The sequence below is a fragment of the Pristiophorus japonicus genome, chromosome 4 (genome assembly GCF_044704955.1).
Source record: "Pristiophorus japonicus isolate sPriJap1 chromosome 4, sPriJap1.hap1, whole genome shotgun sequence".
Classification (NCBI taxonomy): Eukaryota; Metazoa; Chordata; class Chondrichthyes; family Pristiophoridae; genus Pristiophorus; species Pristiophorus japonicus.
Window position 1 is genome coordinate 240,748,975 of NC_091980.1, and position 72,089 is coordinate 240,821,063.

At 45.1% G+C, this 72,089-nt stretch overlaps 1 protein-coding gene across 2 annotated transcripts; it reads right to left on the bottom strand.

Annotated features, from left to right (window-relative positions):
• Positions 1 to 17,098: 17,098 nt before the first annotated feature.
• On the bottom strand, positions 17,099 to 41,976 carry LOC139262323 (prostaglandin E2 receptor EP2 subtype-like). Of its 2 annotated transcripts, XR_011592947.1 has the most exons (3): positions 40,917 to 41,976; positions 36,577 to 37,107; positions 17,099 to 17,578 (listed from the first exon to the last, which is right to left on the bottom strand). XR_011592947.1 is itself a non-coding variant. In XM_070877492.1 (2 exons), the coding sequence occupies exons 1-2, from the start codon at positions 41,688 to 41,690 to the stop codon at positions 36,856 to 36,858; spliced, it is 1,026 nt and encodes a 341-aa protein (XP_070733593.1). In that variant the 5' UTR covers positions 41,691 to 41,976; the 3' UTR covers positions 34,921 to 36,855. The 2 variants fall into 2 exon arrangements, 1 of the variants encoding a protein (XP_070733593.1); XM_070877492.1 differs by lacking the exon at positions 17,099 to 17,578 and having other exon boundaries at positions 34,921 to 37,107.
• Between the last annotated feature and the right edge of the window lie 30,113 nt (positions 41,977 to 72,089).

Sequence of the window (72,089 nt, forward strand, 5' to 3'; positions counted from 1 at the left end):
CTACTTCCAAAAGTGCACACAAATCTGTCCAAGAAAGCAAAGTGTTGAAAATAAAGATTTCAAAGTTTGACAACTGATTAACAGAAACTTTACTTGAACATTGGCTAAAACACCCAAATGCCTACCCTTGTATGTTGTCAGTTGGTGTGCTTGCACTAGGATGAGGGTGAGTGTGAGGGGTGGCTAGTGAGATAGGGAAGTGATAATGTAGATAGAGAGTGATGGGTGGAGGTGCAAGGTAAGTTGGTGTGAGTAAAGACCTGTAGGGGTAGAGTAGGGAAGGCAAATTGATGGGGATGTGATGAATGGCACAGCAGGAGTGCACAGTCGAGTGTGGCTTTGCAGTAATGCTTCGTGATCTACTGAGATCATTGAAAGGTTTACGCCACTGGAGCCAGGTCCTCCTGACAACGTCCCTGCTTGTGTTCTCCTTTGCAATGTGCAACCAGGCTGCGTTGGTCTCCTGGGGAGGTCTCTTCCACCCATTGGAAGGGAAGAGAACCTCCCTGCATGCCGTGACTCCCTCCAGAAAAATATGGAAGGAGTCATGGGAGAGCCTGGATGCAGCCCTGCACCTTTGTGCAGTGATTGTCAGTGTGTGCAGCAGTTCAATGCTGTAGAACACTGACAGCACAAATGTCAAAATCAATTTGGACATGGTCCCTTTAAGGAAACCGGCTGATAACGGGTCATCAAATTACATCATCAGACCCGCTACCTTTTAATTGGCCGGGAACCTCACTGGACAGGCTTAGCAAGTCCAATCATTGTAAGAGCACTTTAACAGAGCAGGATGGAGCCAGCAGCGGACTGGAACGTCGCTACAGACCTCGGCCCCACTGAATCCACCTCTGTAGGCGAAATCACGGCCTACGTCTTCACTTTGAAAACATTCTCGGGGAAATTCTGAATTAATTTATATGGTCCTCTTGATGTATATTAGAGCAGTGAGTCAAGAAACTAGAATGTGATTTTACCTCCATAACGTGATATAAAAATCTAAAATAATGTTAAAAATTTTAGTTTAGCTGCTAGATATATACAATTTTATAAAAGTTATATTTTCTTCTCTTTATATTGAGTCATTGAGGAGAAATTCGACTTGTGCCCAAAATGGACGGGTAAAAGGAAGAAATGAATTCCTGGTGCGGCTCTGGGCTTGGGCCACCGCCTGCACCCCTGGCAGGTTTCTGGTCTGATTTCCCCCCGTTACAAGGGGGTCAAAAAGCTCTTTAAAACTTGCTTGTTCAGCGGGGGCTACTGGTGTAAATGAATAGCTTGCCAGTGCCACTTCTTCCATCCCCCCTGTCCTGGTGGGTGCCCATAACGTGCATATCGCGGCACCAGTGAAATTAAAATAAGGGAGTTTCCCCCTGACCCTGGATACTCCAGTGAGGTCAGTGGCGGTGGTTTCTGGTTGGCATATCTTGGCACTTAAGCCAAGATCAAAGATGTGGATTTTCAGGCCACTGTCTCTAATTCTATTCTGCACTGGCCTTCTCTGGTGGTATGCCAGCTCGGTCTATCGACTGAATTGCTTTCCACAGAACCTCTTAATCCTTCATATGAGTTATAGATACATATCTCTTTCAGAAACTTCCAAAATAACGTCATATCGACTCCCACTTAACAGCAACCTATTCTTTCTGTTCTCACAGTAATACATTATAGTTAGCAAATTAACTTCCCTCACAAACATTATATGACTAATTGTCAACGCTGTATTGCAAAATTGTATCATATTCCTTCTAAACTAGTATCATCTGCTGTAAATGAGGAAGTGGATACTGTTCAGTATTACTCTTTGTCAGCTGTGGCTCAGTGAGTTACACTCTCGCCTCTGAGTCAGAAGGTTATGGTTCAAATCCCACTCCATGGTCATTATTCTTAAAAGGGACTCTGTTGGGTTTGTGATAAATAGTTGTATATTTACCCAGTGATTGGACTGCTTATTTGCTAAATTATTTTGCTTTCAGTTCAGTGAATTGGGCACAGTCTAAATAGTTCCTATAGTTATTTCCCTGCATATTCTGGTCTATCTGCGTGTTTGAAGAAGAAAAAGAAAGAACAGAGGAGACGTGCAAGACAGCTTAGTTGCACATTAGGTACTGACGAGAGAGATGCTCTTAAGCTGTCACCCATGTATACAATTGCTGTTAAATCTCACAACTTGCAGTTCACAGTAGCATCATATAGGTGGCAGATGCCTTGTTTACCTGGACAACTCATTTCATTAATTTTCCCTATGGTGAACATCCCGCAATATGCAACAGCTCTGGCCTTTGTCTGACTGGATTCCTAAAAGGCATGATCGACAGCACATGTGTAGTCACAGAGGACCCTACACCTAGTGTTGCTCCCTTCATGAACAGAAGAGGGTTCTATTCCATAAATGGCCTTAGGTACAAAACCATGCAAATGAATGGCCGCTACTGTGGAGGTTGTGATGAATCTTTTATTTTTTTTGTCAATTAATAGCAATAGCAACTTGTATTTATCATTAATGTAGAGAAAAATTCCAAAGTACTTCACCGAGGCATATTCAAAGAAATAACACTGAGCCAAAGAGTTTGGTCATAGAGGTAGGTTTTAAGGAAGGTCATAAAGGAGGATGATGCTTTCATTATTTCACGATGCAGGTAATTCCCGTCATTCCCCACCGCTGGATATTCCTTCGTATGCCAGAGATATGTGTAGGCCATTGGGTAGCAATGAGATTGTTGAAGCATTACATGATGCTTTTTCAATCTGATTCTCCAACACTGAATCCACAAAGGACAGATTGCTGTAGATTGGAGCCCAAAGTCTCTAGAACTCAGTCAGAGCATTAGTTTTAGGGAAGCTTTGCCTAAGCTTAGGACCTCAACCAAAGAAGCTCCAATGTAGAGAGGCCTTGAATGGTTATGCTCTCCATACAGTTTGCAGCTTGGTCAGAGTATGCAGCATTGTACAGACTCGTAGTTAGGTGCCCTCAAACTTTGCAGGCGACATGACACACTTTCACGTGACTGTATAAAATGCTAATGCTGAGTTACCAAACTGCTTTTAGAGGAATTCTGTGAGGTCTAAATTCCAGAGCTCAGCAACTAAATGAGTCCTTGAGTAAGTCCTTCTCCAGCAGATTATGACTCATCCAATTCCACCTGCTCCTGTTTGTACTTCACCAAGTACTCCCTGCTGCAACTCACTGACCCTCCCAGAGAAAAAGCATCTGGGTATGATGCTTGCCACTGTAGGACTGGATGATATTGGGTGCTGTGAAGTGTTTGGGTTAGACCAGACATTGGGCTCTGTCACCTCCTGCTCTTAAGCTGCTGGGGTAACCTAAGAAAAGCATATTTTAGAATACTGGCAGTAAGATAGCTCTCAAAACAGAGCTTATATGGCAAGACATTATAGTGTGATCTATTACAACTCTGCAGCATTTACTTGTGTGTGAATGAGCAAATGAGTAAGGAGATAAAGAATGAAAAACAAAGAATTATACTGGGCATGAGCTTGGGGGTGGCCTAAGCTCCCCTTTCCACTCGTACTGTTACCTTCAGACCTAGAATCTCCAGGAGCCACTCCTTGTAAAGTGTAAAAGACCTTAGCTGAAATCACATTCTTCCATTCTGTATGCACTGCTGCCTGTTATATGTGGCCTTCTCTTGAAAGGAGATAGAAAAGGGACATATATTGGAATAACTAATAAGCTGTATGCCAACCCAGAAGTCACCTTATGTGAGTGATGTGTGCCTGTGAGTATACAGATGTATGCATTGGCCTCGAAATTCACCTCCGTAGCCCTAGTACTTTTGGCTACTTTCTTTTTAAATGGCGTCCGCTTTGCTTCTGCCCACTTCCTGCACGACCTGCGCTATTCACCAACTTGGTGAGGACGATAGTGCAGGCAGTACGTGCATGTGCCGATAGTATGCAGAGTAGGCAAATTGTGACATCAGTCAGCGTGTAATGCTGATTTGAAGCATAACCTTCCATTTTCATATTCACCATTCAACAACCTCTCCTAAACACGCACAGCTGAATGTGCGTTCAGCTCCACGAGGGACCCCCCACCCCCCGCCACCAACACTACTTAAAGGATAACCTCCAACTTGCATGCAAGTTGCTTACTGCTTTTGTACTGGCTCTTGCAGAGTTTGTAGGAGTACTGGGTTGTTGTAAGAGATTTCAAAAGTTGTTATAAAGTGTGGAGGGAGTGCTGCTGGATGTTGGGAAGGCACTGGCTGCTACTGGAAGGCCTCTGAGTACCCCACTTTCTCCCAGTCATGGAGGCTGTAATTGCAGTCCTCCTTATGCTGCAGCATGACAAGGAGATGGAGAAGAGGCAGCAAAGAAGACAAGCTGCTCACAGAGGAAGGGGGAGGAGCTGCTCGCAACAGCAGGCCTTACCCACCTAGGGTCTTCAAGGAGCAATTCTCCTACCTGTACCTAAGCCAGGAGCAGTGTGTTTGACAGTTCTGCTTCACCAAGGAGGTGGTCACAGAAATCTGCCACTTCTTGGAACCAGATCTATCGCCTCAGAGCAGGACGATGACAGTGCTGCCAGTGACTGTGGCCCTGAATTTATTCATCAGAGGATCCTTCCAAGCTGGAAGAGGCGACATAGCAAACATCTCGCAGTTTGCTGTCCATTGCTGCATCTGGGAGGTCACAGAGGCTCTGTACGCTAGGAGAGGGGACTTGATTGTCTTCTCCCTAAGCAGAGAAGCAGGAGGAGTATGCCTGTGGCTTTGGCAGGATATCAGGCTTCCCCACGGTGCAGGGTGCCATTGACTGCACACATGTGGCTTTGCTGGCGCCGCACCTCAGTGGTGAGATGCACTGTAACCACAGAGCGTACCACTCACTTAATGTGCAGTTGGTGTGCGACCATGCACAGCACATCATAGAATCATAGAACGCTTACAGCACAGAAGGAAGCCATTCAGCTCGTTGAGCCCATGCCAGCTCTCCACAAGAGCACTTCAGCTAGTCCTACTCCCCCGCCCTTTCCCTGCAGCCAAGCAAATTTTGTTCCTTCAGGTACTTATCCAATTCCCTTCTGAAACCCATGATTGAATTTGCCTCCACCACCTTTTCAGGCAGTGCATTCCAGATCCTAACCACTCGCTACGTGAAAAAGTTTTTCCTCGTGTCACCTTTGGTTCTTCTGCCAATCACCTTGAATCTGTGTCCTCAACCCTTGGGAACAGTTTCTCTCTATCTACTCTGTCTAGACCCCTCATGATTCTGAAAACCTCTATTAAATCTCCTCTCAACCTTCTCTGCTCGAAGGAGAACAACCCCAGCTTCTCCAGTTTATCCATGTAACTGAAGTCACTCATCCCTGGACCCTTGTAAATCTATTCTTCACATCCTTCCTAAAGTGCAGTGCCCAGAACTGTACACAATACTCCAGTTGAGGCCAAACCAGTGTTTTATAAAGGTAATCATGCTGGTGAATGACCGTTATCCTGACGGCAGTCTTGCTGCATTCATTCTGCGTCAGTCCGCTGTGCTAGAAATCTTCCAGCCACCAAGTCAAACCTAAGAGTGGCTGCTCAGCGACAAAGTCGATCTACTCTACATCTTACTGATGATTCCCCTCCACAACCCCATTACTCTTGGTCAACGCTGATATAATGAGAGCCTGCTGCCACAAGGAATGTCATTGAGCAGACCATCAGGGTGCTGAAGCAACGGTTCTGCTGCCTTAACCGCTTGGAAAGAGCCCTGTAGTACTCGCTGGAGCAGGTGTCCCAATTCATGGTGGTCTGCTGAACCTCCATAACTTGGCCATCATGAGGGAGCAGCCTTTGCCACTATAGGAGGAGGAGGAGGAAGAAGAGGAGGAGGAGAAGAAAGGGAGGAGGCAGCTGTACATCCATGTTCAGGATGGACTGCCCATGAGCGCATCATCAGACTCTGGTTCCCCTGAATGAAACCCCAGATCCCTGTCGCTCAACACTTCCCCACCTTACAATTCCTCTGTCACAACATCACATCATCTGCTTGGCTCAATGATGAAATGAAAGCCACCACAAAACAAATATTACAAAGCAAATTTATAAATCAATCAATCCAATATTGCATAACTAATCACCCTTGTGCATTCCCTTAGTGCCTGTCTTCCGTGTGCCTTTGCTTGTCCCAGTGCTCCTACAAAGTGCTACTCCAGTGGCTACAGCATGGCTGGTGGAAGGCTGCTAACTTTCAGTGGGTGAGACTGCAAATGGCCTTGCAGGACAACCTCGAGCAGCTCTGGACTTAGAAGACCTGGCTGTGGAATTCACCACCTCGACATGGGCGGCAGAAGTCTGGACTGATTGACTAACAGGCAACAGCGAGGACACTAACGGAGTGGCAGTGGTGGGAGGACGAACGCTGTCGTCCTGAGAGAGGACAGCAGGTTCGTGCTCCATGGAGCCACTGCCACTCCCCCATGGCGGCGTTTCAGCAATCCTAGTAATCTGTTGGAGGACAGATGTCTGAATTGCTGTGACACCCTACAAGCCTCTTTGAACACTGATAAAAACAACCATGATGGCAGCAGTCTGAGCCTGCATGAGATTAGTCTGAGCTTGCATAACTGGCTTTGGCTTGTGCTAGAATGGAAGCTGAGACATGGCCATTAGAGCCTGCATCATGGTCGGGTCCACAAGTGCACTCCATGGTCCTTGACAGTGACAACAGGCTCTCTGGCAGGCCTGCCAATGCACCAAGCATTTCTGTGTTACTGCCCATCACCCCTCTTCTCTAGGCCACCCCATTGAAGTCTTCATCTGAGTTCTCTGCAGCAGAACTTGTGTGTGACCGTGCCCTCCAGGGAGCTACCCTTTCCCCCCGCCCTGACTGCAGGCCACTCATGCCTGGTGACTCACAATGTGCAGATCCCACTAAAGTACATGTAGTGCCATTATCTGAGCTGATGTCTGCAAATGTGAGATTGAATGACAGTGTCTCTTCCTGCACTGGCTGGCCATGTTGGAGGTCTTTGGTATCAAAGGAGAAAGGCATAAGGGTAAGGTTGTGGTGAGGGGAGTAGGGGAGGAAAACAAGATGTGCTTACACCATCAGCAGCTTGTAAGTAAGAAGAGATTGTGCGATGAGGGGGAAGTGGGATGTGAGAAGGAAGATTAGGTATGAGCACACTGTCGTCTTCAGTGCTTTCAGCCTCCCTGCTTGTAACGGGCTCAGTGACAGTCCTTCTAATAATGTTGAGCACCATCTCCTCCAACTGGGTAAGGATATGCAGTAAAACATAAAAATCGAAAGATGAGGGTCTGTTCCTCGAGCTTGCGTTGAGCTTCGTTGGAACAGTGTAGGAGACCGAGGATGGAGAGGTCAGAGTGGGAATGGAGTGGAGAATTAAAGTGACAGGCGACCGGAAGCTCAGGGTCACACTTGCGGACTGAATGGAGGTCTCTCGCAAAGCGGTCACCCAATCTGCATTTGGCCTCCCCAATGTAGAGGAGACTACATCGTGAGCAGCAAATACAGTACCCTAAATTGAAAAAAGTACAAGTAAATCGCTGTTTCACCTGGAAGGAGTGTTTGGGGCCCTGGACAGTGGGAAGGGAAGAGGTAAAAGGGCAGGTGTTGCATCTCCTGCACTTGCACGGGAAGGTGCCGTGGGAAGGGGGGGGATGGTACAGGGGGTGATTGCGGAGTGGACCAGGGTGTCGCAGTTTGTTGAGAGGGCAGGGAAGATGTGATTGGTGGTGGGATCACGCTGGAGGTGGCAGAAATAGTGGAGGATGATCCGTTGAACGTGGAGGCTGGTGGGGTGAAAGTTGAGGACATGGGGAACCTTATGTTTCTGGGAGGGAGGGGAAGGGGTGACAGCATAAGTGCAAATAGAACGGACACGGTCGAGGGCCATGTTAATCACGGTGGAGGGGAATCCTCGGTTGAGGAAAAAGGAAGACATGTCAGAGGCACTAGTGCGGAAGGTGGCATTATCAGAGCAGATGTGACAGAGGCGGAGAAACTGGGAGAATGGAATGATCATTACAGGATGCGGGGTGGGAGGAATTGTAGTCCAGATAGCTGTGGGATCAGTGGGCTTATCGTGAATGTTTGTCAATAGACTATCCCCAGAAATGGAAACAAAGAAGTCAAGGAAGGGAAGGGAAGAGTCGGAGATGGACCATGTGAAGGTGAGGGAAGGGTGAAAATTGAAAGCAAAGTGAATTAAATTTTCTAGTTCAGGGCGAGAACAGGCAACAGCACCGATAGAGTCATCAATGTACCGGAAAAAGAAGTGAGGGAGAGGACCCGAGCAGGATTGGAACAAAGAATGTTCCACATATCCCATGAAAAGGCAAGCATAGCTAGGACCCATGTGGGTTCCCATAGCAACACCTTTAATTTGTAGGAGGTAAGTGGAGTCAAAGGAGAAGTTGTTCAATGTGAGACCAAGTTCAGCCAGGCGGAGGAGGGTGGTGGGGGATGGGGACTGGTTGGGCCTCTGCTCAAGAAAGAAGTGGAGTGGAGTGCCCTCAAGCCATCCTGGTGGGGGATGGAAGTGTAGAGGGATTGGACATCCATAGTGACCAGGATATGCAAGCCTGTCGGTCCCCTTTCATTTAACTGCTGCTGCCTGCGGTTATGGGCAACCTTGCTCTGCAAGAGAGAGGGAAGTGTGTCAATGAGCGTGGTGCAATGTGTTTGGGTGATGTACCAGTCATTGTTGACTAGCTGGCAGTGTGTGCAAGGTGATAGATGTGGGTGTGAGGCTTGCAGTGGTGGTAAGTGTGTGAAGGTGAGGTCAAGTTATGAATGTGAGGTACAAGTCGTGATTGATAGAGATTGTTGGTAGGTAAGTGATGGAGGTGCAGTGTGTTGAGCAGTGTGTGAGACTAGCAGTGTAGTTGGTGAAGATGCATTCATTGACCTTGAGCACTCGTGTGAGGTCATTGAAATTCTTTCGGCACTAGATCCAGGCCCTTGGGGCAAGACTGCTGACAGTGACCGCTTCGGCTATTTGCTCCCACTGGGTTCTCACTGTGTTTCAAGAGGGTCTCCTGGCCCCTGCGGATAGAAGACCTGTCTCCTCCTCTCTAGCCTCTGCACTAAGGCCTCTAGTGCTGCGTCCGAGAACCTTGGTGTCCCTTCTTTATCCTGTTGAGCTATTATTCACTTGCAGTTGTCCTCACAAGCAGTTCCAGTAGCTGCTGAATGCAGAATGCGCCACTTTTAAGAGGTGCAGACTGCCTTTAAGAAGTGGAGGCTTGTTTTAATTGGAGATAGCGTGAGGCCCCCTGCTGAGCGCTCAGTCACTCAGCAGCAAGCTCAGCGCTGGGCTGGATGCAGCAATTATGGTAATTAGCAGGCAGTTCGAATGTCGTGTGCTGCCTGCATTACTTTGAACGCTACAGGCCAACTGCACCTGTTTTCGTGCCTAATTGAATTTTTCGTCTTTGATGTTTGTTGCTTGCCATATCCAATGGGCCACATGGCAAAAGAACTGACATGGCAGTGCGACAGGGTGACCTGGTTAAGCCTGGACATCCATATGCTATTGGAAAGTACATGAACATTTGCCAAAATGGTGTGCATTCTGTATATCTTCAACAGTCCGCCCACACACCCCATGCCTTATGTTTACATTCAAGAGTGTATGTGACTGCAATTATCTGGAACAATTGCTGTAATATTTTATAATTAAATGCTTCAAGAATGAACATGTTAAATTGTCCTGTATGTTTTATAACAATAACTTGGAGGTGGATCCCCTGGGTTTGTGCATAGAGTCAGTGGTGAATTCATCAAATCCAAGTTCATGCATGCAGCCAATAACATAATCATTAAATGTAAGCTAAGGCATTCGTAAGAACATAAGAACATAAGAAATAGGAACAGGAGTAGGCCATACAGCCCCTCGAGCCTGCTCCGCCATTCAATAAGATCATGGCTGATCTGATCATGGACTCAGCTCCGCTTCCCCGCCCGCTCCCCATAACCCCTTATCCACTTATCGGTTAAGAAACTGTCTATTTCTGTCGTAAATTTATTCAGTGTCCCAGCTTCCACAGCTCTCTGAGGCAGCGAATTCCAGATTTACAGCCCTCTGAGAGAAGAAATTTCTCCTCATCTCTCTTTGAAATGGGCAGCCCCTTATTCTACGATCATGCCCTCTAGTTTTCCCCCATCAGTGGAAACATCCTCTCTGTATCCACCCGGTCAAGCTCCCTCATAATCTTATACATTTTGATAAGATCACCTCTCATTCTTCTGAATTCCAATGAGTAGACGCTCAACCTACTCAACCTTTCCTTATAAGTCAACCCCCAGAATCAACCTAGTGAACCTTCTCTGAACTGCCTCCAAAGCAAGTATATCCTTTCATAAATACGGAAATCAAAACTGCACACAGTATTCCAGGTGTGGCCTCACCAATACCTTATATAGCTGTAGCAAGACGTCCCTGCTTTTATATTCCATCCCCTTTGCAATAAAGGTCAAGATACCATTGGCCTTCCTGATCATTGCTGTACCTGCATACTATCCTTTTGTGTTTCATGTACAATACCTCCAAGTCCCGCTGTACTGCGGCACTTTGCAATCGTTCTCCATTTAAATAATAACTTGCTCTTTGATTTTTTTTCTATCAAAGTGCATGACCTCACACTTTCCAACATTATACTCCATCTGCCAAATTTTTGCCCATTCACTTAGCCTATCTATGTCCTTTTGCAGATTTTTTATGTCCTCCTCACACATTGCTTTTCCTCCCATCTTTGTATCGTCAGCAAACTTGGCTACGTTACACTCAGTCCCTTCTTCCAAGTCGTTAATATAGTTTGTAAATAGTTGGGGTCCCAGCAATGATCCCTGCGGCACCCCACTAGTTACTGATTGCCAACCAGAGAATGAACCATTTATCCCTACTCTCTGTTCTCGGTTAGTTAGCCTTGCTGATATATTACCCCCAACCCCCTGAACTTTTATCTTGTGCAGTAACCTTTTATGTGGCACCTTATCAAATGCCTTCTGGAAGTCCAAATGCACCACATCCACGGGTTCCCCTTTATCCACCTTGTTCGTTACATCCTCGAAGAACTCCAGCAAATTTGTCAAACATGACTTCCCCTTCATAAATCCATGCTGATTCTGCCTGACCAAATTTTGCTTTTCCAAATGTCCTGCTACTGCATCTTTAATAATGGACTCCAACATTTACCCAACCACAGATGTTAGGCTAATTGGTCTATAGTTTCCTGCTTTTCCTCTGCCCAAAAAAACATCCAGAAAAAGTGGAACTAACATGAACAAATCACAGCGTTATGGACGCCATGTTCTAGATCACATGTCGCGTCCTTCAAAAGGCTGTTGTGCTTCAACCTCGGCGGAGTTCGGATGTACTCTGCAGGTTGTTGGAGTTGATGTGAACATCTCTACAAATATCTCGACCATACTGTGACCGATTGGAATTGAATAGTTGTCTTTGTGGGACATTCCTTGTTTGTGACCAATCGGTGGAAAACAGAGAGCTACTGCAATGGAGCCTGTCCTTTCTCACCCTCTCTTGGTGACCAATTACATGTAGCAGACTCGAGATTGCCGAGGGAACGCTCCACTGCATTATGTGCCCAATGTAAGACGTGACAGACTGATGAGGAGGACCAGACATTACATTCCCGCAAGTACAAGGAGAAGCATTCTTACCTCGACTTGCCCAACACCACCTGCCTTCGGAGACTGCGCTTTCACATGTATGCCAGCTGATCAGGCCAGATCTGCAGCCTGCCAGCACCATCAGTACTGCACTGTCCGTCGAGCTTAAAGTCACCATGGCACTGTCGTTCTACGCCTCAGGTTCTGTTCAGGCTACAGCTGGAGACATTTGTGAACTTTCTCAACATGCCACACATCGCTGCATTAGACAGGTCACTGAAGCCTTGTACGCATGCAGGAGGGACTTGATCAGCTTCCCTATGACCAGGGAGGCACAGGGTGAGAGGGCTCTAGGATTCTCCAGAATTGCAAACTTCCCCAAGGTGCAGGGAGCAATAGACTGCATGCACATCGCGATGCGGGCATCTTTTCAGGATGCAGAGGTTTTCAGGAACCGCAAGGGATTCCACTCCCTGAATATCCAACTGGTTGTCCACCACCAGCAAATTACACTGGCAGTGAATGCTCAATTTCTGGGCAGCATCCATAATGCTCACATCCTGTGTGAGAGCACTGTATCTGACTTGTTTAACAATCAGCCACAAGGTCAATGCTGGATGCTTGGTGACAAAGGATATGGCCTCGCCACCTGGCTGATGACCCCCCTGCGTGATACCCATACCGAAGCCGAGAGGTGATACAACGAGAGCCACAGAGCAACTTGCAATATCGTGGAGAAAACCATTGGAGTGCTGAAGCAGCACTTTAGATGCCTGGACCACTCAGGAGGCGACCTCCAATACCACCCTGAGCAGGTAGCGCAATTTATCGTGGTGTACTCCATGCTGCACAACTTGGCTATCAGGAGGGGACAAGAATTGCCTGATGAGTCTGATAGTCCACCTCACCAGAGAAAGGAAGAGGAGGCGGATGTTGACATCGGCCCACACAATCAGGCTGATGCTGAAGCCATGCCCCTACTCCCCTGTAGACTGCATGAAAGGGCCCGTGGTGGCATGATAACTGCAAGAGCCTTACATCAGGAGCTCATCAATGATCGCTTTACCTGAAAGACCGTTGGTGTTATTTACAAGGCTAACACACTGCTGGATGTGCAGGCGATACATCAATGGTGGGCATCACATTGGTGACAGTTAAAGTTTAAGTTGATTGAAGCTAAGTGTAATTATACCCTTTGATGTTAAGGAATCACCAGCGTGTAATGGTGCAGCTATCTGAGCCAATCCGCTACAAGGTTTTGTTAAATAAAAAACATTTAAACCGAACATTAGTCTGAAATCATCAGTATTTCTGTAAAAACCAACCCCCTCCCCACCTCTACCCCTTACCCTCCTGACTCCAAGCCGCCTGGCCGAGTAGCTCCTCAGGCGATGCTTCATTGGGTCAGTGGGGGGGGACGCACGGGGCGGGTGGCTGGGGGGGTGGGGGGGGCGCGGAGGGGAGGTGATGGCCAAAACACTGCTTGGACGGATACGGGAGAGGACGTCCCGAGGTGGGAATGTGCTCCGAGCCAGAAGCAAGATGTTACTGCTGGTTCTCATGTGTGGTTGGCAATGGGGACTGCAGCACCTTGGGGTGCAGTGCCACGCTCCGGGACCACTGGGAGCCCTCTGCCACCAGTGTTCCTGGCTACCAGCTCCAGGGCCTCCTCCATCTCTTCCATGTTATATCTTATTGTTGGGCAAAAACTCGGTGCCAACTATGTTCTTGGTGCTTAGTAGGCTTTTTGCTGCTGGTGAATCTCCGTCGTTCCTCCCACAATAGCCAGACAAGCACACACCACAGCCAAACACGCTTTCAGTGCCTCTGGGCTCCCTCTCTCTCTGTCTCCTCTACTGTGCATATCATGATGACCCTTGACCTCCTGAATCACCGGAATCGAGCGTTGCCATGCCGTTGCTTAAGGACGGCCACACTTTACGGCAGAAGGTCAAAAAAATTTAACACTAACGCCCATTTCAGATCGCTCGCAGTAACGCCCATTTTCAAAAATGGAGACGAGTACTTTGAGAATGAGCAAGAAGCCGACGATCTGAAAACCCTTTTTTACCGCCCATGCCGGAAACATCACCCATTTTTGAGCAATAAGCACAAAAGTGGAGGTTCTAACCCATGCTATTTATACATGTTCTGCTGGTAAACTACCAGACAGATCAATAGTAAATCTTGTTAATATTCAGATAGAGTGGGATCCCAATAAGTTAACTGCTGGTAACAGTAAGAGCACATTTTTGTTTTAAAAAGGCAATGCAGCTCTCAATCTTGACAGACTGCAGACCTACGCTCTATGATAAATATGTGTGGTACCATGGGATACGGTATCTCCCTCAGTTTTCTCTTCTATTTACAATCTATATACTTTTAAAACCCAAGCTTGGCATCTTCCTAAGTTACCTAAGGGTACGGTAGTGCAATGGTTATGTTACTGAACAATAATCCAGGGGCCTGGACTAATGATCCAGGGAGTTTGAGCTCAAATCCCACTACAACAGCTGGGGAATTTTAATTCAATTAAATAAATCTGGAATAATAAGCTAGTGTCAGCAATGGTGACCATGAAACTATCGGATTGTCATAAAAACCCATCTGATTCACCAATGTCCTTTCGGGAAGGAAATCTGCCATCCTTACCTGCTCTGGCCTATATGTGACTCCAGACTTACAGCAATGTGGTTGACTCTAACTGCTCTCTGCGGTTCAAGAAGGGAGGCTCACCACCGCCTTTTTAAGGGCAATTGCCAGCGACGCCCATGCCCCATGAACAAATAAAACACATCTAATCACTACTTCTTAATTTACCTAATTTACCTCATGTTTTCTTCTATTCTTTTCACACTTAGTGCTTACCCACACTTTCTCCTTTCACCCAGGGTTTAGACTTTCCACTTCACATCGCCCATCTATGGCCCATCTATTGCCCAAAATGGACCTCTATCGCCCATTTTGTGCAAAAAGTGTAAACTAGGCCCAAAACATCGGCGGAAAAACAAGTGCCTAAGTTTCCACTTTGATCGCCGAGATGATCGCCCACACAAGGCCCATCCCAAGTTTCGGCACCTCGCATGCACTTAGCTGGGCCGATGCAAGGCCCAAAAGAGTGCTGAGAAATAGTTGCTTTTACTGGGCCTAAGAGAAGGAAATGGGCACTACGGACGCCATTTTGAACTTCAGAGGAAGGGTGGAGGATTAGTTGTGAGTTATTTAGAGAGTTAATTTAAAGATAATTGTACTCAGAATATTGGGACAGGGAATATAAATAGGTATTATCAAGTTATTTTTGGTAAATAGCTTTTATATATTGAAATTATTTTGGAAATAGCTTTTACATAGTGAAGTTATTTACTGATATTGTTGGGGCCTATCAAACTGACTGGCATATAGCGTAGAGAGTACAGAGAGTGCAGAGTACAGTGATTAGAGAGTATAGAGTGGAGAGATTATTAAAATTAGTGAAAGTAATTATCGATAGTGATGGGGCCCATGCTTTCCCTGCCTTTACTTGCAACTGCGCACACACTGGTTACTGAAAGGATCAATCAAAGAGGTGGCAGAGTAATGCGTAGACGGAGACGAAGACAGAGGAGGAGACCGTATAGCCAACGAAGGTACTTGGAAAAGCAATCTTATCTGAACTTGTCTGAAAATGCTTGTCTTAGGAGGCTGTGATTCCGGAAGGAGGTCATCGATGAGATATGTCAACTCGTCAAGGGTGATCTGCAGCCTTCCAGCACCATCAGAACCGCACTGTCCGTTGAGGTGAAGGTTACTGCTGCCCTAGCCTTCTACGCATCGGGATCTTTTCAGGCTTCAGCTGGCGACACCTGCCATATCTCTCAGCACGCTACACACTGCTGCATTTGACAGGTGACTGAAGCCCTTTACGCTCACAGGATGGATTTCATAAGCTTCCCAATGACCAGGGAGGCACAGATCGAGAGGGCTTTGGGTTTCTCAAGAATAGCAGACTTCCCCAAGATGCAGGGAACAATAGACTGCACACACATTGCCCTGAAAGCATCCTTAAAGAACGTGGAGGTGTTTTGTAACAGAAAGGGGTTCCACTCACTAAATGTGCAGCTTGTTGTCGACCACAATCAAACAATTTTAACAGTGAATGCTACATTTCCTGAAAGCATCCAAGATGCGCACATCTTATGTGAAAGTGCTATCCCTGACCTGTTTATCAATCAGCCAGAAGGTCACAGTTGGATGCTGGGGGATAAAGGATATGGCCTTGCCAGTTGGCTGATGACCCCTCTGCGTAATCCTGTCACAGAAGCACAGAGACGGTATAATGAAAGTCACATAGCGACTCGCAACATCGTTGAAAAGACAATTGGAGTCCTAAAGCAGTGCTTCAGATGCCTGGATCATTCTGGAGGCAGCCTGCAGTACCACCCTGATCAGGTAGCAGAGGTTATTGTGGTGCGTTGCATGCTGCATAACCTAGCTATAAAAAGAGGACAAATAATGCCAGATCATGCTGCAGGTCCACCTCCAGAAGGAGATGAGACAGAAGAGGCAGCCGGCGAGGATGAAGAGAGGAACAGGCGGGAGAGGACGTGGGCGAGGGCATAGGAGAGCTTTATCAGCCTGGCGATCTAGCACCGGTACCACCACACCTCTCCCGAAGACCAGTAGCCAGTGGCAGTTACACGGCCGCAAAGCTTTTGCGTCAGCAGCTCATTAATGAACGCTTTGCATGAACTATTAATTGTGGATATTCAAATGTTCAATTACAGTTAGGGTTAATCAAAAGTTTCATTTGCGTTGGGTTTCCTTGTTGTCTTTCCTGCACTGGCCTATCATCTGAATTAGTTTAAGTAAAGTTTAAAGTACTGGCAAAGTAAAAGTACTGGTATAATAACAGAATAAACAAACAAATATGCATGAAAAACTGTACGTTTGAAAACTAATGTAACTAAGAGAGAAGGCACAAAAGTTGTTGAATACATTTTTCTTAATAACAAAGATAGAATTTTTTTAATAAAATAATGAACAACACCCTCTCTCCAACCCCCCGCCCCCCTCACCAACCCACCCTTCCCTCAAATCCCCAAAACGTTATAACATGAAGAAATTGAACATTTAAGTAATAATAACAAGTGAACATTTAAGTAACAATAACATTTATGGAACTATTGAAAAACACTCCCCCCTCCCTACCTGCAGCCACATTTCCCTCCAGATCCTATCCCACCCCGTGTTCGCACCCCACCCGCCCGTTTGGTCTATGCAGACCGACACAAACGCGTTGTGCAGTTTGTGACGGCAAGACTTCCTGCCGTGGTGGAGGTGATGGAGCGGAAGCAGAAGCCTCAGGCTCTACTTCCGAGTCAGGAGGAACTGTGTCCTCCGTACTCACTTGTGTACTTGGGGTCTCGCTGCGAGTGGACACGACACCTTGGGGTGCAGCGCCGTGTCCAGCCAGCAATGCATGCCGTAGGGCATTTGTTGCGGCTGAATGCTCCCTAATCGCCTCCAATGTCTCCCGAGCAGTCTGTGACTGCTCAGAAGACCAGCTGGAAAAGCACGAGCAGAACTTGCTCCAGGTTGTGGAGAATTGGCTCTAATTTGATGAGAAACCCGCGAACCCCTGGATAAGGTCGCAACCGATCGCCAACCTCTCCCTGCGCAGGGATAGTAAGCTCTCCGTCAGGTCCTCCGTGATAGGCGATTGCATAGCACGCTGAGCGGACCTCCATGGGGTCGGCGTGTGCAACGTCACGCGCCTTGGCATCACCATCTGCACATCGCTTGGTCCCGGTGCCTCATCCATCTCAAAAGAGATGGCTGCAGGTTGTTCCCCCCCCCACAAAAATGATTTCTTCTTCTTCCTCCTCCTCCTTCTCCTCCTCCTGTTCATGCACAGCAGCAGGAGTCTGCAGTGGCTCCTCCTTTGCCTCTTCCTCCTGCGAAGTTTGTGAAGGTGACTCCAGGGACACTTGTTGACCTTTGAAAGACAAATGACATTTTTCAACAACGTTTAACAATTCAAATCAATACATCTCAATTTTTCAAGAACTCAAAACATTACAATGCTTTCCATTACCTCATATGCACAAGGGATCACCAGGCCTAACATGACCTCATTCAAAGATCAATAGTACATCACAATTATATATCAAATTACATTATAATTGCATAACATTACATGAGTAACTAAGATATATGTAGTATTTACTATTGATTCACACATTGCACAATGCACAGTTCTCATTACTGACGTGACTCAAGGGTGGGTTCGGCCACACCACGGATTGTGACCGAACGACTTTCTGGCCCCACCAAGGCCACCACAAGCTCCTCTTAAGCACTTAAAGACTGGAGCATGGCAGAGCCCCCACCCGTCCTGCGTTGCTCATGGTGGTTGATAGATATCTTCTTCTGTAAATGATAAGATAACATTGCATGGCATAAGCAAATGGATTTGGCAATAAACATTTAAGACTGACAGATTTAAAAGTTCAATTCCAAATTTGCATTACATTGCAAAGGAATAAAATATTTCATACTATAACATTCAACTTTATACTGGGGTGCATACATTTATTCATAATTTAGTTATGTTTAAAAATTACAAAATAACATTGCAGATTCTAGTTACAATTTCCATACATCATTAAATAATACATATGGATGATTTCAAATATAAATTTCAACTTACTCTGGCAGCCGCCAGTAGGCTGCTCCATCTTTTGCGGCACTGGTCTGGTGTCTGCACTTCATTGTCTGACATAACCACGTCGGCAATCTCTGGCCAAATCCTCCTATATGCACGGGGTGGAAGTTTCCCATGCCCACCTCGTGTCAGATCCTCCCACCTCATGCTGACTATATTCATGAGGGCCTCATTGGCCTCCTCGCTGAAGGGCTTGGCCCTTTGCCTTTCAATTGATCCCTCCATTTTCAAAGAATAAAATGCTGATGATAAATTTTTTAATTAAATTCTAAGCAGTATTGTACTGTACTTAACAGTATTTAAAATTTGTTAAAATGCAAAAATAATTCAAAATATGTGTAATATTATCAGATAAATTCAAACAATCCAGAAAATCCTTTCTCCTTTCTCTTTTCTTCTTTCTCCTCTCTCTCTCTCTCTCTCCCTGACCCTCACAGAGCTTCTAAGCATGTGTGATGACCCCTGACCTCTCAAAACGCGGCAAAGAAAATCAACCTTAAAAAAAAAACTCAAGCTACACATGCGCAGTATTGCGTTGCTAGGGAAGCTTTTTTTTCTTCATTGACTTCTGTTTTCTTTGGGCGATCATGAGATCGCCAAAAAATCAGATCGCCCATTTGACATCGCCGGGGTAAGGCCGAGTGGAAAATCGCAAAAAAAAAATGGGCCTTGTGCCGGCGATCAGCACGGGTGATACATCCCACATCGCTGGAACAAGGCCCATTTTTTGGGGCCTTAGCCACCTAGTGGAAAGTCTAGCCCCAGGTTTCTCATGCAGAAAGGAAGATCCTTGTTAAAAAAAGGAAGAAAGAGTTATGCTGTTCAGCAGGTTACTTGTTGGACTACGTTGATAAGGGTAGCGATAAACATCCTTTTCTAATAAAGGAACATTTACCTATGCAATCAATTCAGAAGCCACATTATTATAATCCAACTAAAATTCAAATGAAGTTTAAGAGGCTGAATTTCCTTTCCTGTGCGCTGGCAGCACAGTCACAAACTGCGCACAGATGGGTGGCAATTCAGGGCAGAGGGTTTGCCTTGCAAAAGTGTTGATGATGCGCTGCATGGGGTTTACCATCCGGGCAGTCCATGGGGACCAAATGATCAGAAATGTTGCCTGCCCAACTGGGCTTGTTCCCTGCACACAGACAAAACTACGTTAGCGGTGCCATGTAATTATTCAAATGAGCTGAAGCATAAATTTCAAGGCCATCAGTGAATGTCTCGACAAGCCTGGTTTATGCCATCAGTGTGGCACAGAAACAATTGTAGTGGAATTTCAGCCCCTAAATTTCCTTATTGTTGATAACGTTTTGTGATTATGCCTCCAATTTATATTTCAGTAAAAAAAACTGAAGCCCTCCTCAATATATTATTTTAGTTAGGGATTAAGACAATGTAGCTGGCCAGAGAATGATCAGAGCTAAAAAGCATAGAAGAGAAAAAATGTTCTGATGAACTTTCTATGAATTATAAGTTCACAGGCTTTCCCTAATTAGATCTGCTAATGGAGGCAAGTATCTAACGTAAAACCTCTAAGAGGACAGGACCAAAGTGCCTGAGAAGAGTGCTGGAAAATGGATGCAAAACATTAAAAAAATTAGGCAACAATGGGTTAGAAACTTATTTTTTAAAGTGCTGCTAACATAAAGAGTGATTTATGGGGGGAAGAAAAAGGTGCCCACTGAGCAGGAGAAAAAAGTATAAAGAGATTGGGCTCTTTTTACTCTACAAAGTGTAGACTTTGGAGAGATTCTATTGAGATATTTAAAATAATGGAGGTACTTGACTGGGTCCATGCGAATTAAATAGGTTCGGGAGAGCGAGCGAACATGAATAAAAGTTATGTAAACATAGAAGTAGGTTAGATGTTGGGAGATTTTTCTTTTCGTTTGAGCGGAATCGACATTTGGAACAAGCTGTCAGTTCATGCAGTGAGTAGGGATTCGCTGCAAACATTCTTGTTCTTGACGAAGACTGATAGCGTCGTATGCAGTATGTTGGTAGGATATTGGGTTATGCGCCTCATAGAATTATAGAAGATTACAGCTCAGAAGGAGGCCATTTCGGCCCACCGTGTCCGCGCCAGCCAACAAGAGGCTATCCAGCCTAATCCCACTTTCCAGCTCAAGGTCCATAACCCTGCAGGTTACAACACTTCAAGTGCACATGCAAGTACTTTTTAAATGTGGCGAGGGTTTCTGTCTCTACCACCCTTTCAGGCAGTGAGTTCCAGACCCACCACAACCCTCTGTGAAAAATAAATTTCCCCTCAAATCCCCTCTAAACCTCCTACCAATTACTTTAAATTTATGTCCCCTGGTTGTTGACCCCTCTGCTAAGGAAAATAGACCCTTTCTATCCACTATATCTAGGCCCTCATAATTTTATACACCTCAATGAGGTCTCCCCTCAGCCTTCTCTGTTCCAAGGAAAACAAACCCAGCCTATCCAATCTGTCCTCATAGCTAAGATTCTCCACTCCCGGGAACATCCTCGTAAATCTCCTCTGTACCCTCTCCAGTGCAATCACATCCTTCGTGTAATGCAGTGACCAGAACTACACACAATACTCCAGCTGTGGCGTAACCAGTGTTTTATACAGTTCAAGCATAACCCACCTGCTCTTATATCCTATGCCTTAGCTAATAAAGGCAAGCATTCCGTATGCCTTCTTAATCACCTTATCTACCTGGCCTGCTACCTTCAGGGATCTGTGGACGTGCATTCCCAGGTCCCTTTGTTCCTCTATACTTCTCAATGTCCTACCATTTAATGTGTATTTCCGTTCCTTGTTAGCCCACCCCAAATGCAATACCTCACACTTCTCTGGATTAAATTCCATTTGCCATTGTTCTACCCACATGATCAGTTGGTTGATATCTTCCTTCTTCTTCATTATCAACCACATAGCCGATTTTTGTATCATCTGCAAACTTCTTAATCATACCCCCTATATTCAAGTCTAGATCATTGATGTATACCACAAAAAGCAAGGGACCTAGTACTGAGCCCTGTGGAACCCCACTGGTTACAGCCTTCCAGTCACAAAAACACCCATCAACCATTACCCTTTGCTTCCTGCCTCTGAGCCAATTTTGGATCCAACTTGCCACTTTGCCCTGGATCCCATGGGCTTTTACTTTCGTGACCAGTCTGCCATGTGGGACTTTATCAAAAGCTTTGCTAAAATCCATATACACTACACCATACGCACTGCCCTCATCGACCCTCCTGGTTACCTCCTATAAAAATTCAATCAAGTTAGTCAGACATGACCTTCCCTTAACAAATCAGTGCTGACTGTCTCTGATTAATCCGTGTCTTTCTAAATGTAGATTTATCCTGTCCTTCAGGATTTTTTCCAATAATTTTCCCACAACTGAGGTTAGGTTGACTGGCCTGTAATTACACGGTTTATCCCTTTCTCCCTTTTTAAACAAAGGTATCACATTAGCAGTCCTCCAGTCCTCTGGCACCACAACTGAAGCCAGAGAGGATTGGAAAATGATGGTCAAAGCCTCTGCTATTTCCTCTTTTGTTTTGCTTAACAGCCTGGGATACATTTCATCCAGGCGTGGGGCCTTATCCACTTTCAAAGCTGCTAAACCCCTTAATACCACCTCTCTCACCATGTTTATTTCATCTAATATTTCACATTCTTCCTCCTCGATAGCAGTGTCTGCATCACCCCTCTCTTTTGTGAAAACAGATGCAAAGTATTCGTTAAGAACCATACTCACATTTTCCGCCTCCACACACAGATTACCCTCACGGTCTCTAATAGGCCCCACCCTTTCTTTAGTTATCCTCCTGCTCTTAATATATTTATAAGACATCTTTGGGTTTTCCTTGATTTTACTTGCCAAGAATTTTTCATGGTCTCTCTTTGCTTTCCTAATATCTCTTTTGGTCTCACCCCTGGACTTTCTATACTCTTCTCAAGATTCTGCAGTATTTTGCCCTTGGTATCTGTCATAAGCTTCCCTTTTTTCTTTATCCTACCCTGTATTTCCCTAAACATCCAGAGGGATCTAGATTTGTTAGTCCCACTCTTTTTCTTTAAGGGTACACATTTGGCCTGAACCCTCCGGATCTCCTCCTTGAATGCCTCCCACTGCTCTTACACTGATTTACCTTCAAGTAGCTGTTTCTAGTCACTATGGCTAAATCAGCTCTCAGCTTAGCAAAGTTGGCTTTTCTGCAATTTAGAACTTTCATTCCTGGTCGAACCTTGTCCTTTTCCACAACTACCTTAAATCTAACTGAATTATGGTCATTAGCACCTAAATGCTCTCCCACTGATACCCCTTCCACCTGCCCAGCTTCTTTCCCAAAAACAAAATCCAAAACCGTCCCCTCCCATGTTGGGCTTGCTACACGCTGGCTAAAAAAGTTCTCTTGAATACATTTTAGGAATTCCTTTACCTTTCACACTAATGTTGTCCCAGTTAATATTAGGATGGTTGAAATCCCTTACTATTACTGCCCTATAGTTTTTGCACTTCTCAGAAATGTGCCTACATAGTTGCTCTTCTATCTCCCTCTCACTGTTTGGGGGTCTATAGTACACACCCAGCAGTGTGATTGCCCCTTTTTTGTTTTTCAGTTTGACCCATATGGTCTTGTTTGATGATCCCTCTAACAAATCAACCTTCCTCACAGCTGTAATAATCACTGGTCACTGTGGTCTCCTAGGTCTCATTTTAATCACCTTCAGGAGTCAGAGAGGAATTTCCCAGAATTGTTTTTTTCCCTGAAACAGTCCATGTTTTTTTAACCTGTTTTTTTTGCCTCTCCCAGGAGATTACATGGCTTTTGGTGGGAGGGGAACATTGGAGGTTATGATGCTTAGTTGCAACATGACAAGTGTGGAAATGGCTCGATGAACCAGCTGGGCATGCCCGGTCCATCAATTTGTATGTTCATACATTCAAAAGTACTTTATTGGCTGTAAAGTACTTGGGACAGCCTGAGGCCATGAGAGGCACTATATATAGTAAATGCAATTTGTTTCTACTTTTCTTTCTCTGCTTCAGCAAGGCCATTCAGGAAACTTGGACTTACGGCAAGACCCAGAGCATCTTGGTCTTAGTTGAATTTTCAGCTGTTCTTGTGAATTCCTGTTGGATTTACAGTGGGAGTTCACTGAAATGGCTGTGCAAAATTGGGACTAATGGCTTGCCAGTATATTTAACACCACTCTCTCCAGTATATTTTACACCACTCTCTCCAGTATATTTAACACCACTCTCTCCAGTATATTTAACACCACTCTCTCCAGCATATTTAACACCACTCTCTCCAGTATATTTAACACCACTCTCTCCAGCATATTTAACACCACTCTCTCCAGTATATTTTACACCACTCTCTCCAGTATATTTAACACCACTCTCTCCAGTATATTTAACACCACTCTCTCCAGTATATTTAACACCACTCTCTCCAGCATATTTTACACCACTCTCTCCAGCATATTTAACACCACTCTCTCCAGTATATTTAACACCACTCTCTCCAGTATATTTTACACCACTCTCTCCAGTATATTTTACACCACTCTCTCCAGTATATTTTACACCACTCTCTCCAGTATATTTAACACCACTCTCTCCAGTATATTTAACACCACTCTCTCCAGCATATTTAACACCACTCTCTCCAGCATATTTAACACCACTCTCTCCAGTATATTTAACACCACTCTCTCCAGCATATTTAACACCACTCTCTCCAGTATATTTAATACCACTCTCTCCAGTATATTTAACACCACTCTCTCCAGTATATTTTACACCACTCTCTCCAGTATATTTTACACCACTCTCTCCAGTATATTTTACACCACTTTCTCCAGTATATTTTACACCACTCTCTCCAATATATTTTACACCACTCTCTCCAGTATATTTTACACCACTCTCTCCAGTATATTTAACACCACTCTCTCCAGCATATTTAACACCACTCTCTCCAGTATATTTAACATCACTCTCTCCAGCATATTTAACACCACTCTCTCCAGTATATTTTATACCACTCCCTCCAGTATATTTTATACCACTCTCTCCAGTATATTTTACACCACTCTCTCCAGTATATTTTACACCACTCTCTCCAGTATATTTTACACCACTCTCTCCAGTATATTTTGCATCACTCTCTCTGGTATATCTTACGTCACTTTCTCCAGTATATGTTACATTAATTTTACATATATTTTGCATCACTTGGCAATGATTTTACACTTTCTCCAGTATATTTTACATCACTCTCCAGTAAATTTTTATTATACTTTCTCCAGTATATTTTACATCACTCGCTAGTATATTTTACAATACTTTCTCCAGTATATTTACATCACTTTCTCCAGTATATGTAAATACTTAACTATGCACCATTGAAATGATTAAGAAACAGGAGACATATTTTCGAAATGGACACTAGTTTAACTTTGGCTGAGAACACTGCGAAGTGCAGAAATAGCCTGTCTCATAAGGATGTCTGTGAAAACATGATCAGCGGATGATCAAAATGCAGGGCTTTCCGTGAGTATAGTTGAATGTATTATATTGTAATATACTATGCTGCCTACATGTTTGGAGAATTAGATTTTATGTTTACTATGAGAATACATTTTATGATGTAAATTTATCTACTGAGGCCTTGCCAAAGACTTGTGGAGATAATCTTATTAGTATTTTGACACCAATAGAAGTACAACAGCTGCATCCATCGCATATTATAAAACTTGCACATATTTTGTGGTTAATTTCCAAGAGTGAAAACTAATTTTAGTAAACTGGAGTTTTCCAATTACGTGGGATTGACCATGAAACAAAATTGAAGCTACTGTATTTGTCATGTATCTTACATTATTATATATAACTGTATCCTAACATGCTATACATGACTGTAATAAGATATGACCTGTAACCACCAGCATACCTTACCACCAGGGGTGCACTTGCAAGAGACAGGTATATAAGGACAGGTCTCAGGCAAGTGCAGCATTCCAGAGCTGTGAAATAAAAGTGCAGGTCCAGAGTGACCTTGACTTCACTACATGCCTCGTGTGAATCTGTACTGAAGGGACAGGACTTTACAGTGGCGACGAGTTATGGGATTACAGAATCCACAGAATGGCGAACAACGGATCAGATGAAAAGTACAATGCTGGAGACAATTGGGAGGACTTTATAGAAAGGCTCCAGCAAAGCTTTGTAACCAAAGACTGGTTAGGAGACGACAAAGCAGACAAGAGAAAAGCCCATCTCTTGACCAGCTGTGGCTCGAAAACATACGCTTTAATGAAGGATCTGCTGGCACCCGAGAAACCAACAAGCAAGTCGTTTGAAGAATTGAGCACACTGGTAAGAGACCACCTGAAACCAGCGAGCAGCCTACACATGGCCAGACACAGGTTCTACAACTACAGGCGCTGTGTGGGCCAGAGCATACCCGACTTCGTGGCGGAACTTCGGAGGTTGGCTAGTTTATGTGAGTTCTCCGATGAACTGAGGCGAGAAATGCTGAGAGACTTTTTCATTGAAGGAATAGGCCCTTCAGGCATATTCCGAAAGCTCATAGAGACCAAGAACCTGACCTTAGAGGCAGCAGCACTGGTTGCACAGACAATCTTGGCAGGGGAAGAAGAAACGAGGTTGATTTACAATGCAGGTACGACAACTAACGAAATAATGGAACAAGGAGTTCACAGCATTAGACAAGCTGCTACCCTCACACACAGACAAAACCGGGAGAACAGGCTCTTGACAGCAGGCAGTGGTGCCAGAAGCCATCAAGGGCCACAGGAACGGCCGTTCACACCTCATCAACCCACATTGCGAGCAATCAACTATAAACGGAGAGAAGCTCAAGAGAGATCAGCCAGACGCAGCTCATTCTTTGGGAACAATGAAAGCAGTCTATGCTGGAGGTGTGGGGGTGGGCACTCGTCAAGGGGATGTTGATTTCAGCAGGCTGTTTGCAGGAACTGTGAATATACAGGGCATTTGGCCCGCATGTGCAAAAAAACGGCAGCTCAGCTGGTATACGAATCGGATGGGTCGGAAAGCGGACCAGAAGACGGTGGGGACAGTACCCGGGACACCGATGTACAGCGGGTCAACACGATCAATGGCCGCTGCTCCTACAACAGGACGCCTCCTATAATGATGAGGGTCCTACTCAACGGGATACCTGTCAACATGGAGCTGGATACGGGAGCGAGTCAATCTCTCATGGGCGCTCAACAATTTGAACAACTGTGGCCGCATAAAAGAGACAGACCAAAACTCACAAGGGTCGACACCAAACTAAGGACCGATACCAAAGAAATCGTACCAGTCCTCAGCAGCGCCATGCTCTCTGTCACACACAAAGGGACAGTGAACTGACTTCCACTGTGGATTGTCCCTGGAGACCTCCCAACACTGCTGGGGAGAAGCTGGCTGGCAAAACTAAACTGGAAATGGGATGATGTCCATGCCATGTCATTAGAGGAACGGACCTCCTGCTCAACAGTTATAAAGCGATTTGAACATCTCTTTCAGCCAGGTGTGGGCACTTTCAAAGGGGCCAAAGTCAAAATCTACATCACACAGGATGCTAGACCGGTCCATCACAAGGCCAGAGCTGTACCCTATGTGATGAGGAAAAAGATTGAACACGAACTAGACAGGCTTCTGCGGGTACAGAATGGTAGAAAAAGAGGCGCTCGCGTGCGTGTACGGTGTCAAAAAGATGCACCAATATCTTTTCGGGGCCAAGTTCGCGTTAGAAACCGACCAAAAGCCCCTCACGTCCCTCCTATCTGAGAGCAAGGCAATAAACGCCAATGCCTTGGCGCGAATTCAATGGTGGGCACTCATGCTGGCGTCCTACGACTATACCATAAATCACAGACCAGGCACAGACAACTGTGCCGACGCGCTCAGCAGGCTACCCCTGGCGACCACGGAAGGGTCTGACGAACAGGACTGTGAGATAGTCATGTCAATCAATGCCTTTGAGTCCACAGGTTCGCCCATGACGGCTCGCCAAATCAGAGCCTGGACGGCCAGCGACCCCACGTTATCCTTAGTAAAAAGATGTGTCCTAACCGGTGACTGGGCAGAGGCTCGCGATGCCTGCCCCGAGGAATTAAAACCCTTTCACAGGCGCATGCATGAGCTATCACTACAAGCAGACTGCCTGATGTGGGGCAGCCGAGTAGTCATGCCTCTGCGAGGCAGAGAGGCATTTGTCACGGAGCTCCACCGCGAGCACCCGGGGATCGTTCTCATGAAGGCCATAGCCAGATCCCACGTCTGATGGCCTGGTATTGATGCGGACTTGGAGCTCTGCGTCTGAAGGTGCACCATTTGTGCCCAACTCAGCAATGCCCCCAGGGAGGCTCCCCTGAGCCCCTGGCCCTGGCCTACCAAACCGAGGTCGCGAGTGCACGTAGACTATGTGGGCCCATTCATGGGCAAAATATTCCTCGTAGTTGTAGATGCATTTTCAAAGTGGATCGAATGCACCATTTTAAACTCGAGCACAACCTCCACCACTGTGGAGAGCCTCGCAACCATGTTTGCAACGCACGGAATCCCTGACATATTGGTCAGTGACAATGGTCCGTGCTTCACCAGCGCAGAATTCCAAGATTTTATAATTGACCACGGCATAAATCACGTTATGACGGCACTGTTCAAGCTGGCCTCCAACGGCCAGGTGGAGAGAGCAGTGCAAATCATTAAACAAGGCATGCTTAAAATCCAAGGTCCCACGCTGCAGGGTCGCCTGTCGCGACTGCTGCTGGCATCCAGACCTCGTCCGCACTCATTGACTGGGATCTCCCCCGCGCAACTGTTGATGAAAAGGACTTTAAAAACAAGGCTCTCATTAATCCTCCCAGACATGCACGAAATCGTTGAGGCAAAGCGCCGTAAGCTGACTGAGTACCATGACAGAAATTCGAGGGGGAGATGGAATGAGATAGGGGACAAAGTGTTTGTACTAAATTATATGCAGGGACAGTAACGGGCAAGGAAGGAAACAGGCTATTGGTAGTACAAATGGACAATGGCAAAACCTGCCGGAGGCATGAAGACCAAGTCAAAAGCAGATTTACCAACAACACTGCGGAACCAGTAGCAGACTACAATATGGAACTCGCACCACATCTAGTGGACAGACAGAGGGAACAACCTGAGGAAAGGGCAATCCCAACAGACAGCCCAGTCGAGTCAACAACAATCACACCAATCGAAACAGACAGCCCAGGCGAGATACCAGCAACCACACCCAAAGAAAAACAGACACCAAGGCAAACAACTGAACCACAACTCAGACGCTCCACGCGAGAGCGTAGACCACCTGAGAGACTGAACCTATAAAGACAATAAAACCTTGGGGGAGGGTGATGTCATGTATCTTACATCATTATATATAACTGTATCCTAACATGCTATACATGACTGTAATAAGATATGACCTGTACCCACCAGCATACCTTACCACCAGGAAGAGACAGGTATATAAGGACAGGTCTCAGGCAAGTGCAGCATTCCAGAGCTGTGAAATAAAGGTGCAGGTCCAGAGTGACCTTGACTTCACTACATGCCTTGTGTGAATCTGTACTGAGGGGACAGGACTTTACAGTATTCTTATTTTTTGTTCTTTAATTTCCCATTCCAATATAATAAATGTTACTTGTTTTTTGAGCTGTGAGTTAGGAATTTTTAGATTCAACTTTTTCATCATCTGGTTTGTTTTGCTAGCTGTACATTATACTACTTTGCTCTTGCTACAAGACTCCAAGATAAATAAATCTGATGAGCATTTTCCTCTTGCATAGGAAATCCTTTTATTTAATATTCTGGTTTCTGAGACACATGGGTCACATTCAAGTGCTGGATGCAATGGAGAAAGGAGCCATAGGCTGATCGCTAATATAAAAAGTCTGAGTTATGAGAAAAGACTGGTGAAATGTGGGGTTTTCAGCCTGGTAAGAAGGCATCTGAGAGATGATCTTACAGAGGCATATAAGACAGTAAAGGGAATGTAAAACATAAACCTGGAATGATACTTTAAGTTAAACAGCAAGAGTAGGACAAGGGGTCATAGGGGTCATAGATTCAAACTAGTAAAATATAAATTTAGGATTGATGTCTGGAAATTTTTCTTCAGCCAAAAATGTGATCATTATTGTGCAATATTTTTATCAACAAATAAATGAGTTTTGCATAAATTTTAACAAGTCTTCCCAGGGTAACAATTACCATTAATGGAATCCAGAGAGGAAGTAATATTGTAATCTTAACTGGACACTTCCACTTGCTAAACTATTCTGTTCCCTTTCTGGATCAGAATGGCAATAAGACAGTCTTTCTTGCCAAGACTCTCAATAAATATTTACTTGAAAAGAACAAATATTTCCATTCTAAAATGCATATTTAATTGTTCTCCTTCGATGATGTTGGTAATGGAATTAGAATAAACCAAGAACTTGAATTTATATAAAATGTCTCAGAAACATCATAGAGAGCTTCACATACGATGAGTTATTTTGAAGTGCAATCATTGCTGTTATGTAAACAAATGCTGCAGTCATCTTGCACAAAGCAAAATCCTACAGCAATGAGATAAGTTAATTTATTTTTGATAGGGTTTGTTTTTTTATTTGATCTATTATGTGTGATTTGTGAGTTTCTGTTTTATTTTTTTGGATAACCCTAATGTAATCTTCTACATTTTATTAATTGTGCTTTTTAACATTGGCACCCTGGAGTAACATTTTTGACGTATAAATAAGTTATTTGTTATTGACCATCCCATGGATCCAGTGCAAGTATTCAGATTGGATGGCTAATTCTGATGATGGTCTCGGAGTGATTAACAGAATAAGGTACATAAATGTTGCAGCCAATTTTCACACAGCATGGTCCCAGAAACAGCAAAGAGATAAATAAGCAGATAATCTGTTTCCGTGCTGTTGTTCGAGAGATAAATGTTTGACAGGACTTCAGAATTCCCCTACTTTTCTTCGAATAGTGCAGTGAGATTTTTTACATCCACTCGCCAACCTGAGAGGACAGAAGGGACCTCGGATAACATTTCGCCCAAAAGATGGCAACTCTGACATTGCAGCACTCCCTCAGTACTGCACTGAAGTGTCAGCCTAGATTATGTGCTCAAGTCTCTGGTGTGGGCTTGAACCCACAAACTTTTGACTCATAGGTGACCCAGGCTGAGCCCAGGCTGACACCTGAGTAATAAACCTTTTACATCTACTCTGAGTATTTGGCTTTTTAATTTATCTATTTTTCAAATTTTGTCCCCTTTTGAGGTTCCCACTGTGTTCTCCTACTCAAAGTATGCAATGTCACTTTCATTCACATTTGAAGTTGTTTATAACCATATTATTTATGAAAATGTTCAGTTACTCGTCTTAGTGAATGATATGAATATTACAAAAACTTTGCAGAGTGCTAAAAGGTTTCAAAATCATTTGACAAAGAAAGATGTCACATATACGATAATAGAAACTGAGGGAATTATATGGCTATTTGCCATTAATAATATGGGTATAAACAACTCCAAAAGTAAATGAATGTGCTATTTAAAATATCGTGACAAATCCTATTGACAGTCAGATCACATCATAAACAGCAAGAACAAAGGCTTATTTTTATACAGTACTCCTTATACAAATTACTTTTAAAATATTCATTTGTTTTCCATTATGCTCAGCATGGTTTAGAGATTGAGACAATGTATTATGACAAAGGGTTATACAACTGCTGAGATACTTGATATGAAGTTATAAAGCATCACATGGCAAGCGCTGCAGTTTTAGGATTGGATTATGTACTACTAAGGATATCTTCCAATGCATTTGTGTACAGTAGTTTCATGTTATTCTTTATACAGAACATTAAAACAAACCGAAAGCGCTCAAACCACTGTTGGGAAATGGGCTTCCTTGGTTGATAATACAAAGAAGCACATGGATTATGACAGGTGTGGTAAAAATACATATAATAAACCAAAGTTTTATATGAAAGGGTAACATCAGCTCCATGCAGGCTAAAGCAAAAAGGGCAGCTGAGGTACACTTCATGATTGCAACAAAACAGATAACCATAGGAATTGGCAGAACCAGGCTCTGGACCAACTGAAGATCTACATAACATGGCTACATTAAAGACACTGAAAAGAAAAAATTGAAGTGTCGATCAATTTTGGGTTGTACTTGAAGAAGCCTATTGTTGACCAGAGGTGCAATTCAAAAATAAAAGGACTATTAAAAAAGAAGTGTGAAGAAGCTAGCTCCATGACAGTAAACAATGTGCTACACCACGATCGGTGTCCATCAAGATATTTAGAGGGCCTCGGCAAGCCTGAGCTAACCATGAGTCTATATCAACTTTTATTGAGGCGTCAGGCTAGGATGGACCTTTATTTTCCAAAGGTAATCATTTTCGGTAGCCAGAAGGTTTTTTTTATTGTTAAAGCAATTCAAAATTGTGCATGATCTGAATATATTGTTTAATTTTTTTTCTAGTATATAAATGATTGTTTTCTTTACAAAGACATGGTTTCTGTCTGGAGTTTCTTTAGGAAGAAAAAGCCCATTAAGTTAAATATAAAATTAATAATGTGGGAATAAAAAGGCACTTCCTCAAAGAATAACATAGAAACATAGAAACATTGAAACTAGGTGCAGGAGTAGGCCATTCGGCCCTTCAAGCCTGCACCACCATTCAACAAGATCATGGCTGATCACCCACCCCAGCACCTCCCCCCCACGCCCCCTCCAGACCCCCCGACCCTCCCAGCTGCAAGGACCACATCCAACTCCCTCACAAACACATCCAATGAACTGGCATCAACAACTCTCCGCGGCAGGGAACCCCACAGGCCAACAACTCCCCGAGTGAAGAAGTCTCTCCCAATCCCAGCCCCAAACAGCCCACCCCCCATCCCAAGAGCGTGCCCCCCACCATCACATTGCTCCTTTTGTCCCTACGCGGGGGTGGGGAAGAGTCTACCTGGGTATCAGGATGCTACTGTGCTGCCGGTGATTTGACAATGGTTACAATTACTGAATGTGCAATTGATGGATCTTAATATTCGGGTGCTGGAGTGAGCAGTGATCTATGAATCTAAAAGGGCTCTGGAAAATTTAAACAATTTTTAAAAACTAAAATGAATACATTTTTTCACTTAAACCTATGTCCCTTTTGAAAGCATGGAAAGAGGTTGAGTGTGATATATAAAAAAAGAAAAGAAAATAGAAAATAATTTTGTGGAAAATGTGTTTCATTGGTCTGCGACTAGTAATTATATTTACTGGTCTCAAAATAGTAAATATAAATTAGTGTGTATTTTTTTGCCGAGTTTTTCAGAACATTGGCGGAATGTGGCGGCCATTATATTGGACAGGTTGGCAGTGTTACCGTTGCCTGCACTCGCCTCAAATATTATAATGATCAAGATTGTGACGTCAATCGGTGTGCAATGCCGAATTGATGTACAATGTGCAATTTTGCACGTCGCTGTTCCTTTTAACCGCCTCTCCAAGTGCAGCTGTTGCCAGCCGTATCTGACCTAGGAGAAAGCGGAGAAGATCTATAGATCTCTCGCTCTTCGATTACTATGTAGAATATGAGCAGCCCCAGCAAACCCAGGATCTCTATAAAGATTTCCATTCTCAACTGATCACTGTTTCAAATAATTTTGACATTGTTTGCACTAGATGGTGTCATTCATGTAACATGATTTTTCATACGTTTTGGAACCTCAAACTGCTATGATTCCACCCAAATTGCAGTCAATTAATCAGTTACTGAGGACTTTTTTTTACTAATAATTGTACTTGACAAATTAGCCGACTAACTATTTGAGAGTGTCAGCAGTTGAATTAAACATAGATTTCAACAAAACTGCAGGTTGCATTGTTTAAAATCTGACAGCTTCAATTTATCTTGCATATCTATGTGTTTTCAATCCTCTGTCAACCTATAAAACATGAGAAGCATAACCAGAAATATTCCACTTCGGTTTCATAAATCTTGATTTCCTGATCACGCAGCAGATAGTTTAGACCCGATCTTCTGTCTCCTGCTGAGCGCACAGCCTGAGGCAGCGCGTTCCATGCTCGGCTATGCACTGCAATCATTCAAATCATCAGGCAGCACCAAAATAACGGTGCTGCCTGCGATCTTTTAATAACGAGCGTGAGCAAAACTCGCCCTGCGGTGACACCGCCTCTTTTCAGACCTTATCGGATTTCTAGGCCCTGGAGTTTATCCCTGCATTTTCATCTGTAAAATTTAAACCATTCTCCTTCTCCCAATTTTAATCCAGATTTTATTTTTTGAATAAATAGAAAATTTTCTCAGCATATATTTAAAACCTTACATATCAACAACGTTCCCACTAAGCTGCTTGGCATATGGGGGTCCTGTGCAGGTGCTTACCGGCTTTTGAATGGGAAATTTCATGATGTGTGAAATTTGAATTGGCGGCGCAGCCCGGTAAAGGGACCACACACCCAAAAAAAAAATTAGGAGGAACATTGTGATAATAGCAGTGTACTTAACTTGTAAGTCAAAACGTCAATTACTGTGGAAGTTCTAAGGTTTCTTCCTGTTTTAGGTGTGTCCTAGAAATCTTGTTACTGAGGAAGAGAGTGTTCGAAGATCAGACCCTCAAATCTGGCACCAAGCTTATGGTCTACAGGGCTGTAGTGATACCCGCCCTCCTGTATGGTTCAGAGACATGGACCCTATACAGTAGACACCTCAAATCGCTGGAGAAATACTACCAACGATGTCTCCGCAAGATACTGCAAATCTCCTAGGAGGACAGATGCACCAATGTCAGTGTTCTCAATTAGGCCAACATCCCCAGCCTTGAAGCACTGACCACACTCGACCAGCTCCATTGGGTGGGCCACATTGTTCGCATGCCCGACACAAGACTCCTAAAGCAAACGCTTTACTCAGAACTCCTACACGGCAAGCGAGCCTCAGGTGGGCACAGGAAATGTTTCAAGGACACCCTCAAAGTCTCCTTGATAAAGTGCAACATCCCCACTGACACCTGGGAGACCCTGGCCAAAGACCATCCTAAGTGGAGGAAGAGCATCCGGGAGGGCACTGAGCACCTCGAGTCTCATCGCCGAGAGCATGCAGAAATCAAAGGCAGGCAGCGGAAGGAGCGTGCGGCAAACCAGACTCCCCACCCACCCCTTCCTCCAACGACTGTCTGTTCCACCTGTGACAGAGACTGTAATTCCCGTATTGGACTGTTCAGTCTCCTGAGAACTCACTTTTAGAGTGGAAGCAAATCTTCCTCGATTTCGAGGGGTTGCCTATGATGATGACTGTTGATAACTGTGCCAAATGAGATTCCCAATGCTGCGTTAATTTGTGATGTTACGACATATGAAATTCATGGGCAGGAAAAGACCAGCTGATTCATCAAGCCTGCTCCACACCAGATGGCCGGAGCATCATGATGAAACACTTCCCTCCCTCTCTTCACAGCCCCCCACCACCCCTGCAGCCATGAAATCTTCCAGGAGAGTCAAAATAAATAGAAAAATCCCTGCATGTTTATTGAAAAAATTGTTTGCAGCACATTATGGAGGTTCCATTATAAAATTGTAACCAAAATTAGAAATACATTAATATTTCTTGTACAGTTTTCACCATGTATATTAATGAAACTATAGGCTTGAGTTGGTAGAAATATATCATTTATACTTTATTGTCTACGCAACAGACACATTTGTAACTTGATGTGCTACTACTTGTAGTAGTGTGCATGCACAATTTTCAATAAGTTTAATGCATAGCTTCACATTTGAAATATTTTATGAGATGCATATATGAAGGCTGATTCAGGCACCAGACCGGTTCCAGAAGCGACTGATCATGAAATGAGCCTTATGTTTTACAACTACTGTACAAAACTAAGCAATGTCACCAATGAAATTCTTTCAAAATTCCTGCCTATTTTGGAAAGTACTATGTATACTTTATACAAAGTTTCAAGTAAACTCTGCAAAATTACAAATTCACAAGGAAACATGTAGATATCTCATTATCCTGCTGGACCTTTGTAAAACAGAACAAAAATACAAATAATATTTTTAATTAAAAAAAATACACAATGTAAGTCAATTTTTGACTGAGTGAAAGGGAATCTATGCTGAATATAAAATGTACCTTTAGTAGGTCAGAGACCTTCTTTTTAAAATAGAATTTAAGTGGCCCAATGGCTCTATAGCAGAACACATGGATCCTAACTGGTGTATCCAAGTTCATTTTCCAGCTATGTCTGATACTGGACATTGGTGGAGCATGACCAGCTGTTCAGTGGGGCTCCACTTGAGAGTATTTTGTGGATCTGTCCCAGCACACAGAGACAAACTTCCATCAATCAATTAAGAACCACAGTCCATATCATCATCTTCTCCCAACAGGCTTGGCAACAGGTGAAAGAGGTCAGTCTAAATGTGGGGGTTAGTTTCAAATACATAGAATAAATATTTTATTTTGTTCATAAAGTTTGGCAAGCATGGCAGGCTAGGATTTGAACTGGAATATCTTTATATAATAGGGCTAGCAAAATATATTTAACTATGGAGTGGAGTGAAAGCAAAACTGGATACACAGCCTGAATAGTGGAAGTTTTAAACCTTTTATGTAGAAAACAATACATTCATTTAAATATCATCTACTATTAAACAAAAGTTGTCTATTCTGAAATTAAAATTATGAACATCGCAGGGCATTTAACAGTATATAATCCGAAAGCAGGTTTCATTGGGCCTATTGACAAAGTTGTGTAGAGACGAATTTATCAACTGCTTTGCTAACTAGTTTTCTGGATTTAATAGCTACCTTGTTGAATAATGTTCACCTACATAATAAGGGCATTTCAAAAATTAATACATTGGAGTGAAATCTCAGACATCAGTGCAGGATTGCAGTCCACATTGCCCTAACCTAATTAATTGTAATCCATACATTCAATCTAGGTGACAAATCCATTGTCATTACTGACTTTGTGTAAATACACCCATTGATTCGAAAGCAGATACACAACATAAGGTAGAAAAATAATTTAGCTTTTAAACATATATGCCAGAGGGGAATGCAAAAACGAATATTAGTTTATGCCAAATGCACAGAGAAACAAATGATTACAAGATATATCACCAGAATTTGAACATGCTGACTGAACTAAAATCCTTAACTTACCTTGGTACAAAAAACATTTTTCCAAATATGGGAAAAATCAGAGAGAAATAAATATGTTGTTTGACAGTCAGTGTCTGTATGGTCATCAGGATTAAGTCCTCTGCACAGGTTCCTTGCCTGTTGATGGTTGTAAACTGTCCTGTTACTCAAGTGTAAATATCATAAAGCAAACGGATTTGCAAATCCCATATTATGCCATGGTGCACCTTTCCTTCTTACAGATGGATTGGTGGCTGCTAGATTTTGGAAAACGACACCTTCTAGAATACAGTTAAAGCATCAGGACTGTCTGTTCCAAAGTGACTCTTGTTTGAACATTTCAATCCTTATGAAAGATGTAGGCTGATGTTCTTGTCTTTTAGAAGTAATTTTACAGGACAATATCCTGGACAACATCTTTTTAACCATAGATGTATTTAGAATAATAAAAACCCATGGATCAATTATTGAATTAAATGATAAGCATCGGAGGGCGTCAAGGTCCCCTTTGTAGTCATTGTCTTGAGCAATTGCCCCGATGTATGCACGAATCTGCAAACAAATATAAAGAGATCAAATATAGAATTACATAGATTTACATAGAATATACAGAACAGAAACAGGCCATTCAGCCCAACCAGTCCATGCCAGTGTTTATGCTCTACTCAAGCCATCTCCTATTCTTTCTCACCAACTTGTATTTATTTATACAGCGTCTTTAACACAGTAAAATGTCCTGAGGCTCATCACAGGAGCATTATAAGACAAAACATTTTTTGGACACCGAGCCACATAAGAAGAAATGAAGGCAGATGCTTGGTCAAAGAGGTAGGTTTTATGGAGCATCTTAAAGGAGGAAAGAGAGAGAGAAAGGCAGAGAGGTTTAGGGAGGGAATTCTAGAGCTTAGGGCCCAGGCAACAGAAGGCACGGTCACCAATGGTTGAGCGATTATAATCATGGATGCTCAAGAGGGCAGAATTAGAGGAGCGCAGATATCTCGGGGGTTGGGGCTGGAGGAGATTACAGAGGGCGAGGCCATGGAGGAATTTGAAAACAAAGATGAAAATTTTGAAATCGAGGCATTGCTTAACCAGGAGCCAAAGTAGGTCAGCAAGCACAGGGGTGATGGGTGAACGGGACTTGGTGCAAGTTAGGACATGGGCAGAGGAATTTTGGATGACCTCAAGTTTACGTAGGGTAGAACGAGGGAGGCCAGCCAGGAGTGCATTGGAATAGTCAAGTCCAAAGATAACAAAAGCATGGATGAGCTGAGGCAAGGGCGGAGACAGACAATGTTACGGAGGTGGAAATAGGCGGTCTTAGTTATAAAAGAAAGACTTGCATTTATATAGCGCCTTTCATGACCACCAAACATCTCAAAGCGCTTTACAGCCAATGAAGTACTTTTGGAGTATAGTCACTGTTGTAATGTGGGAAACACAGCAGCTAACTTGCGCACAGCAATCTCCCATAAACAGCAATGTGATAATGACCAGATAATCTGTTTTTGTTATGTTGATTGAGGGATAAATATTGGCCAGGACACAGGGGATAACTCCCCTGTTCTTCTTTTAAATAGTGCCATGGGATCTTTTATGTCCACCTGAGAGGGCAGACGGGGCTTCGGTTTAAAGTCTCATCCGAAAGATGCCACGGATATGTGGTCTGAACAGTGTGGTTCAGCCTCAGACAGATGTTAGTGGTTAGGGAACGAAGTTTTTGGCGGGGACTGAAAACGATGGCTTCGGTCTTCCCAATATTTAATTGGAGAAAATTTCTGCTCATCCAGAACTGGATGTCGGACAAGCAGTCTGACAATTTAGAGACCGTGGACGGGGTCAAGTGACGTGGTGGTGAGGTGGAGTTGGGTGTCATCAACGTACATGTGGAAACTGATGCTGTGTTTTCGGATGATGTCACCAAGGGGCAGCATGTAGATGAGAAATAGGAGGGGGCCAAGGATAGATCCTTGAGGGACACCAGAGGTAACAATGCGGGAGTAGGAAGTGAAGCCATTGCAGGAGATTCTCTGGCTACGGTTAGATAAATAAGAATGGAGCCAGGCGAGTGCAGTCTCACTCAGCTGGACGACGGTGGAGAGACATTGCAGGAGAATGGAGTGGTCAACCGTGTTAAAGGCTGCAGACAAGTCAAGAAGGCTGAGGAGGGATAATTTACCTATGTCACAGTCACAAAGGATGACATTTGTGATTTTGATGTGAGCCATTTCGGTACTGTGGCAGGAGCAGAAACCCGATTGGAGGGATTCAAACATGGAGTTGCGGAAAGCTGGGCACGGATTTGGGAGGCAACACATTCAAGGACTTTAGAAAGGAATGGGAGGTTGGAGATGGGGTGGTAGTTTGCAAGGACAGAGGGGTCAAGGGTTGTTTTTTTGAGAAGGGTGAGGACGGCAGATTTGAGGGAGAGGGGACAATACCCAAGGAGAGAGAACCATTAACAATTTCAGCAAACATGGGGGCCAGAAAAGTAAGTTGGGTGGTCAGCAGTTTAGTGGGAATAGGGTTGAGAGATCGGGAAGTGAGTCTCATGGGCAAGATGAGCGCAGAGAAATCATGGGGGGAGATTGGAGAGAAACTGTAGAAAGATGCGAGTTCAGGGCTAGGGGAGGGGGAACCTTAGAGGAAGTTTGGCCCAGTGGACTAGGAGAAGGAAGGTGAAGCGGCAGAGGCAGCTGAACGGATGGCCTCAATCTTAGAGACAAAGAAGTCCATGAGCTCCTCACACTAGTTGTCGGAGATGAAGGTGAAAGAGAGGGGTTTAAAAAGATGGTTAGCGGTAGAGAACAGAAGCCGGGACCTATCTTTGTATTCCACAATGATTCTGGAATAGTGGGCAATTTTGGCATTATAACTAGCACTCAAATTTTGGATACTGGATCCTGAGCATGATAGTAGATGATGTCATGGAGATACTATACTCACTGACAAATTTATAAATTAATTTTATGACTGACATCATATGGAATGAAGACCATATATGAAGATACATTAAATGTTGTTTGTTGGTAATTAAAAAATAAGTACAACTTTATTCTGGAAACTTAATTAATATTCCTGGCCTTAAATTTTCAGTCATTTAAAACATATGTACAGTTAAAGAATATTAATAGCATTAGAAACACAACTAATATATTTAAGCAGTAATTACTGTGGCACCTATGTATGGTATAGCAGTTTATTTATTAATTTTCATATAAGGCTCTTCATAATTTAAATTTAGCAAAATTAACTAAAATCCATAATCAAATAAAAGTATATGTAACTAACTTTGAGAGTCCGCGAGAATGTCCAGTAGAACAAATCTAATGTTTATGGTTTCACTAAAAAATTCTGTTATATGAATTATAAAATATGATGATGTTAATACAGATGAAGATGAAATACATTAATTTGCTTATAGTTTTCTGTTTATATTCTTTGTCGTTAGCATTATGATTAGATTACAGCTTCTTCCCCTGTTCTGTCCTCTCGAGGGTGTGAACCTATACTGGTGCAAAAGTGCAACCTTCCCACTGACACCTGAGAGTCCCTGGCCAAAGATCGTCCTAAGTGCATCTGGGAGGGCGTCGAGCACCTCGAGTCTCATCGCCAAGAGCATGCAGAAATCAAGCACAGGCAGCGGAAAGAGCGTGTGGCAAACCAGACTCCCCACCCACCCACCCTTTCCCTCAACGACTGTCTGTCCCACCTGTGACAGGGACTGTGGCTCTCGTATTGGACTGTTCAGCCACCTAAGGAATCATTTTAAGAGTGGAAGCAAGTCTTCCTCAATTCCGAGGGACTGCCTATGATGATGATGATGATACTGGGAACATCTCCATGGAAGTAAGCTACTCTCTGCCCCCTCATTTCCAAAGACGATTGAATTGAGTTCCCATGGATGGTAAATGACTTTCAGGGTTGCTGGTTTGAAACTCTCAGCAGGAGCCAGATGGGTTGGATCATGCACCCCTGCTAAATTTCTCATTGATTATTTTAAATATATAGGAACTGTTGCTGCTGCTGATGCCCTTCCTTCCTATGACTAACAATACTGAATAGAACTTCATGAGACACTTCTGTTTTTTTTCATTCCTTTGTGCAACTGCACATTTTTGTCGAAACATTCACAGTCCTTAATAAACCCTTATCACGCACAATTTCCCTTTTGTTCACCCCACTATTTTTCTAGCATCCGATTTAGCATGTAACCAAAACTTAAACTAGTTGGGGATAACAGCAGGCGCACATTTACTTTCTTGTTCCCATCAAATGCCTCAGAGAAAAGTTATACGCCAAGTTTTTTAAAGTGGCATGGGGGGAATTAGATGGATGAAGCTCCTTGTATTAACACTCACCGTGAGAGGCACAGAACAGATCACAAACGTAATGGTCATGATAGCTAAAAGAATGAGCTGGTCTACTTCTTCCGACTGAGAAAATCTTAGCCGAGGTGCAGTCGAGTGTCTCCGCCTCTTTTGCCTCTGATACATTCGGCAGAGGTGGACTATAACCGAGACGTTGCACAGCAAGATGGAAACGATCAGCACCTTCATCAGGATGGCATAGGACAGGGAATAAACGCGGTGCTTTATCTCCAGCGTCTGGACTTCCATCCTGATAAAGCACCAGGTGCCCGGGCAGTACTGCACGTTTTGGCCATAGCCCAGCAGGGGCAGCGAGCAGAAGAGGAGGCAGAAAGTGTAGATGACCGGGATGGCCACCAGCCCGCAGCGCTTGCTGGTGTGTCGCTGGTAGAAGTAAGGCCAGGTGATAGAGAGGCAGCGCTCCAGCGCCATGACGAAGAGGATGAACATGGAGGTGAGCCCGAAAAAAGCCATGGCGAAGGCGCAGTAGTTGCACAGCTTCAGGTCCACCAACGTGCGGCCCCTGCCGTAGGCCATCAGTACCACCGGGCTGATGAGCAGGGTCCCCATCAGGTCGGTGATGATCAGGCTGCTCACCAGGATGTGGAAAAGCGACACTTTGCTCCTGTTGTCTCTCTTGTGGACTCCCAGCACGACCAGCGCCACGACATTGCCCACCACCCCGGCCCCGAACATGATGGCACTGGTGGTCGGCGCGGCCTGCTGGCTGATGTCAGTGATATTCTCGCAGAGCGCATTGCTCATGGCGGTGCCGCTTCTGGTTCACACACACACACAGCCAGAGAGAGAGAGTCTTTCCAAATCACCGATGTCCCAATCACTTAATGTCTCCGATCCACAATAAAAACCACCACACACACAGCAGCCGAACTGCAGATAATCCGGAGCACAAAGAGTGCGAGAGGGTTAAAGAGTGGGGAACCACTTAATACCTGGACTAACATGTGGCTTTGAGACATCCCGGGGCTGGACCACCGGCCAACGTCAGGCTAACCCCTACACCCCTCAGTCCCCAGGCCGCCCCTCGCAAGACTCCCGCCTCCTTGACAACGTGAAGTGTTCCTGTGTGGCCACGCTCACTCATTCACCGCCCGCCTCGGACAAATACTTTTTCACATCTCGAAGTATTCCAGCTGCCAACCCCGCCAGTCTTCACTAAGAATTTCCGAAAGGGAGCTGTCGGTTTTATATTGTGATTGGATAAACTGCTGGATGTGTGGGAGGAAGAGGATGTGAGTATAGTAACTGCTTCTGAAGAAAGCACAGACGCTGCTCTGGTGTTTGGCACCAAATCATTAAAGAGCATTCAAAATATCTTGTATTAAACACATACAACCAGGATTGTATATCTTGTGAAGTATTTCCACGTGTGGTTTAAACGTCATGCGTACGTTTGCCGTGTGCTGTGAAAAGCTAGACAAAATATATAGAAACAGAAATTATTTTCAACAGAACTAATGAATGCTGTATGCTAAGTGTGCCACAACTAGTTGGTTACAGATCACATTTAATCATATAACAAAATACATCAAATCATTAAATCAAGTGACAGGAAGCAAATAGTGGTGGTGGATGGATGTTTTTCAGACTAGGAGGTGGTTTGCACTGGTGTTCCCTAAGGATCAGTTTTGGGTCCATTACTCATTTAAATTTTTATAAATGACTTAGACTCGGACATTATAAAGTTTGCAGATGATACAAAACTTGGCAAAGTTGTAGATAGTGATGAGGATAGTTATAGGCTTCAGAATGACAGACAGGATGGCAAAATGTGTGAAGTGATGCACTTTGGGAGGACTGTACTATAAATGGCACGATTTTGAAAAGTGTAGATGAGTAGAGAGACCTTCAGTTACATGGATAGACTGGAGAAGTTAGGGTTATTCTCCTCAGAGCAGAGAAGGTTGAGAAGAGATTTGATAGAGGTGTTCAAAATCATGTGGGATCTATACAGAGTAGATAGAAAGAAACTTCCCAGTGGCAGAAGGATCAAGACCCAGAGGACACAGATTGAAGGGGATTGGCAGAAGAACCAAAGGCGAAATGAGGAAAAACATTTTTATGCAGCATGGTTTAGATCTGGAATGCATTGCCTGAGAGGGTGGTGGAGGCAGATTCAATCATGGCTTTCAAAAGGGAATTGAATATGTACTTGAAGGAAAAAAAATGCAGGGCTACAGGGAAAGGGCAGGGGAATGGGACTAGCTGAAGTGCTCATGCAGAGAGACGGCATGGACTCAATGGGCTGACTGGCCTCCTTCTGTGATGTAACCATTCTATGATTCTATGAATTAGAGATATATGGATTTGATCGAGAGTCGTGGTTGCTAGGTGACCAAGGTTGGGAAGTAAATAATTCAAGGTACTTGACTTTTTGAAGACAGGCAGAATGGAAAAGCAGGGGAGAGTAGCCATGATAATAAAGGATGACATAAGGACAGTAATGAGAAAGGATCTTGGCTCGGAAAATCAGGAAGTAGTATCAGTATAGGTGGAGATAAAAAATAACAAGTGGCAGAAAACAATGGTGGAAGTAGTTTATAGGCCCCCTAACAGTAGCTATAACATTGGACAGATTATTAATCAACAAATAATAGGAGCTTGTAACAAAGGTAATACAATCATTTTGGGGACTTTAATCTTCATATAGACTGGGCAAATCAAATTGGCAAAGGTAGTCTGAAGGACGAGTTAATATAAAGCATTCAAGACAAATGGAATGCATCCTAGAACAATACATTGTGGAACCAACCACGGAACAAGCTATTTTAGATCTTGTACTGTGTAATGAGACAGGGTTAATTAGTAATCTCATAGTAAAGTATCCTCTGGGGAAGAGTGATCATAATGTAGAATTTCATATTGAGTTTAAGAGAGACATACTTAAATCTGAAACTAGAGTCATAAACTTAAATAAAGCCAATTACATAGGTATGAGGGTATTACATAGGTTGACTAAGGTAGATTGGGAAATTAGATTAAAAGGTATGACAGTAGATAAGCAATGCCAAACATTAAAAAAAAATTACAAAATATACATTCCATTGAGAAATAACAACTCCATGGGAAAAGTGATCCATCTGTGGCTAACGAAAGAAGTTAATTATTAGATTAAAATAAGAGGCTTATAATGTTGTGAAGAATAGTAGTAAGCCTGAGGATTGGGAGTGCTTTAGAAACCAGCAAAGGATGATCAACAATTGATAAAAAGAGAGGAAATAGAATATTGGAGTAAACTAGCAAGAAATATAAAAAACGGGTTGTAAGAGCTTCTACAATTATATAAAAAGGAAGAGAGCAACAGGCAGAGACAGGAGGAATTGTAATGGGGAATAAGGACACGGCACAGAATTTAAACAGATATTGTGTATCTGTCTTCACAGTAGAAGACACAAACAGTATACCAAAAATAATGGGGAACCAAGGGGCTAATAAGAGTGAGATAATTAAGATCAGTAGAGAAAAAGTACATGAGAAACGATTGGGACCAAAAGCTGACAAATCCCCTGGATCTGATGGCCTTCATCCTAGGATTCTAAGGCCCCTATTTTCGGCATGATTGTTTGCCGTTTTTTTGGTGTCTAAACATTTTTTGCCGTGAAATCCTCCATTTCCAACTTTCGCCAACGTTTGTACGCCTGTGCCGATCATGTGCAGCAGTTTAAAAATTTTGGCCCGGACATGAGTGAAAATAGGCTCGGGCGCCATTTTTGTGCAGTTAGGTGATTTTGGCCGTCCACGATTTTTTTCAGCGCGGCGCATATTGCCAAAAGCCCCCCCAAAAAATACCTTCTGTGAACTTCAGGAAATCGGCACAGCACACAAAAGGACATTGGGGCCAGACAAAAGAAGAAAAAATAAAGTATAAATGCATGGATTTTTTTTTGACAGAGTACTCTGAAAATAACTCGGAAAGTAATTTCCGAGTTTTTGGAGTGAGACAATGTAAAAAACAAATGTATAATTTTTTTGGAGGGAACTGAAATAACTTTGCTGGTTTCTTTTTCACCCAAATCGCGACTGTCCACCCCGACACAATCGTTGCTGACCGAGCTCGAGGCACGGATCGAAGGAATGCCGGCCGGGCAGGATCGCAAGCTCGGCCGAACACAAGCACCAGAGTCCGGGCTGCTTTTGAAACCGAACGTCGAGTTGTTGTGTTTGTGTCTGGCCGAGTTTGCAATCCTGCCTGGCCGGCATTCCTTTGACCCATGCCTCGAGCTCGGTCAGCATCCGAAACGGAACGTTTTGTGCACAGGCACAGCAGCAAGCTAGAAATGACCATTTGTCATAGGTGACCCAAGAAAATCACTGTAGTCAGCATCCGAAATGGAACATTTTGTGCACAGGTACAGCGGCAAGCTAGAAATAACCATTTGTCACAAGTGACCCAAGAAAATCACTGTTTCAAGCAAACAAACAAACGCATGCGCAGATCAGGGTGTGGTCCGATCTAGGGCATCACCCAGCCTTGTGGAGCAAAATGGAGAGGAAAGATGTCAGTGATTTAAGTATTTATCTGCAAAATAACAATAATAATGGGTGCAATTTTTAGCATGCCTGATGTGATAAGGACAATGGCCATAATTGGCATGCAGAGGCGACGAATAATACGACGCCCATACTGGGAAGACAGATTAATGGGGAGGAGGCTTTACCCTCAGCAAGTCTATAGGGAGAGGCGCTCATACCTGCAACTGAGTGAGGCAGACTGCATTCTCAGGCTGCGATTCAGAAAGGAGGTCATCACTGAGATCTGCCAACTAATCAGGGCAGACATACGGCCAAGAAGTGGAAGGAGGACTACCCTACCTGTAGAAGTAAAGGTAACAGCGACACTTGCATTCTATGCTACGTGATCATTTCAAGCTTCAACTGGGGATGTATGCTCAATCTTGCAGCATGCCACCCATTGCTGCATTCGCCAGAAGGGACCAGTTCATGACTTTCCCTATGACCACGCAGGCAATGAGACAGGGCTGTGGGGTTCTCCAGAATTGCTGACTTCCCCAGGGTACAGGGTGTCATTGACTGTACCCACATCGACTTGAGAGCACCCTTGAAAGATTCCGAAGTTTACCGCAACAGGAAAGAGTTCCACTTCCTAAATGTGCAGCTGGTGTGCGACGATCTGCAGCAGGTCATGGCAGTGGATGCCAAATATCCCGGTAGCATCCATGATGCTTTCATCCTACATTAGAGCATTATATCTGTGATGTTTCAAGAGCTGCCAGAAGGGCAGAGCTGTTTACTCGGGGACTAAGCTGTTTACGGGCTCGCCACCTGGCTTATGACCCCCCCTACGCAAATCCCACACTGAGGCAGAGCTTCAGTGCAATATGTCCCACATAACAACAGGGAGCTTCATAGAGAGGACAATTGGCGTTTTATAGTAGCATTTCTGACGCCTGGACCACTGCAGGTTACCTGCAATGCTCCCCTTACCACGTCGCTCAGTTCACTATCGTGTGCTGCATGCTGCACAACTTGGCCATTGAAGATCTTCCTGAAGGGAGAAGGAGGGATGAGGTTTCGGAGGAGGAGGAGGAGGAGGAGCACCAGCAGCAGGAGGAGGAACCACCTCAAGCTGCAGGACGACAGCGGAGGAGGGTGCGGCGACTGAGGTGATCTCCAGCCATTGCTAGAGACTTGTGTCAGTGGCTAATCCATGAACGTTTTTCTGCCTGAAGGCTAACCGGCGGCACGTTTGATTATAGTGTTGCCCCCTGTTGACTGTTTACACCTGTTTGCACTTTTAATAATGTGTTGGTTTATGTTGGTCTAATATATACTGTTGGTTAAATTCACAAAATAATGCACTGATTCTGGTTAAATTAAAATAATAGGTTTATTAAACATTTGTACATTTGTACTTAACTTTAATAAAACATTATTTTTCAATGAAGAAATATCAAACTTTAAAATTTTCAATTAACATATCAAATTTTAAACTTCTCACAAACTTTAACATTTTCAATTAACTAAACTTTATTGTATCAAACTTTTCTATTAACAAAACAAGTAACAGCAAGATACAAATGTCTCTCCTCCCCCTTGTTCAACGACCATTGGCGCGTAGTGCCCCTCTTGCTCGCCCTGGTGCCTTCACCCTTAGCCCTTTCTGTTGGCGCAGCAGACTTCCTCGGCCCCCCGGTGAGCCCAAGGTTATATTTGTTTTTCATCGGTGGGGTTGGACAGGAGCTGACCTAGTAGACCCCTTTCTGGAAGGCCTGGATTCACCTTCGTTTTCTTTTTCAAGCTGTGGATCACCATGCTGCACAATCCCTGAGGTTGATCTGGGGATGATTTGAGCGGCAGCAGTTGATGCCGCCTATTGGTGTTGTTGAATGACAACCTGGGTATGTTCCCTTATTGCAGCAGCTACCTGCAAATTTCTACCACATATGTCAATTTTCCCATCAGCTGTCCCGACAGTGCATCGTGCATCCACCATTTCCTTCCTAATCTGCCCCACCAGTGGTGGTCCTATTCCTCCAGACAGTGTTGCTACTTCTCCTGACAGCCTCGCAATTTATACCCTTGCCTCACTCATGATGTCCAGGAGCGACCTGGTTAGCTACATACTTTCCCCACTCATCCTGATGAGCTGTACCATGTCTATCTGTGCTTGCGATTCAGCTATCCTTTCCACCCTCCTTCGCCGTCTCCCACCTGTGCCTTGCTCCTTGACCCTGTTGGGCATCCCTTGTCACAGGTGTGCGTTGCTGGACCACGCATCCTGATCCATGGACTGCAGGTCCAATATGACCATCTGATCAGTGGGGGGATCTTCATTCTGGCTTTCATCCAGATCGTCCTGCTCAAAATCAGGAAACAATTCTGGGCTCTCTTCTGGATGTCTTTCGGGTGCTACTTCTGCTGGTACTTTTGCTGGTACTTTTGCTTGTCCTTCTGGATCACCTTCTGCCTCTTCCTGATGTGCAGCTGCTGTAAAGCATATTGAAAACATCCATTAAAGCCTAGCTAGCCCACGCAGTATTTAGCCAACCCACAGTGCAAATTGCAGCGTCCACATTGGTGGTGGATCTTCTTCGGTAAGCTTTAATCAGATCAGAGATTCTCTGTTCCACCTGGCTCAATTGCAGCTTACTTGGTGGACCTCCACCAGTACGATTCCTGTGGTTCCTGATCTTTGCATTCTTTAACTGCAAAGATGAAAATAGAACTTTTTAAAGAGAGGGTCCTTTTGTGTGGTGGCCACACACACACACACACACATTTACAAATGTAATTACAGTGCATACTTACTTTAGAAACAGAAACATAGAAAATAGGTGCAGGTGTAGGCCATTCGGCCCTTCTAGCCTGCACCGCCATTCAATGAGTTCATGGTTGAACATGCAACTTCAGTACCCCATTCCTGCTTTCTCGCCAAACCCCTTGATCCCCCTAGTAGTAAGGACTTCATCTAACTCCCTTTTGAATATATTTAGTGAACTGGCCTCAACAACTTTCTGTGGTAGATAATTCCACAGGTTCACCACTCTCTGGGTGAAGAAGTTTCTCCTCATCTCGGTCCTAAATGGCTTACCACTTATCCTTAGACTGTGACCCCTGGTTCTGGACTTCCCCAACATTGGGAACATTATTCCTGCATCTAACCTGTCTAAACCCGTCAGAATTTTAAACGTTTCTATGAGGTCCCCTCTCATTCTTCTGAACTCCAGTGAATACAAGCCCAGTTGATCCAGTCTTTCTTGATAGGTCAGTCCCATCATCCCGGGAATCAGTCTGGTGAACCTTCGCTGCACTCCCTCAATAGCAAGAATGTCCTTCCTCAAGTTAGGAGACCAAAACTGTACACAATACTCCAGGTGTGGCCTCACCAAGGCCCTGTACAACTGTAGCAACACCTCCCTGCCCCTGTACTCAAATCCCCTCGCTATGAAGGCCAACATGCCATTTGCTTTCTTAACCGCCTGCTGTACCTGCATGACAACCTTCAATGACTGATGTACCATGACACCCAGGTCTCGTTGCACCTCCCCTTTACCTAATCTGTCACCATTCAGATAATAATCTGACTCTCCGTTTTTACCACCAAAGTGGATAACCTCACATTCATCCACATTATACTTCATCTGCCATGCATTTGCCCACTCACCTAACCTATCCAAGTCACTCTGCAGCCTCATAGCATCCTCCTCGCAGCTCACACTGCCACCCAACTAATTGTCCTAAGTCCTGCCACTTTTTCAGCTGCTCGCCGATTCTCAGAGTGATGGCTACTGCATTGTACTCTACAGCAACATCATCCCAACGTTGAGCCATTATAGCAGGTTTTACTTTTTTTCACTTTTCCCTCTGAGTTGCCAGCAGATCCCATTTCCTAGCAATGATACCTACCAGGGATACCACTTTGTGTGGGAGAAATCGAACGGCCCTTCCTTCTCCTTGTCCTTCGAATTCCTCTTCCACTTCCCTCTCAGCCATGTTTTGCAAGTTTTAATGCTCAAAATTGCAGAAAGATCCAGCCAGCACGATCCGATCACAAAAGGAAAAACGATCCGATCACAAAGGGCTCTTTAAATATGTCTGGTTCCAGACCAGGAGGTTTCTTTTTTCGCGCATGACCAGAGAGTTTTTAGCGCAGACTTGAAGCTCCACCCCCTCCCCTCACCAACTTCGGAAAGCGCAGTGCCAAATTCAAATATTTGTTTGACAAAAGTCCTGATTTTTTTTTCCTGGCGCGAACGTACACAAAAAAATCGTACGTTAACATGCGCGGGCGGCAAAAATGCAGCAAGTGGAAAATAGGGGCCTAAAAGAGATGGCTGCAGAGATAGTGGATGCATTGGTTGTGATTTTCCAAAATTCCCTAGATTCTAGAATGATCCCAGCGGATTGGAAGATAGCAATTATAACTCCGCTTTTCAAAAAAAGAGAGAGAGAGAAAACTGTGACCTACAGGCCAGTTAGCCTGACATCAGTTGTATGGAAAATGCTGGAATATATTATTAAGGAAGTAGTAACAGGAAGGCAGAGTCAAAATGGTTTTATGAATGGGAAATCATGTTTAAACAAATTTATTAGAGTTTTTTGGGGATGTTACTAAAGGGGAGACAATGGATGCAAGTATATTTGGATTTCCAAAAGGCATTTGATAAAGTGCCACATAAAAGATTGTTACGCAAGATAGAGGCTCATGAGATTGGGGGTAATATATTAGCAAGGATAGAAGATTGGTGAACAGATAGAAAAAAGAGAGTAGAGATAAACTGGTCATTTTCCGGTTGGCAGGCTGTAATTAGTGGAGCGCCGCAATATTAGTGCTTGGGCCGCAGCTATTTACAATTTATATTAATGACTTAGATCAAGGGACCAAGTAATGTATCTAATTTTGCTGATGATACAAAGCTAGGTTGGAAAGTAAGCTGTGAGGTGGACACAAAGAGCCTGCAAAGTAATATAGACAGGACAAGTGTTTTAAGTGAGAGGGCAGTAAGGTGGCAGATGGAATATAATGTGAGGTTATTCACTTTGGTAAGAAGAATAGAAAGCAGAATAATTTTAAATGGTGAGAAACTAATAAATGTTGAGTGTTCAGAGAGATTTAGAAGTCCTCGTACAGGAAACACACAGTGTTAGCAAGTAGGAACAGCAAGGAATTAGGCAGCCAAATGGCTTGTTGTCCTTTATTTCAAGATGGTTAGAGTACAAGAGTAAGGAAGTCTTACTACAATTGTACAGGGCTTTAGTGAGACCACACCTTGAATACTATGTACAGTTTTGGTCTCCTTCTCTGAGGAAGGTTATACTTGCCTTAGAGGCAGTGCAACAAAGGTTCACTAGATTGATTCCTGGGATGAGAGTGTCATGTATGTATGCCTGGGTTTACTAGCCACCAGGTGGCGTGATGTCAGAGGTCATTGGGCTGTACGCACGTGTGTGCGGCCCAGGTATAAAAGGCAAGCCATCATGTAATGTAATCACTTTGGGGCCCTAATAAAGCAGAGCCAGGTTTGTACCTGTTAGTTTACAGTATTCAGTCTATCGAGTTATTACATACACAACATTTGACGACAAGGTAACTTATAAACCTTTGCATGCAAAAATGAGCACAATTGGAATTCTGGAGAGATTCATGGAGGGAGAGAACTGGGAAGATTTTGTCGCTTGCCTGGACCAGTACTTTGTGGCCAACAAAATGGAGGAACCCACTGACGCAGTTAGGCACAGGGTGGTCTTCCTCATGGTTTGCAATCTGAAAATCTAGGGACTCATAAAGAAGCTTCTCTCACCTGTAAGACAAGGACTATGAGGAATTGTGTGCTCTGGCGCATGACCATCTCAAACCAGAAGAAGGCATCATCATCTCACGATATCGATTCTACACGCACGTTTGTTCTGAGGGCCAGGATGTGTCGGAATTTGTTGCCGATCTAAGACGTCTAGCTGGACCATTTAAGTTCGAAAACGCGTTGGGAGACATGCTGCGGGACTTCTTTGTAATTGGCATCAACCACGAGGTGATCCTGCGTAAGTTACTGGCGGCGGAGATGCTGGATTTGAGCAAGGCCATCACGATTGCCCAGGCATGCATGACGACGGACAAAAATTTAAAACAGATATCATCGAAAAATCAGAACTCGGCAAGTACTGTAAATAAGATTGTATCGTCGTTTAGCAGAGCTGCATATGGCAGGGCCTACTCGACTGCATATGCAAAATCTGTGGCTGCCCAAAGTCCGCCAAAGGGAATGAATCTGATTTCACCATGTTGGCATTGTGGGGGCAATCATTGGCCTCACCAGTGTCGGTTTAAACAGTACATTTGTAAGGCTGTTCGAGACTGGGGCATCTCCAGCGCATGTGTCTGCAACTGAGCAAGCGTGCTGCGACACACCATGTGGAGGATGATGACCAGTGTAGCATGGATCTGGATATGCAATCCGAGATACCAGAGGAGGCATTCGTTCCTAACAAAGAGCCAACCGATAATGATTAATCTGAAACTTAACGGTGTGCCAGTACCGATGGAATTGGACATGGATGCGAGTCAATCAATAATGAGCCAGAGGACATTCGACAAGCTGTGGGATACTAAGGCTGTGAAGCCTAAGCTGAGTCCAGTCAATGCCAAGTTGCGTACGTACACTAAAGAATTCATAACAGTGATTGGCAGTGCAGTAGTCAAGGTGTTGTATGATGGTGCGGTTCATGATTTACCATTCTGGATTGTTCCAGGCAATGGTCCAACGCTGTTCGTCAGGAATTGGCTAGAAACAATCAAATGGAATTGGAATGATATCAAAGCATTGTTGTCGGAGGATGATACTCCATGTGCTCAAGTTCTGAGCAAGTTCCCCTCACTGTTTGAACCAGGCATCGTCAATTTCACAGGAGCCAAGGTGCAGATCCATGGGGACTCGGATGCAAGACCCGTCCATCATAAAGCTCGGGCGGTTCCATACATGATGAGGGAGTAGGTCGAAATCAAACTGGACAGACTCCAGCATCGAGGGGTCATATCACTGGTTGAATTTAACGAATGGGCCAGCCCCATTGTTCCTGTATTGAAAAGTGATGGCACTGTCAGGATTTGTGGAGACTACAAGGTTACGATCAACCGAGTTTCGAAAGAGGATCAATACTCATTACCGAAGGCTGATGACCTGTTTGCAATGCTGGTTGGGCAGAAGTTGTTCAGTAAACTGGATTTGACGTCGGTCTACATGACACAGGAGCTGGTCAAGACGTCGAAGAAACTTATGTGCATCAACACTCAAAAAGGACTGTTTATCTACAACAGGTGTCCTTTCAGAATTCGCTCGGTTGCAGCCATATTTCAGAGGAACATGGAGAGTCTACTGAAGTCCGTCCCTAGAACCATCATGTTCCAAGATGACATCCTGGTCACAGGTCGTGACACCGCCGAACATCTGAACAACCTGGGAGAGATTCTACATCATGTGGACAAAGTGGGACTCAGACTGAAACGTTCGAAGTGCGTCTTCATGGCACTGGAAGTCGAATTCCTGGGAGGGAAATTGCTGCTGACGGTATCAGGCCTACGGACTCGAAATCCAAGGGCATCAAAAATGCACCCAAGCCTCAGAATGTGACGAACTGCGATCGTTGCTTGGTCTATTCAACTACTTCGGTAATTTTCTACCTAGATTGAGCACTTCATTAGAGCCACTGCACATGCAGCTAAGAAAAGGCGACAACTGGGTTTGGGGTGCATTTCAAGATAGAGCTTTTGAGAAAGCTACTAATCTGCTTTGCTCTAACAAACTGCTGGTACATTATGATCCATGTAAGCGACTGGTATTGGCCTGTGATGCTTCATCATATGGAGTTGGTTGCGTGCTCCAACAAGCTAATGAGTCGGGTAAACTACAACCTGTTGCGTATGCTTCCAAAAGTTTGTCAGAGGTGGAAAGAGCCTACAGCATGGTAGAAAAAGAAGCATTAGCCTGTGTGTATGGGGTTAAGATTGGGCAGACTTTGTGAGCCATTTGAACCAGTACTTCATGGCCAACAAAATGAAGGGGGTTGATGATGCAGATCGGCACCGGGCCGTGTTCCTCACTGTGTGCGGTTCAAAGATCTACAGTCTGATAAGGAATCTACTCATGCCTAGTGATCCAACAGAGAAAACGTACGAGGAGTTGTGTACATTGGTACGGGAGCACCTCAAGCCAGACGACAGCATCATCATCTTGAGATACAGGTTTTATACACACGCTCGATCGGAGAGCCAGAGCATGGCGGAATTCATTGCCGACCTGAGACGTCTAGCTGGACCATGCAATTTCGGGACGATGTTGGCAGTCATGCTGCAGGACTTCTTTGTTATCGGTATCAACCACGAGGTGATTCTGTGCAAACTTCTGGCAGTGGAGGAGTTGGATTTAAAAAGGGCCATCCAGATTGCTCAATCATGTATGACGACGGACAGGAGTCTAAAACAAATAGCGGTGAAGAACCGAACCTTGGCAAATACTGTAAATGCCATTGATTCGGCGTTCAGCAGAGTGGCCCATGGCAGGGCCTATCTGGCTACATTTGCGAAACCTGTGGCTACCCAAAGTCTGCCAGCGGAATGTATACGACTTCTCCATGCTGGCATTGTGGGGGAAATCATCGGCACCAGCAGTGCCGATTTAAGCAATATAGTTGCAAAGGCTGTCTGAGAGTGCGGCATCTCCAGCGCAAGTGTCTGCGGATGAGCAAGTGAGCTGCGACACACCACGTGGAGGATGAGAGTCAGACTAGCGTGGATCCGGATATGCAATCTGAGATGCCAGAGGACGAAGTTTAGGGACTGTACTCTTTCATAACCAAGAGTAAACCAATTTTGATTAACGTGAAGTTTCATGGGATACCAGTATCGGTGGAACTGAACACAGGGGCGAGTCAATCGATCATGAACGAGAGGGCATTTAATAAGCTGTGGGATACTAAGATTGTGAGGCCCAGGCTGAGCCCTGTTAATGCCAAGCTGCGCACGTACACCAAAGAACTGATAAAGGTGATTGGCAGTGCACAAATTAATGTGTCGTATGCCGGTGCTGTTCGAGTTACCGCTGTGGATTGTTCCAGGTAATGGCCCAACGCTGCTTGGCAGGAGCTGGTTGGAGAAAATCAGATGCGACTGGAATGACATAAAGGCGTTGTTGTCGGAGGAAAATACATGTGCCCGAGTATTGAGCAAGTTCCCCTCGCTGTTCGAACCGGGTATCGACAACTTCACAGGAGCCAAGGTGCAGATCCACGTGGACTCAGATGCAAGACCCATCCATCATAAAGCTTGGGCAGTGGCATATATGATGAGGGAGAAGGTCAAAATTGAACTGGATAGACTCCAGCGTGAAGGGATCATATCACCAATCGAATTTAATGAATGGGTCAGCCCCATTGTACCTGTGCTGAAAAGTGATGGCACAGTCAAAATCTGTGGAGACTACAAGGCTACGATCAACAGGGTTTCGAAACAAGATCGATATCTGTTACCGAAGGCTGATGACTTGTTTGTGACACTAGCTGGAGGGAAGTCGTTCACAAAACTGGACTTGACGTCGGCCTGTATGACACAAGAGTTGGTCGAGACGTCGAAGAGACTTACGTGCATTAACACGCACAAAGGACTGTTTATTTACCACAGATGCCCTTTTGGAATTCACTCGACTGCAGCAATATTCCAGAGGAATATGGAAAGTCTACTGAAGTCCGTTCTGTTATGTATGAATAAAGAGTCTGACTAGATACTGTGAGCTCAAAGTAAAGTGTGACAATCTTTTATTGCAGGTCTCCAGAGTGCCTCTCCAGCCTGTGAGGCCTCCTTAAGTACCGGTGCTCCCAAGGGATTGTAGGATCCCTTGAGACTCCAAGGGATGAGCTCTCTGGTGGCTACACAATGTATTTACAAGTTTACATATATAACAACACTCCCCTCCAAAGTCAATAGTGTAACTATTTACAAGGCGAGTCGATCTGAGGCCTTTCTTTCCCTGGTTGATTGTCCCTGGTTTTGGTGAATCGTTTGTTGGGCCTTCGCTGGGCTGCCTAGTGTGGTGAGTCCTGCTGGGCTGCTGCGGGTGATGGTTTCTGCTTCGTGGTCAACCGCGTTGTCGGTTACCACTGATATGTATGTTGGGGGGTCAAAGAAGGTAGGGTCCAATGTGGGTTCATCTGGATAGTCCGTGAATCTGAATTTGATTTGGTCCAAGTGTTTCCGGTAGATGACTACATTTGAAAGTTTGACCCTGTAAGAGAAAATTGGCATTAGGGCTATAAGCGAAATAAGGTTTAAAGTGCCGGCTTCTACATTGGCTCAGCAAAAAGGGCAGAAGGTCTGTGGTTGACCTCACATTCTAACATATTCCAGCACCAAGGACCCAGAGGCCTCTGAATCAACATTGATGTATCAAAAGACTAGATAACATTAAGGTACGTTCAGTCCGACAAGATAAGACTCTGTGAAAAGACTCGAAACAGACTTTTAGGCGCTACGTACGATCAGCAAATTCTAGCCCAATGAGGTCATCCCAGTTAAGGTATAAAGGTTGCCTTGAGGTCCTGGTCTGTCAATCCAAAATATTACTAATAAGGTAACCCAATTAGAGATCATGGGAGGTTGTACCGGGGGGCGAAGGGATCTATGAAATGTATAAATGATGTACAATTTTGCTATTCTGGGAACATCTCCACTCACAGGTGATTGTGATGAGAAGTGTTCTCGGATGTCTGTAATTAAAGATCGTTATACCTTGCCATCCGTCTCTGTCTAATAACTTCAAGGGCCGCTACGCGGGTTGGGACGAGCGTCGACCCTTTATATCAAAGGGCCCGCTCGTGGGAAGAGAAGCCATGAGCTCATTGAATGGCAGTGCAGGCTCGAAGGGCCGAATGGCCTACTCCTGCACCTATTTTCGATGTTTCTATGTTTCTAAGCCTTCCCATGTTCCCCTTCAACCCGAAACACCCTACTCCCCTCTTTGGCCACAACAGTGCCGGGAAGCCATTTGGGACCTTGTCCATTGTTCAACACAAATACAGGATCATTGATTTCATTTTCGCGTGACACATTTTTGCTATCATGATATGTACTTTGTTGAAGCCGCTTGTTCTCTACCTGTTCATTAAGATCAGGGTAGACTAACGAGAGCCTTGACTTAAGTGCCCTTTTCATGAGCAGTTCAGCAGGTGGAATCCCAGTGAGCGAGTGGGGTCTTGTGCAGTAGCTAAGCAAGACTCAGGATAGGTGAGTCTGCAGTGAGCTTGATGGTTTGCACTGCTCTCTCTACCTAACCATTGGATGCTAGGTTGAACGGGGCAGATGTAACATGTTTGATCCCATTACGGGTCATGAACTCTTCGAACTTGGCACTGGTGAAACATGGCCCGTTGTCACTCACAAGGACATCAGGCAGGCCGTGCGTGGCAAACTTGGCCCGCAGGCTTTCAGTGGTGGCAGTGGACGTGCTTGCTGACACTATCTCACATTCAATCCATTTGGAGTACGCATTTACAACCACTCGGAACATTTTACCCAAAAATGGGCCTGCATAGTCGACATGGACCCTGGACCAGGGCCAAGACTATAAACTTAGTGGCGCCTCCCTGGGTGCATTGCTTAACTGCGAGCATGTGTTACATTTATGCACGCAGGTCTCTAAGTCCGCATTGATACCGGGCCACCACACGTGGGATCTGGCTATCGCTTTCATTATTATGATGCCTGGTGGGTACTGTGGAGGTCATTGATGATAGTATCCCTGCTCTTCTTGGGGACCACTACCCGATTACCCCACAGAAGGCAGTCTTCCTGTATAAACCTTTCATCATTGCGCCACTGGTACGGCTTTATCTCTTCCTGCATTTCCACTGGGACACTGGACCAGCTCCCGTGAAGCACACAATTTTTTACTCAGGACAGTAAGGTTTCCTGGCTCGTCCAGGTTCTAATCTGTTGGGCTGTGACGGGTGATTGCTCACTCTCGAATGCTTCCAATACCATGGCTAAATCTGCGGGCTGTGCCATCTTCACCCCCGAGGTGGGCAATGGCAGCCTACTGAGAGCATCGGCACAGTTTTCTGTGCCTGGCCTGTGGCGGATGGCGTAGTTGTATGCGGACAACGTGAGCGCCTATCTCTGGATGCAGGCCGATGCATTCGTATTTATCCCCTTACTTTCGGAAAAGAGAGATATCAGTGGCTTATGGTCAGTTTCCAATTCAAATTTGAGCCCAAACAGATATTGATGTATTTTCTTTACCCCATAAACACACGCTAACGCTTCTTTTTCAATCATGCTGTAGGCTCTCTCAGCCTTAGACCGACTTCTGGATGAATAAGCAACCGGTTGCAATTTCCCAGATTCATTAGCATGTTGCAATACACACCTGACCCCGTACGACGACGCATCACATGCTAATACCAAATGCTTACATGGATCATACAACACAAGCAATTTGTTTGAGCATAACAATTTTCTAGCTTTTACAAAGGCATTGTCTTGGCTTTTACCCCAAACCCATTTGTCCCCTTTATGCAGTAAGGCGTGTAGTGGTTCTAACAGTGTACTAAGACCTGGTAAGAAGTTACCAAAGTAGTTCAGGAGTCCTAGAAACGACCACAGCTCCGTCACGTTCTGTGGCCTCGGTGCGTTCTCGATTGTCTCCGTCTACGAATCGGTGGGCCTGATACCACCCGCCACGATTCTTCTCCACAGCAACTCCACTTCAGGCACCAGGAAAACGCACTTCGAGCATTTTAACCTGAGCTCCACACGGTTGAGTCGACTAAGAACCTCCTCCAGATTCTGCAGATGCTCAACTGTGTCCCGACCTGTAACCAAAATGTCGTCCTGGAAGACCCCCGTGCGCGGGACCAACTTCAGTAAGCTTTCCATGTTTCTCTGGAATATCGCCGCGGCTGATCAAATCCCAAAAGGGCATCTGTTGTAAATGAAGAGACCTTTGTGCGTGTTGATGCAGGTGAGGCCCTTCGATGATTCCTCCAGCTCCTGCATCATATAGGCCAAGATCAACTCCAGCTTCGTGAACATCTTTCCTCCCGCCAGCATCGCAAAAAGATTGTCTGCCTTTGGTAGTGGGTATTGATCCTGCAGGGAGAAACAATTGACAGTTACTTTGTAATCACCACAGATTCTGACGGTGCCATCTCCCTTGAGGACTGGAACAATCGGACTGGCCCACTTGTTGAATTCGATCGACAAAATGATGCCCTGTCGTTGCAGCCGGTCCAGCTCGATCTCCACCCTCTCATCATGTACGATACTGCTCTCGCCTTGTGATGGATGGGTCGCACCCCCAGAATCAGGTGGATCTGCACTTTTGCTCCATGGAACTTCCCGATGCCTGGTTTGAAAAGTGAGGGGAACTTGTTTAAGACCTGAGCACACGAAGTGACATCAACGGACGAGAGCGCTCGGACATCGTTCCAGTTCCAGCGTATCTTTCCCAGCCAGCTCCTGCCGAGCAGCGTGGGACCATCACCCGGTACCCACAGAGTGGTATCTTGTGCACTGCTCCATCGTAGGAGACCTTTACAGTAGCACTGCTGATTACGGGAATCAGTTCCTTTGTGTAAGTTCTCAGGTTAGTGTAAATGGGAGTCAGGACTGTCCTTGAGGCCTTGCTGTACCACAATTTATCGAAAGTCTTTTTGCTCATAATGGACTGGCTTGCGCCCGTGTCCAGCTCCATTGACACCGGGAGTCCATTTAATTCAACCTTCAGCATTATCGGAGGACACTTTGTGGTAAATGTGTGCACCCCATATACCTCTGCCTCCTTGGTCTGAGGCTCTGGTTTGTCGTGATCTGCCATGTATCTGTCCTCCTCTGCAACATGGTGGTTTGCAGGATTAGCAGAGTTTGCAGCTCGCCTGCACATACGTTGGAGGTGTCCCATTGTTCCACAACCCTTGCAAACGTCCCTTTGAAGCGACATGAATGGAAACGATGATCACCCCCGCAGCGCCAACAAGGTGTTAATGGCTTTGCATTCATCACCCTTGATGATGGACTCTGAGACATCTACGACATGCAGCTGCAGGCATGTGGGGCCTGCCCTCTATGTTGCGATTTGAAAACAACGTCACTTTGTTCACAGTACTTGTAGCAGCACTCGTGTGCTGAGAGATTTGCTTCGTATTGTCACTGATGGCAATGAATGCCTGGGCTATCGCTATGGCTTTACTTAAGGTTGGGGTCTCTACAGTGAAAAGTTTGCGAAGTATCACTTCATGGCCAATGCCAAGTACAAAGAAATCCCTGAGCATGTGCTCCAAATGTCCTTCAAATTCGCAATGTCCTGCAAGGCGTCTCAGCTCGGCGACATAGCTCGCCACTTTCTGGCCTTCAGACCTTTTGTAGGTGCTGAACCGGTACATCGCCATCAGAACGCTTTCCTTCGGGTTCAGATGCTCCCGGACCAGTGTGCACAAATCATCGTACGATTTCTCTGTGGGTTTCGCTGGAGCAAGCAGATTTTTCATGAGGCCATACTTTGGTGCTCCGCAGATGGTAAGGAGAATCGCCCTTCGTTTAGCAGCATTCGCTTCTCCTTCCAGCTCGTTGGCCACAAAGTATTGGTCGAATCACTCCACGAATGTTTCCCAATCATCTCCCTCTGAAAATTTCTCCAGGATGCCCACTGTTCTCTGCATCATTGGGTTCGTCATCTGTATCTCGTTGCCAGTTGTTATGTATGAAAAAAGAGTCTGACTAGATACTGTGAGCTCAAAGTAAAGTGTGACAATCTTTTATTGCAGGTCTCCAGAGTGCCTCTCCAGCCTGTGAGGCCGCCTTAAATACAGGTGCTCCCAAGGGATTGTGGGATCTCTTGGGACTCCAGGGGATGAGCCCTCTGGTGGCTATACAGGTATTTACAGGTTTACATATATAACACGTTCCCAGAACCATCGTGTTCCAAGGTGACATCCTGATCACCGGTCGTGACTCCAAGGAACATCTGAACAACATGGAAGAGATTCTATTGCGTTTGGAAAGATTGGGACTCAGACTGAAAAGCTCGAAGTGCATCTTCATAGCACCGGAGGTCGAATTCCTCGGGCGGAAAATCACCGCTGATGGAATCAGACCTACTGACCTGAAAACCAAGGACATCAAGAATGCACCCAAACCGCAGAATGTGACAGAACTGCATTCGTTCCTCGGTCCACACAACTACTTTGGTAACTTCCTACCTAAATTGAGCACCTTACTAGAACCACTGCAAATGCTATTGCGTAAAGGCGACAACTGGGTGTGGGGCACATCACAAGACAGAGCTCTCAAGAAAGCTCGAATAAGCTGCTGGTACATTATGACCCATGTAAACGTTTAGTTTTGGCCTGTGACGTATCGTCATATGGAATTGGTTGCGTACTCCAACAAGCCAATGAGTCAGGGAAACTTCAACCTGTCGCGTATGCATCCAAAAGTTTGTCTGAAGCAGAAAGAGCCTACAGCATGGTAGAAAAGTAAGCTTTAGCATGTGTGTACGGTGTTAGGATGCATCAATACCTGTTCGGTCTGAGGTTCGAATCACAAGCCGCTCATTTCATTGTTTTCCAAGAGCGAAGGTATCAATACCAACGCTTCATCCCACATCCAAAGGTGGGCACTGACATTATCTGTCTATGATTATGTCATTCGCCACAGACCTGGCACAAAGAATTGTGCCAATGCTTTGAGCCGATTGCCGTTGCCCAGACCGGAGATGGAAACACCACAATCGGCGGATCTAATGTTAATCATGGATGCTTTTGAGAGTAAAGGAACTCCTGTCACGGCTCAACAAGTTAAGACCTGCTAGGACCCAATTTTATCGGTGGTAAAGGGTTGCATCCTCAAAGGGGATTGGTCTGCCATACCTAAGCAAATGTGCGAGGAGGCCAAACCGTACATTCGTCGCAAGGATGAATTGTATATTCAAGCGGATTGCATATTGTGGGGCAATTGCGTTGTAATGCCCAAGAAAAGGAGAGAGATGTTCGTGCATGAGTTACACAGCACACATCCTGGTATAGTGATGATGAAATCCATCGCCAGTTCCCATGTATGGTAGCCAGGAATTGATTCTTGCATGCAGCTCAGCAAAGCACCAGCGGAATCGCCACTGAGTCTGTGGTTGTGGCCATCCAAACCTTGGTCCAGGATCCATGTAGATTTTGCAGTTCTCTTCCTGGGCAAGATGTTTTTTTTGGTGGTGGACGCTTATTCGAAGTGAATTGAATGCATACTCATGTCATCCAGCACGTCCATAGCAACCATAGAGAATCTCAATGTCATGTTCGCGAGACATGGTCTGCCTGACATAGTGGTGAGTGACAATGGGTCATGCTTCACCAGTCAGGAGTTTCAGGGGAGTTTGTGAAACTTAATGGCATAAAACATGTAAGGTCAGCACCGTTCAAGCCAGCATCCAAAAGGCAAGCTGAATGTGCAGTACAAATTTTCAAGCAAAGCATGAGGAGAGTAACCCAAGGGTCACTGCAACCCGCTTGTCCTGCATACTGCTGAGTTACAGGACAAGACCCCACACACTCACAGGGATCTTGCCTGCTGAACTCATGATGAAAAGAGGTCTTAAGGCCAAGCTATCTCTGGTACACCTGGATTTAAATAATCATGTTGAATACAGAAGACAAAGTTAACAAGGGTACCACGATCGCGCAACTGTGTCATGCGAGATTTCTGTTAATGATCCTGTATACGTGTTGAACTATGATCAGGGTCCCAAATGGATCGCTGGTATGGTCATGGCCAAGGAGGGCAACATAGTATTTGTTATTAAGCTCAAGAATGGACAAACTTTCAGGAAACACATGGATCAGACAAAGCTGGGTTACACAGACGAGCCAGAACAGTCGGACGAAGAAACCATCGACGACCAACCAACCTACCAGCAGTCTTCAGAGGACTCAAGGGTCATCAGTGAACCCGGAATTTCCATCACGGACCCGTTCAATAAAAATGGACTCTCAATTCCTGACATGGCCACTGCCACCCCCAACAAGTCAGCCATCCAGCCACCAGCCACAACAGACACTGAACACTCACCCAAGGCTGGAATCGAACTGAGACGGTCAACCCGGGAGCGCAAAGCACTGGACCGTCTCAGCCTGTGAAAGACTGTGATAAGATCTCAGAGGGGGGGTATTGTCATGTATGTACATTCTGTTTGTAGCCACCAGATGGCATCATTGTTGGAGACCACTGAGCAGAACACACATGGTGCTGCTCAGGTATAAAAGTCCAGCCATTTTGCGAGTCAGGCACTTTGGGCCTAAATAAAACAGAGCCAAAGTTGTACCTTGCTTAGTTAAACAGTACTCAGTTTGAATCTTTATTGCATACATAACACGCGCTACATCTTATTGTTTTCCCTTTACCTGTAGTGCCTAAAGCACAATTTCTGACTGTTACTCTACTCTCTTCCCTTTCATTTGTTTGCACTACAATTTCCACCTGAGCCCTCCCCCCTCCATTTACTAGTTTCCCACACCACTCCTTTAGCCATGTGTTCACTTCCCTAATCAACTTATCCCTATGCCAATTTACACATGGCTCAGGTAATAATCCAGAGATTATAACCCTTGAGGTCATGTTCTTTAGTTTAGCTCCTAGTTCCTGGTACTCCCCAAGCAGGACTTCTTACCTACTCTTCCCTATGCTGTTGTCCCAACATGGACCACAACGACTGGATTCCACACCCCCCCCCCCGCCCTCTTCAATATCCTTTCAAGCCAATTCGAGATGTCCCTCACCATGACACCAGGTAGGTAACATACCATGTGAGACTCGCGATCTTGCTTACAAATGATGCTATTTGTCCCCCTAATTATAGAATCTCCTACAACTACCACATTACACTGCCTCTCCTCCTCCTTCCCACTTAAGACAGCTTCCTGCTCCAGAGTGTCATGGTCTGCATTCTGGCTGTCCTTCCAACAGTCCTTATCCTTATAGGTAGAAAGTACATTGTACCTGTTGGATAGGATCAGTTTCTGTGGATCCTTGTTCCCTTTCTTACCAGGGTTCCCCTTACTCTGTACACAATCGGTCACATCAACCCCGTTTTGAACCTGCACCTCTCTACGAGGTGTGACCGAAGTCTGGAGCAAACTGTCCAGATACGCTTTCCCCTCCCTTATGTCGTGGTGTGTCTCCAACTTGCACTCCAGCTCAATGACTCTGAACCGGAGAGTTTCGAGATGGCGACACCTACTGCAGACGTGTTTACTCGGGAGAGTCTCGCTGTCCACAAACTCCCAAATGCTGCAGCCCAGGCACACAACCTGCTCTGCCATGATTTAGCCTAACTTTATTTTATTTATTTAATTAGTTTAAATCTTTATTCAACGATTATTCATAGTTATATTAATTAGTTTATTTGGTTAACTTTTTAATTTGGTAAAGTACATTATACTTTCCAGCTCCGAGTTTAAATCACTGTCCTAGTTTAGAGAAAAATAACATTAATACTCACCAACCAATCACCTACCTGCTGTCCTGTGATGTCACTCCTTGATTTTTCTTGTTTTTAAATCACGGCTCTGGCTCTCCCATTCTTTTCAAAGTGCTCTGGCTCCACTCCTGCGTAGGACAGGTGTCTAAAATTCCCAATATGATTAGTGGCAAGTGCCCCCATCCCGCAAACCGCCTTATTAGATTGGACTCCTCTACAGGTGTCATGGGCACGTGCGAAAAGTATTCAAAATGGTAATTAAGTAGGACCCTTTGTGAAATTGGGCTTCGCCAGTACCTGACTCGCCACGTGATAAACTCACTCAGAAACTTATGGCGCGAACAGGCAACAAGGAACCTTCAGCACAGTTATTTAAAGGACTCGTCCATCACAAACAGGTTAGTTGCTGGTTTGTCCTTTAAAGCTGCTGATTAACATTTGGCAGTTTGTTGGCCTATTTGTTCACTTCTACAACTAATTTCTGACTTTTGCTGATGCTGCTGTCTTTCAGAACAGTTTTACTTCAGCTATGGATGGCTTGGTAGGGCTGTCTTTGGGGATGGAGGATGAGGGGAGCAGCAAAGAAAACAGGAAAGAGCATAAGAAACTGGGAGAAGAGGGTGGAGGGCACTGCACAGGAGATCTTACTCGGTAGGTTTGCAGAGAGCACTATTCCTACCTTAACTTCACTGAGAAGCAATGTGTCAGCTGTCTTCACTTCATAAAGGAGGCTATCACCGAGCTATGTCACTTGCTGCAGTCACAACTCAAGCCTTGAACCAGGCAGGGACTGTGGCCCTTAACTTTTATGCGACTGGCTCCTTCCCGGTTGCAGAAGATGACATTAGCAACATCTCACAGTTTTTAGTCCACCATTGTATCAGGGAGGTCACTGAGGCTCTCTACACCAGGAGGAACACCTAAATCTCTTTCCCTGTGGACAGAATGAAGCTGAACAAGAGAGAACTAATTTTACCCTGCGTTGTAGGCTTCGCCATGCTGCAAAATGCCAAATACTGCACCCACATTGCTTTGCATACTCCACATCAACATCCTGGCATCTTTCAGAATAAAAATAGATTCCACTCCCTCAGCATACAGCTTGTTTGCCACCACAGGCAGCCCATCATGCAGGCTTGTGCCCTGTTTCTTTGCAGCAATTAAGTTTCATTCATTCTACACCAGTCCTCTGAGATGCCTTTATTCCATCCAGGCCATCAGGTTGCAGGCTCACTACTGGGCAAGGATCTATCCTTGGCCCCCTTCTATTTCTCATTTACATGTTGCCCCTTGGCGATATCATCTGGAAAAACATCGTCAGTTTTCACATGCACACTGATGACATCCAGCTCTACCTCACTACTACTTCTCGCGATCCCTCCAGGTTCTCTAAATTGTCAGACTGCTTGTCCGACATCCAGTTCTGGATGAGCTGAAATTTTCTCCAATTAATATTGGGAAGACTGAAGCCATTCAACCTCCAAAAACAAACTCTCTGCCTCTCTACCTCTCTTTCCTCCTTCAAGATGCTCCTTAAAACATACCTCTTTGACCAAGCTTTTGGTCACCTGCGCTAATTTCTACTTATGTGGCTCGGTGTCAAATTTTTATCTCATAATACTCCTGTAAACATAGAAACATAGAAAATAGGTACAGGAGTAGGCCATTCGGCCCTTTGAGCTTGCACCACCATTCACTAAGATCATGGCTGATCATTCCCTCAGTACCCCTTTCCTGCTTTCTCTCCATACCCCTTAATCCCCTTAGCTGTAAGGGCCATATCTAACTCCCTCTTGAATATATCCAATGAACTGGCATCAAGAGCTCTCTGCGGCAGGGAATTCAACAGGTTAACAACTCTCTGAGTGAAGAAGTTTCTCCTCATCTCAGTCCTAAATGGCCTATCCCTTATCCTAAGACTGTGTCCCCTGGTTCTGGACTTCCCCAACATCGCGAACATTCTACCCACATCTAACCTGTCCCGTCCCGTCAGAATCTTATATGTTTCTTTGAGATCCCCTCTCATCCTTCTAAACTCCAATGTATAAAGGCCCAGTTGATCCAGTCTCTCCTCATATGTCAGTCCTGCCATCCCGGGAATCAGTCTGGTGAACCTTCGCTGCACTCCCTCAATAGCAAGAATTTCATTCCTCAGATTAGGAGACCAAAACTGAACACAATATTCCATGTGAGGCCTCACCAAGGCTTTGTACAACTGCAGAAAGACCTCCCTGCTCCAATACTCAAATCCCCTAGCTATGAAGGCCAACATACCATTTGCCTTCTTTACCGCCTGCTGTACCTGTATGCCAACTTTCAATGACTGATGTACCATGACACCCAGGTCTCGTTGCACCTCCCCTTTTATTAATCTGCCGCCATTCAGATAATATTCTGTCTTTGCGTTTTTGCCCCCAAAGTGGATAACCTCACATTTATCCACATTATACTGCATCTGCCATGCATTTGCCCACTACGTTAAAGGTGCTGGATAAATACAAGCTGTTGTTGTTGGTTGACCTGGGCTATCCTCTTTAGAATTGGCTCATGATTCCCATCAGGAACCCAGGCACAGTTGCAGTACTGGCCCATAACAAGAGCCAGGCTGCCATCAGAAAGGTCATTAAGCAGACAATTAGCAGTAGGCGCTTTCGCTGCCTGGATCGTTTGGGAAGAGTTTTGTAGTACAACCGTGACTGTATATGTAGATTTGTGGTCATCTACTGCACACTCTATAACTTTGCTATAATAAGGCACAGCACCTGGGCAGCAAGAAGAGGAAGAAGAGCAGGTGCAACATTGGCCACCAGTGCTCTTTGCTGACACAGCTCTCAGAGAGTAGTTCATCCAAGAGCCTTCACCTAAACCATCCATCCCATCCTAATACACCAACGGTCCCACATCCTTATCACCACTGTCCACACTACCACCATCTGATTGTCTTCCTCCAGTCCAGTCTTATGGGTTTTGACCTCACTTCAAATATAAAGACCAAGTCCAATCCAGAACAAAAAACAAATTTATTCAACAACTCAATTCCATCTGTCTAATACTTAACAGAAATAATTAAGAATTATCTTTGTGCAACCTGTTACTGCCTGTTGTTTACCTATTCTAATGCTTGTACGAAGTTTTTTTATTCAGTGGCTACAACTTGGGAGGTGAAACACTGCTAGGTTTTCATTGAGGACACTTCACATGGCTATGGTGAGCGACTTTGAGCAGCTCTGGGTTTTGAGCGCCCAGCTGCAGATTGCAGCATCTACGTAAGGGTCTGGGCAGTCTAGCCCAGCTTACTGTGTGGCATTAACAGGGGAATTAGCAGAGTAGATGGTGGAGGAACAGGCATGCAGTCATCCTGAGATAGGACAGCCGGTGTTTCTCTCATGGAGCCAAGGCCACCCTCCTAGGACTGCGACTCAGCACTTCTATGGCTCTGCCCGAGGATGGAGTGCAGGGCTGATGTGATGCTCTGGAAGCCCTGGTCAACACTGGCTCTCAGAGCCAAGATGGCAGTTGTCTGAAGTTCCATGTGTGAATTGCCTTGGAATCTGTCAGAGCTATTAGTAGAGGCTTCATCATGGTGGGCAACATTGTCGTGTTCATTAGATCTAACGACTCCTTGTTGGACAAATTGGTTTCCATGGTCTACGCAAAGCCTCAACACAATTTGGAGCTGGACTGCTCCATGTTCTGAACCATTGTGCGCAAGCTCGTTGACAGGCAACCCAGTGCACCTGGTGTGCCCATCAGCCTTGTTCAATAGTCTGGGACTTCGAAGTAAACATCTGAGTCATCTGTAGCAAAGCTAGTATGTGATTTAACCCTATGGTAAGCTGGCACTGTGCCATCCTAACCCCCTGCCCCAGCTCCTGCATACTTGTGTCCTGTGATTTATTGTGTGAAGTTTCCCACCCCAGCTGCGCCCCCTCCCCCCAAGGCCCCTAGTCTCTAAGGTACATGTGATACCAATCTCTGAGCTGGTGCTTGCTAGGGTCAGATCAAGTGATGCTGCATCTTCAGGAAGGCTGCCCTCCTCTTCCAGAGGTGGCAGAGGTACCTACGTATCTTCAGCACATGAAATGAAAGAGAGGGACAAGAGTTAGCTTTTAGTTTGGAGGGAGAACAGATAAAGAAATGGCTGGTGAAAACAGCTGTAGTTTGTCTTACAAAGTGTGTAGGGTGCGATAGAAGTAAGAAGCGAAAAAGAGTGTGAAGAAACCTGCTGCAGCAATGCCATGGCACTATTGCGAAGAAGAGCAGGGGAGTTTTCCTTGTGTCCTGGCCAATATTTATCCCTCAAGCAGCATCACTAAAACAGATTATCTGGTCATTATCACATTGCAGCTTATGGGAGCTTGCTGTGCGCAAATTGGTTGTCCTGTTTCCTACATTACAACAATGACTACACTTCAAAAAGTACTTCATTGGCTGTAAATCGCTTTGGGATATCCGGTGGTTGTGAAAGGTGCTATATAAATGCAAGTCTTTCTTTTCTGACTCAGAGGCCAAGTGTGCCACCACTGAGCCAAGACTGACACCTGGAGTACTGCGTGCAGTTTTGGTCACCTTACTTAAGGAAGGATATACTGGCTTTGGAGCGGGTACAGAGACGATTCACTAGGCTGATTCCGGAGATGTGGGGGTTACCCTATGATGATAGATTGAGTAGACTGGGTCTTTACTCGTTGGAGTTCAGAAGGATGAGGGGTGATCTTATAGAAACATTTAAAATAATGAAAGGGATAGACAAGATAGAGGCAGAGAGGTTGTTTCCACTGGTCGTCGAGACTAGAACGAGGGGGCACAGCCTCAAAATACGGGGGAGCCAATTTAAAACCGAGTTGAGAAGGAATTTCTTCTCCCAGAGGGTTGTGAATCTGTGGAATTCTCTGCCCAAGGAAGCAGTTGAGGCTAGCTCATTGAATATATTCAAATCACAGATAGATAGATTTTTAACCAATAAGGGAATTAAGGGTTACGGGGAGCGGGCGGGTAAGTGGAGCTGAGTCCACGGCCAGATCAGCCATGGTCTTGTTGAATGGCGGAGCAGGCTCGAGGGGCTAGATGGCCGACTCCTGTTCCTAATTCTTATGTTCTTATATTCTTGTGTTCAAAGGAGTTTTCTTTCCCATTAAACTAACTCAAAAATTTGATGGGACAATGCTTGTGCCTCTGGTTATGATGGCCCCAGGCACAAACTCCCAGAGCAAACCTGTTTCTAGTGGCAGTCACTTTTGTTATGTATGTATGTTAATGTATGTACTGTAACACTAGACCATGGAATGTACCTTTATCCTGTATACACCATACCTGTACCACCAGAGGGAGCTCCTTCTGGAGACCTAAGGGTCACCTGTACACTGCAGGTAACCAAGTATAAAAGGAAGTTCACCTCTTGGTGTCCTCACTCTAGGAGCTGCAATAAAGGACTAAGGTCACTACAGTTCAAGTGTATACCCTTACCTCGTGGAGTCATTATTAGAGTGCTTGCATATACTACAACTGGCGAGGAGACTACGAATTTCCACGCACAATATGTCTAACCTAAGCAACTCCCAATAATTAGCTGATGGGGAAGATTGGGATGCCTTTGTGGAAAGGCTAGAACACTTTTTCATCACGAATGACCTGGCTGGGGACTCACCGACCTCGCTGGCGGACAAGCGCCGAGCCATCCTGCTCAGCAGTTGTGGGTCCAATGTCCAAGCCCTTGTCAGGGACCTGCTAGTCCCAGCGAAGACAACAACCAAGACCTATGCGGAGCTCGTAACTATAATACAAGAACAACTTAAACCTAAAGAGAGCATCCTCACAGCCAAACACCGGTTCTATACCCACCAGCGGCCCAAAGGCCAAGAAATTGCTAAATATGCTGCAGATCTGAGAAGATTGGCTGCACCGTGTGATTTTGGTGACCACCTTACCGAAGCACTAAGGGACATCTTCGTTATTGGAATCGGCCACGAGGGCCTCCTCCATAAATTGCTCTCTGTGGACACTACGGACAAAGTGAGCCAGGCACTCATGATTTCTGTCTGCGACTCCAAGAGGATGATGACTCACACCCAGGACTCTAACTCGGCGAGTACAGTAAACCGAATGGAGACTTTCAGAGGCAAGACTGCTGCCTGTGTCCCACAGCCCTGAGTCTGCCGCATGGGGCCAACCGGCTAGCCCCACGCTGGCGCTGTGGAGGAAACCACAGGGCCCACCAGTGCCGATACAAAGACTATAGCTGCAAAGGCTGAAACACTAAAGGTCACCTTCAGCAAATGTGTAGAAGAAGTTTTACTCACCGAGTTGCTGAAGAGTTGGCCGATCACCCGGGCTCCAGCGCTGATGAAGAGGAACCGGCTCAGCCCCTGGAAGAGGAGTACGGAATATATACCTGCTCCACCGAGAGTTCTCCATGGAAAATGGAAATAGAAATCAACGGGGTTCCAGTCTCGATGGAGATCGACACAGGGGTGAGCCAGTTGCTGATGAATCAGACGGCCCTTGAGAAACTCTGGGACAATCCCGCCAAACGACTCAAAATGTCCCCAATCCAGGCGAAGCTGCTCACCTACACAAAAGGCACCACCCAGTCGTTAGCAGCGTGGAGGTCCAGGTATCTCATGGCGGTGCGATGCGCAAGCTTCCTTTGTGGATCGTTGCCGGTGATGGTCCAACGCTGCTGGGAAGAAGCTGAACGAAGCAAGTCTAAATCCGTTGGAGCGACGAAGGCCGCCAGGCCCCGGCGATCGACATCCTACGCGGCCCCAAACTTGGATCCATCGCAGCACCTGAAAATCCTACCGTCCGATTCGACTGCAAGGTGACGACACAGACTGCACAATGCAGCGGCGCGATGATCCAACCTGAACGACCAGACCTCACCTTCCGGGCTGCAGTGGCAGGACTCCGAGGGAAGAAGATCGGCACAGAAGGTAGATTTCCGGCATCCGTGGCAGAATCTGGGGAGAAAAGGATCACCTTTGTGGAGAGAAAGAAGATGGTGCCCACACCACGAGGCGAAGCACCTGAAATCAAGATGGCCGCGAACAAACCACGAGTGTCAGCGTTGAGGGAGCAACACGTATTATCGAGCGGCAAGCCGGATTGGGGTAAAGATTGCAAGGCCCTCTTAAAGGAGACCAGCAATCCAAAACAATTAAACGGACAGTTCCACTAATGGCACAGCGATGCCAGTGACACCAATGATAAAAGTGTAATTAATGAATGCAGGTATATAAATGTATACTGTTGAATGGTGATGCCGGTAATGCTAATGAGAAAAATGTAACTAATACTGCAAAAAGTGATGTAAATGACAAAATTGTACTGTTGAACAGTGATGCCAGTAATGCTAACAAGACAAATGTAACTAACAAAGGCACTAATCCAAATCTAACCATGCACACAGATACTGATAGCACAGAAAGCGTTGTAACTGACCAATGTGAAAGTGTAAAGAGAAGTAACACTGTCGAGTTGACTAGTTGCGGTCGGAGCCAACAAATCATGTATGCTAATGATAGAATGAGAAATTATATCGGGTTCTACATGTATACTGACAATGCCAAAGGAAACCCCCCATGGGAAATACCCAGGTTCAGTGGGCTACCCGATCATGTAACCTGCGCTTCCGGGTCCAATGTGATGCCCCAGGAAGGGTTCACACACACCCAGTGGGAGCATACCCACTGCAGGGACAGCGTTCAATGGGCAGCACAGCTACCACCACTGGCAACCTGCTCCAGATCGGCCCTACCACCTCTGGCCACCAGGGCCAGCACCGGGAGCAAGAGGCCAATACCCTCCAGCTTTTCCGGTGGGACCTGGGATGACCAGACTTCCACCTACCCAATCAACAATGTCCATAACAACATGTACTTGCTCTATCACTGTGACATACCCACATGATCTATGTATGGGGGGGGAAATGGATGTGTGCAGCCATGAAGACATGGATCACACCCGCCACCCACACAATCCTCACCACAACCTCCCACCGTCCATTATTAATCACCTCCCCATGTCATGGCAATAAGGACTTGGGAAAGGCTTAGGGAAGAGTGTTGTTATGTATGTATGTTAATGTATGTTCTGTAACACTAGACCACGGAATGTACCTTCACCCTGTACACATCATACCTGTACCACCAGAGGGTGCTACTGCTGGAGACCTAAG

Bases quoted from the DNA above. Each gene is read 5' to 3' on its own strand.
- LOC139262323 (XM_070877492.1), bottom strand. From the start codon at position 41,690: ATGAGCAATGCGCTCTGCGAGAATATCACTGACATCAGCCAGCAGGCC. The intron at 37,108-40,916 runs GTGAGTGTTAAT...ATTTGTTTGCAG, and splicing joins TCTGTTCTGTGCCTCTCACG to ATTCGTGCATACATCGGGGC.